General features: G+C 44.9%; 1 protein-coding gene across 1 annotated transcript; it reads right to left on the minus strand.

Moving 5' to 3' along the window:
* Positions 1-3,899: 3,899 nt before the first annotated feature.
* Positions 3,900-41,311, minus strand: FOXN2 (forkhead box N2). Its single transcript, XM_040427553.1, has 6 exons — positions 41,179-41,311; positions 16,393-16,931; positions 9,198-9,322; positions 8,083-8,141; positions 4,904-4,972; positions 3,900-4,552 (listed from the first exon to the last, which is right to left on the minus strand). The coding sequence occupies exons 2-6, from the start codon at positions 16,915-16,917 to the stop codon at positions 4,032-4,034; spliced, it is 1,299 nt and encodes a 432-aa protein (XP_040283487.1). The 5' UTR covers positions 16,918-16,931; positions 41,179-41,311; the 3' UTR covers positions 3,900-4,031.
* Between the last annotated feature and the right edge of the window lie 30,778 nt (positions 41,312-72,089).

A 72,089-nucleotide genomic window follows, 5' to 3' on the forward strand; every position in this document is an offset into this window, starting at 1 on the left:
AGAGCAGCAGTTAAAGGGAGTCTGTCAGTGCTTTTAACCACGATGACAGCACCAGGTGGGGGAGCAGCTCAATGCAGAGAGCACCTCAGAGGCCTCACTCAATCTGGCAGAATAAAAGTTCACAATTCACACTACTCCTGATGAGAAAAGCTCCACCAAAAGGTGTACTGCAGTTTAGCATGGTCAAAAGTGCTGAGATTCCTATTAAATGTTACAATGACGGCCGTCTGTGGCCACCACTAGAGGGAGCTTTGTAGCCGACTGCCTACTGTTTATACACTGAACTCAAAACAATATGCAGCAAGCCCCTGTTAATGGTGACCTATCTGCTGGGATGATTATATTTAAGTGCACATCAAGTATTTCTGGGTCCCAAAATTATTATTTTAAGCCTTTTTGCTGTTTAAATGAGAAGTAGGCAACCATTTACAGGTAATGGGCAGTGAAAAATAAAACATACAGTCTAGAGGCAAATAACGTTATCTCACTTATTATTTACATGTATAAATGTGTTTAAAGGAAGCACCCAAATCTGAGTTTTTATCAATTGCAGCCACTAATATGATGCTTACCGGGCTCATGAATGTACATAATGTTTGTCTATAGGCTGCTTAAGCTAGAACACAAGCTATGTAAAGTATTACTTTAAACGCCACCATGGTATCATGCATGCAAATGATAATGTCACCTTTAAACAGGACTAACGCTGAGCGGTTAACAGGATGAAACCTACGAGAGCAAAAAAAGAGGTTCAAAAATGTGAAGAGTTTGGTAGCATCTCACGCTCAATATTTTAGAGGGTCGCCGATAAATTAAAGGGGTTTTCCGAGATTTTGATACTGATCTGATAAGGGAGGGTCCGGCTTGGTATGGCGCTCAGCGAGAAACCAAGCACAGCCGCTATACTATGTACGGCGCTGTGCTCAGTAAGCTTCAAGAAGGTGGCGGCGCTCCTGTGTGTTGGACCCTCCCCCAGCTGATCAGCAGGGGTCCTCGGTGCCAGACCCAAACTGATCCAGAAGATGGGTCATCCGTATCAAAATCCCAGAAAACCCTTTAATCACACAGTAGAGCGGTAATTCTGAACATAATACAAAAACTAAATGTGACCCTTCCTCCCAGAGGTGCTGTAAAACCATTCTACATTTTCTGCAGGATCCTCTCTAAAAGCGGGGACCAGAAAAATTGTGCCCTTCATGCAAGGGCTGCTGATTTTCATAGGACCAGTCAATCCAATAATTTTTTTTATTTCAACATGACCTATCCATTATTCTTATTCCCTTCACCCTATAGGGAACACGTGCACAAGGGCAGGAGGGGGTTCAGGGGCAATAGTGGTCAGTTAAATTGACAGCTATCAAGGTATATGGCCACTGTCGGGAGTATCAGCAGGAAATGTTTTAGGGTGACCTCTCTAGATACTTCTGAATAGAAAGGGGGGCAACAGTATTTCAACAGTTTCCTAATTGGCACTTTGGAAGACTATCCAGTGGTTGATTTCTGGGCATCTGTAAGGGGGCCTTGTCCCGGTGATAGGTTTACAATCAGCCACAGTATGTATTAACACACACATCTATACAATCTTGTGGGATCATGGCTCCTATGGACTGTGAAACGGTACTATGGCCATCAAATGTACAATGGATCAGTGTCAATGAAACCATTCCTCCAACTTCTGGGATGAAAGCCTTTTCAATGGCTTCTCCAAGGAAAACTACAAGGTGGCTTTCATACAGAGTGGTGAAAATCAGCAACAAAAATACTAGGATTTACCTAACTATATATATGTAAATATCTACAGAACTTACAAAAATAAAGCCACTACAAATGATCATTACAAAAAGCATGTACATAAAAGGTATATCGAAGCCTTCACCTGTACACTAATATGTAATATTATCATAGATCACCAGTGTCTATACAGCACGCACTACTGAGTACACTATTATACCATGCAAGGCGGTGGATCTCTGCTACATACAAAGACCAGGACCACAAGGAGGCCAGATTAAAGCCTAGCTCCACTTCTCCTTCCCAAGCATATGGCTTACAACATGTTTTGCCCCTGTACCTTTCTCCATACCTTTGCTTGTTTATCTCTTGAACCTTCCCAATTTCATCTGCCATCTTCCGCATCATGCATTAATCTGCGATGCAGAGCTCTAATGGGCTGAACCTCCTGTGACCATTCATGTACATATAGCAGCATGTAATGAACCGGTGGTCACCCAAACAGGAACTGAAATAGTTGTCATTTAACCTGAAAAACCGCTATCTGTAGAAAATGTTAAAGGGATTTTCCAGGATGTGAAAAAAAAAAAATGGCGGAATCGGGGTTAGAGTGGCTTAAAAACATCAGACTACTGTTACTCACCGATCCCCTATTACTGCTGTACTGACCCTTGCCCAAGTCCCCACTGCTTTCTACTTCCTGCTACCATCTCGACCCACAGGAAATGCCCCCTCCTCAGCCACTCGCTGGCTGTAACTATATGTACAGATTTAGAATAGAAGTCTATGGGAAATATTAAAGGGATTATCCAACCCCTATAACGACCCTCAGAACACCCGGGCCACTCGTATACATTATACTTACTTGCTCACCGGCACCCACGTCCCTCCGGATCCCTGCACGGCCTCTGGGTGACGCTAGGGAGGCTAGTCCCCGTCGTGGCCTGCTATTGGCTGCTCCCCATGTCGCCGGATGTTTTGATCCGAGCGACGGGTAGATGCAGCGGCGGCCGTGCAGGGATCCAGAGGGATGAAAGTAAGTACAATGTATTCAAGAGGCCTGGGCATTGGACAGGGGGGGGCGCTTAATTATAAGGGTTGGATAACCCCTTTAAATGCGGGTTAAATAGTCTTTTTTGTAGTTCCATTTATTCATCCTTGAGTTATGTTTTTTAGTTAATTTTTTGGTCCCATTTTCCCCCATAGACCCCCAACAGAGCTTAGCCACTATTAGGAAAATGCATTTATACAACATCCACCTCATGCAGGCAGTGAAAGATACCGCTGGAGTAGGAGATAGGGCAAGTACTTTCACAGACAGTAGCGCGGTATATTACATGTCTTGCAATCACTGGCTGAGATGGCATTTCCTCCATAACAATACGGAAGCAGTAAGAAAAAACAATGGCAGCATTGAACAGCAGCGGCAGAGAATTGGCGAGACGAGTATTGGTTCTTTTAGGCTTTTAAGACACTGAGCCTGCCGATACCATTTTTTTTTTTCTGTGCTGGCAAATCCCGTTAAGCTGCAAGGAAAAAACCCCAAAACAACAACATGTATGTGGAGTTAGGCTTTAAGCCTGTTTAGGAAACTAAACGCTTGGGATGGACACACATGGACAGACCAGCATGGCCGGAGCTGCTACAGAGGACGATGGTTATGGAAGTATCACTATCGTTTCAAGGGTCCATTTACATATAGCAGAAAACATTCTACGGCAATTGGGTTACAATAGTTAAAGACGTCTCGTCTTAAACCCTGCGTGTAAAGCACAAGGCTGGGGAAGCTTTTGCTTTACAAAGATTAGATTACCCACGTGCGTTACGCACCTTTTCACCGACTCTACATAGAAATAGTTGGCAAAAATGATCACTAATACTGAAAGATTTTATCACTTTGTTGCACAGTGGCCAAAATAAAAGCACATACAGCAGTCAGTGTTGCATCAGCAGCCTTTTCGGTGAAGTTTACGTTGCAATTCAAGGAATCCTCTGCATTATACAAATTTTTTTTCTTAGAAAAAAAAAAAAATAGCTTATTTTTTTCCAGAGATAGGCATATCACTATTTTCTGGAAAAGTGTTTTAAAATTTTCAATCTAAGGCAGTAATCTTGGGTAAAATAAAGAAGGAAATAAATAAAAAAAAAAAAAAAAAAAAAGCCTCAAGTCTTTTATGGCTTTGATCTCCTAAAGAACAAATAAAATCTGAACAAAATTGCCACACTGAGTGGATGAAGGCAGGAAAAAAAAAAAAAAAATGGGGGAAAAGCAAAAGGAATTTGTGAGACTGGCAGGATCACTATTTTCTATGCTTCTGAGACTGGGCTTTTGCAGTTTTTAAAAGGGAATCCAGACAAGTGCGAATCCCGGCCAGATGGAGCAGTGAGCCGGCCGCCTCTTTGAGCTCGTCGTCAATATCTTGGCATGCTTCTTTTCGGAGCTTCTTGCCGTGCAAATCTTTGCCGGAGGAATTCACGCAGGGTTGGGAAGCATAGCCACTATCCCCAAGTGCATCTTCTTCATAGTCAATATCGGTCTCGTCCTCACTGTGAAACCCTTCGCTGCCGTCGCTTCCTGCTCGACTGTTCTTTGGGATGAACTCATAGACTTCATCCACCGATGACAAGGAAGACACGCTGGATCGGGATTCGCATCGCTGAGAGTCGGTGCCGCTCGCGCTGTAGTTGTGATCCTCCTTTGGATCGATGTTGATGACGGCGGAATCGTTTTCTTGTAGAGTCAGAGAAGTACAATGCTTGAATGCGCTGGTGTAATTGCGTTTCTTAGGTAACACTACCTTGAGAGGTTGAGGATTCTGGTCTAAATAGGGAAAGAAAGAAAAAAAAAAGAAAAAAGAAAAAAAAGTTAACTACTTATCATGACTGATTCAAAGACAAAGAAGGGGGCTTAGCTAATGAACTAAGCCAGACACCCTGGCCCTTCATTAACATCATGATACAAGAGAAGGGAGTGAACTCTGTGTTGATTAAAAACCACAGCATACAGAACCACACGGACATGAAGTGATTTTAGTAAGTTTGTGTTACACTTGGGGAAAAAAAAAAAATAATGTATTTCTGGAGTCAGGAAACCCTTTAAATATTACAGATAAAGTAACGTGAAGATTTTTCAATGACAAAAGTTGATTTAGGAAAAAAAAGCTATTCTTACAATCCAGTGCTTCATGCTTGATGGAGCTGTTTAAGAGCATCATCGCAGTGGCGGCATCAATATCAGAATCTGCAAGACAGAAAGAAAAGCTCAGTGTGTCAGGAGGACCCTCCTCTATGATCCCATTAAGTAATGTGACTTATGTAATGCCCATTCTTTATAATTCTAGGCAAAAAAAATAATATTATTATATATATATATATATATATATATATATATTATATTTTTTTTTTTTTCAGTATATATTGTGAGATAGCCATAATATAGCGCACCCTATATGCTAATGGACAGAAGTGCAGCATTTCTATTCAGTCAGACCTTTCGGCAAAATCAAGAGGCCTCGTACGGCAGTCTCTGGGTTACGTCATGAGCACACTGCACAAAAATAAACCACTTGCAAACTTTGGCGAACCTTGCATGCTAACTGAGCAACCGCAGGTCCTTAGTACTTAAGATATTTCAGTTAGCACAGGCTTTCTTTTCTCCCTTTATTCCTTTTCAAGTATTTGTATACAAGTACAATGCATACTTTTCACATGTCCACATGGAACATTTTACAAAAGTCTTTTAGAAAAATTTTTTTAAAAAAAGTTACCATGGCAACTACATCATGGACATGAGTTACTCGCCATAGTGAGCTTCTTCGTTGCTCACAGACACAATAGAAGACAACTGCGAATTTTACCACAAAAGATGACAGAAGGCAAAAGGACGAGAGGAGTACTGCACCTCGCTGCCTCATCTATCGTCCAGATCAGGGATGCTCAACCTGCGGCCCCTTCAGCTGTAGTAAAACCACAACTCCCACAATGCCCTGCTGTAGGCTGTTCAGGCATGCTGGAAGTTGTAGTTCTGCAACAGCCGGAGGGCCGCAGGTTGAGCATGTCTGGTCTAGATCTTTGTATGGATGTCCAACAACATTTCTCTTCTTTACATCAAGAGAACTTGTGAAGATTATACCCAACTCACCATACCACCGTTAGGGTGCATTCACACAACCATATGTATTTTGCAGTCCACAAAACGCGGATCCACAAAAAATACAAATGATGTCCAAGTCGCATCAGTTTTTTTTGCGGACCCATTGCCACAATGCCTACCCTTGTCTGCAAAACGGACGAGGATAGGGCATGTTTTATCTTTTTTGCGGGGCTATGGAATGGAGGCGTCTGCATTTTTGGCGGACCCATTAAAATGTATTGAGTCTGTATCCTATCTGGAAAAAAAAATGCAGATCGAATGCGGACCAAAAATACAGTCGTATGAATGGGGCCTTAACATAATAACCATATGCCAGGGATCGGCAACTGTGGCATTTCAGCTAAAGAAACACGGAGGACGATAAAAGAAAAGATGAAGACAAAATAATAGATGATGCTCTCAAAAGACCGCGCGCTAGCCAGACAGGAGACAAGATGATATTCCAGGACAGACCCTGAAGCATAATAGTCCTCAATGTAGGGGTGACGCCCAATTTAAAGTACCAATACAGAAATATACTGGGTATAACTTTAAACCACCTGTTGAGCAGTATACATATATGAATGAATTCTGTAATTATATATATATCTCAAGTAAGTGTAAGAGCTAAAAAATGTGACTATGGAAAATATATGTCCAACCAGAGCACAGCTGAAGTTTAAAGGGAACGAGTCACCAAAAATGTTATCTGCCACTTATTGCAGATTTCTTTTTTCTGTTTCCTGACCATAATTATGGGGGCAGCCATCTTGCCTGAGCTGTTCTTAACAGCATTTAGAAAATTGCTTTACGGCAGACCTATGGTCCATAGACACAATGGTCAGGAGGGGGCCTCACTGACTTCTATGGGAGGGTTTTCTGGGCATGTTCTGTGACCTGTGCAGAAGACATTGTACAAGGAAAGAGTAGCTCTGACAGTCACCTATTGTGGGTGATGGACCCTGTCTTATCTATACACAGAGGTGATATCATTACAGGCAGGATTAGAGACAGATAAGCAGATAACTGCAGTAAAGTGATCTGTACAGACCAAGAAGTGGCGCCTATTATTAGGCTTAGTGACCAGTGCGAAAACTGCAGGATATTTTGGTTTCTGTATAAATATAGATATTGACATTGAAAATTAAAAATAATCAAAAATTCTTTAAAAATTATGTTGAACATAAACATGATTTTAACAATAGGTCATTTTCTGATGACACAAAGGGGAGGGGGACGGGGGCGATGTCACCCTGAGCCAGAGCAGAGAACTTCTAAAACAGCGGCTTTTGCTCCGGTGGGCTCAGCACGTCCATGTTGTACGAGGTCCACCTATTCTTTAAATGGCCAGCACGTGGCAGTGGTCACGACGTTTGCTGCCTCACAGCTCTACCAAAAGGTGTTTGTCTTGATGAGACAACTCTGTTAAAGGGAACCTGTCACTTCTACTATGCTACCATCACTGAGCATTTCTAAGGCTGGGTTCACACCTGAGCGTATTCGATAAGCGCTTTTTACAGGAGTTTTTATCGGGCATTTTTGAGGCGTATTTTGGAAACGCGCGTTTGTGTGATTAACCACAGAGGCATCCAATGAAAAACTGCCACAATACACCCCAAAGAAGCTCCTGTACTTCTTGGGGCGTGGGGCGTTTTACAGGGCGTTTTACAGCGCGTTCGTACGCGCTGTAAAACGCTCAGGTGAGAACCATGCCCATAGGGAAACATTGGTTTTTGCCTGTTGAGCGTTTTACAGCGCGTAGGAACGCGCTGTAAAACGCTCATGTGTGAACCTAGCCAAAATGTTCATTGTGTTACCCTAAACATATAAAATTCCCCTTTAATTTTATTTGCAGACGAATTCAGTAAGTATTATGCATTTTTGTACTTTCTGCCTTTTATGCAAATTAACATAAGAGTCATATCTTACTTGTGTGACCAGAGAAGAGTCATATTTTCAAGCTCTGACTCGTCTCAGGTTAATTTGCATATCTATCAAATCAGTTATTTTACACAATAAAAGCACACAGAGCTATGGGGACTGGGTATTGCAGATGTGCTAGCGGCCATCTAGCAACCCATGTCCTCAGCTCTATACCCAAAATCCTGGTGACAGGTTCCCTTTAAGGCCAGGGACAACTATAGCCTTCAGATATGATACGTATACATGCATCTGATTTGTCTGATGGAATACAGCAAGTCATGTAAAAAGGGACTTACCTTTCACTGAGTGCCCTTGAGTTTGTTTCAATGCAGATGACAAGCAAAGAGGTGACGCACTAAAAGAAAAGAAAGGAGATATGAAAAGGACCATACACATAATCTGATGAGTGTGCATGTTGTCGAGAGGGTGGCATCTGCCACTGATCAAATCTATATGAAAGAATGTGAGACAATTATGGCCATCAAAGTGAATTTGATATTTGCCATCTATACTCTTTGTACTACACCCTGAATGGTGGACGCCCCAGGTCGGTCATTTAACTCTCCACTGAGTTCAGCTAAAGAGCCAGATTCAGAGTCAAAAAATGACTGCGGTATAACAATTTTTTTGTCGCTTGAGTATTCAAGGAGCTTAATGGCGTTCTCCGGGCTTTTACTATTGATGATCTATCCTCAGGATAGGTCATCTATATCAGTTGTATGTGGAGACAGTGCGCACGTGCCGTCTTCCCTTCTCTCTTCCTGTCCGCTGCTGCTGTCTATGGTCTTTGCCATAGAGACAGCAGTGGTGAACAGGGAGGGAGACAGCATGTGCGCACTGCGCCATCTGCTCATAAAGCTAATCGGCAGGGTTTCCGGGTGTTGGACCCCTGACGATCTGATATTGATGACCTATCTTGAGGATAGGTCATCAATAGTAAAAGCCCGGAGAACACCATTAAGGGCTGACAAAGTGTGGTCACTTCAAAGAGAAGAGCAACTTAAGGGTTACACTCTTCTGGATATGCCACAAATGTCTGATAGGCGCTCTTCTCTGAAGAAGGGGACCACGTTGCAGTGAATGGAGAGGTGGCCGCAAATGCACCTCTCTCTCCATTCACTGCTAGAAGATTTCTGAAAACAGCTAAGCAGACTTAACCGGCTATATTCAGAAGTCCCCTGCATGCCCAGCTCTCCCATTCACGACAGGGTCCCATTGCTGAGATAGGAGCGGTCCCAGAGGTGGATATGCCATAAGTGTCCAAATGGGACAAACCCTTGAAGATGTCAGTTTTAGCGCAGGAAGGAGGTGGGTGGTACAATGCTGGATCTGCTAAAAAGGCTGAATTTCTGCAATCGTTGAGACCAGTAGATGAGCATTTCACATATGACAAGGATCCAAGTCCGCTCACCTGGTTGGGGAGGCAGGAGGGGTGTACAATGCAAGTGCTGCAGAAAACGGCTGCTTCTTCAGGGCTTGTACAAGGTTCGGCTTATACTCTGGATCAACACACCATAAAGAGCCCTTTCCATTTACCTGAAAGACATAACAGAAAACAGATGCCCATTTTAAAGCATAAATGTAAAAAAAAAAAAAAGTTTGATGCAAGTACCTCTGAGGTACAATCTCAACCAATCTAAACCAAACCAAAAGACATTTAATGAGCCAGCAGACCTCTAAAGTAGTTCGATAGATATAGATAGATAGATATATCCTTGCAGCTTACCAAGCACAGCGCCGTCCCATCTATAGTGGTGGTGCTTGGTATTGCAGCTCAGCCCCATGCACATAGGCCACGAGACAGATGAACAGGTCGTCCATGACTTAAGAGGCCGCAGCACTCACTGGAACGCAGCGGCCTCTTCAAGCACCTGATTGGCAGGCGTTTCATCTGATAATCTATAAGCTAGCACTATCAAAATGTCAAAACAACCCCAAGAATAGTTCCAATAATAAAGAAAAATGATAATGCAGGAGTGTGCATAGATTTCCTAAATACACTGCATAGTGGATTGGAATACTAAACAGCAGCGCTGAGCAGCCGTGGTCCCCGCTGTGAGGGGCTCAGGTCGATGTACTAGGAGGCAGGGTGTTCCCTAGGTCAAGGCAGCAGAATCGCCTTACATATTGCAGTCAGAGCAGGAGACCCTGCCTCCGAGTGCACAGACGTAGTGCTGCGAGTAGGTCATGACGGGTTTGTGCTGCCATTTAGAAGCAGAATCCACTATGTAAAGATTTTAGAAAAAATAATTAGGCTGGTTTCACGTGGGCGAGATTTCCACGCGGGTGCAATGCGTGAGGTGACCGCATTGCACCCGCACTGAATCCGGACCCATTCACTTCAATGGGGCTGTGCAGATGAGCGGTGATTTTCACGCATCACTTGTGTTTTGCGTGAAAAATCACAGCATGTTCTATATTCTGTGTTTTCTACACAACGCAGGCCCCATAGAAGTGAATGGGGCTGCGTAAAAATCCCATGCAAGTGCGGATGCGGTGCGATTTTCACGCACGGTTGCTAGGAGACTATCGGGATGGAGACCTGATCATTATTATTTTCCCTTAGAACATGGTTAAAAGGGAAAATAATAGCATTCTTAATACAGAATGCATAGTACAATAGGGCTGGAGGGGTTAAAATAAATAAATAAAATAATAATAATTTAACTCTCCTTAATCCACTTGCTCGCACATCCGGCATCTCTTCTGTCTTCATCTTTGCTGTGCACAAGGAAAAGGACCTGTGGTGACGTCACTGCGCTCATCACATGGTCCGTCACACGATCCATCACCATGGTAAAAGATCATGTGATGAGCGCAGTGACGTCAAAGGTCCTATTCCTCAAAGAAGACGACAGAAGAGATGCCGGCTACGTGAACAAGTGGATTAAGGAGAGTTAAAAAATTTTTTTTTTTTTTTTTTTAACCCCTCCAGCCCTATTGTACTATGCATTCTGTATTAAGAATGTATTATTTTCCCTTATAACATGGTTATAAGGGAAAATAATAGCAATCTACACAACACCTAACCCAAACCCGAACTTCTGTGAAGGGAATAGGCATTTCTATCACAGGGCAAAATGCGGAACGCACATGGCCGGTACCAGTGTTTTGTGGCCTGCAAAACACTTGCGGACCTCTGAATGGACCCCAATACTGATGACCTATCCTCAAGATAGGTCATCAGTATGTTATTGGTGGGGGTCTGACTCTTGGCACCCCACTGATCAGCTGTTTGAAGAAAATGGTGCTCTGCAAGTGCCGCGGCCTCTTCCTAGTCCAGTGATGTCATGTTCATCAGTCACATGGCCTAGGCGGAGCTCAGTCCCAATCAAGTGAATGGGGCTGAACTGCAATACCAAGCACAGCCGCTGTACAATGGACGGAGCAGTACTTGGCAATCTGTGACTGACAACCTATCCTGAAAATAAGTTATCAGTATTAAACACTCAGACAACCCCCTTTAAACCATATGCATTGCAAAGAGCGAAACCCACGGCGTAAATGGACATACTGCAGATTTAAAATCCACACCGCAAGACAATTTATGCTTCAGATCTGTAATTTTTTTTTCAGTATGTGGAGAGATAATTTTTTAAATAATACCCATTTTGCTGGTAGCGTATCTGCAGCGTATCCATCCTATGTGAACTGCAGTATATTGACAAGGTTTTACCAGATGACTGAACAGAGAAAGGGTATGATGACACCCACTTTCCACAGACGCCATAAAGCTCAAGGTGTTTGCCGATGAATGTGGTTAGATCACACAAGGCCTTCACATTATTTGGCTTCTTAGAGAGAGCAAATATTTAGAAAAGGCAATGAAACGTAGAACCTACACGGAAAAGGGATTACAGCGGAGCTAATGGAGCTGTTCACTAGACAGGGCCACCAGCAACTGAGCAAATAGTACAAGAGCGCTATATGTGAGGAATGTGAATTTAAAAGGGAATATGGTCACCGGGTCAGACTCCTTTAAAGGGGAGGTCTCACCTCAACAAATATATTATGTAGAGAAAGTTAATACAAGGCACTTACTAATGTATTGTGATTGTCCATGTTGCTTCCTTTGCTGTCTGGATTCACTTTTCCATCACATTATACACTGCTCGCTTCCATGGTTACGACCACCCTGCAATCCATCAGTGGTGGCCGTGCTTGCACAATATAAGAAAAAGCACTAGTCTATGTGCGGTCCCACAGTCCCAAAGAGGCTGGCACTTTTTCCTATAATGTACAAGCACAGCCACCACTGCTGGATTACAGGGTGGTCGTAACGATGGAAACGAGCAGTGTATAATGTGATGGAAAAATGAATCCAGCCAGCAAAGGAAGCAATATGGACAATCACAATATATTAGTAGGTGCCTTGTATTAACTTTCTCTACAGAATAAATGCTATTTGCTGAAATGAGACAATCCCTTTAAGGGTGAAGGCTCTGTGGCTCTGCTCGATCGAGAACCTCCCTGATGGACTCACGGTATGTACATTTTACACACAATCATCCATGTACCTGCATAGCGAGATGGAAAATCTGAAAGGAGGAGGAACTCTCAAGGGAGGTCTTGCTCCTTGAGAGCTGCGAGGCCGATAATGGCATTTGGTGTGGTATTCCTGCTCCCGAAACATATGGCAGACAGGTTTTCTTGGTTGGCTGGATGTAGATTTTAAAAGCTATGGATACCTTTGGATCCATTTTTTGTTACAGATTTAGGGAGCATTCACACGACCGTGTTGGTTTTGCGGTCCGTAAATCACGGATCCGTGTGGTCCGTATGTCTTCAGTTATCTTTCCTTTTCCGTTCCGCAAGTCCGTATAATACGGACGTGGTGCTTCCGTGTGTCATCCGTTTTTCACGGTCCGCAAAAAACTGAAATGGGGTTTCCTAGAATGTTTCCAGTCCAGGGGTCCGTTAAAAACGGATGACACACGGATGCATTTCCGTGTGCTATCCGTTTTTCACGGACCCAATGACTTTCTATGGGGCCATGGACCGTGATTTGCGGCCAAGTATAGGACATGTTCTAAAAAAAAAAAAGGAACGGACACGGAACGGACAGCACACGGATGAGAATAAAAGGCATACCGCAATTTTCACAGACCCATAGAAATGAATGGGTCTGTGCATTGTCCGTCAAAATTGCGGAACGGACGCGGAACGGACACGGAAGAAAAACACGGTCGTGTGAATGCTCCCTTAGGCTACTTTCACACTTGCGTTCAGAGTGGATCCGTCTGGGGTCTGCCCAGACGGATCCGCTCATATAATGCAGACTTGGGATCCGTTCAGAACGGATCCGTCTGCATTATATTGTTGACAAATTTCTAAGTGTGAAAGTAGCTTCAGACGGATCCGTCCAGACTTTACATTGAAAGTCAATGGGGGACGGATCCGTTTGAAAATTGAGCCATATGGTGTCAAATTCAAACGGATCCGTCCCCATTGACTTACATTGTAAGTCTGGACAGATCAGTTTGCCTCCGCACGGCCAGGCGGACACCCGAACGCTGCAAGCAGCGTTCGGGTGTCCGCTTGCTGAGCGGAGCGGAGGCTGAACGCTGCCAGACTGATGCATTCTGAGCGGATCCGCATCCACTCAGAATGCATTAGGGCTGGACGGATGCGTTCGGGGCCACTTGTGAGCCCCTTCAAACGGAGCTCACAAGCGGAGCCCCGAACGCTAGTGTGAAAGTAGCCTTACATGTACTCTATTTTGGGCTAAAAACATTTTTGCAATAGGTTTTTAGCAAACATTTTACACTGTTTGGCTCCTGCAACTTCTATGTTTCACAGTAGATAGCAGCTGGCTCATATTCCCACCCTTCATCAACCTCGTCTGAATGAATTTCTAAGTATTTTTTTGACCCCATGCAAATTGAACCTTGATTTGGACTTGCATCAAGTCATCACTCTGCAGCTACCAGGTACTGTGAAACATACAAGCTGCAGATGCCGAACAAAGTACATTTTTTAATTAAAAAATATATGTAAACCAATGACAAAAATGACCAAGGTGTCCATAACCTTTAATAATCATGGCTTTGATCACAAAAAGTTTTTTTGTTTGCTAATGTGTAAAGCGAGTCAATCAGACCACTGTCCCAAAAACTTTGCATTTAGAGAGACTGTCGAGCTCATCCTTTACAAAAACGGACCCATTTTACTTTGAGAGGCATTTACGGGGCAGTCTTTGGTTGTGAAATTAAATTGTTTTTGGAAAAGACATGACGGGATCGATACTGACGCATTTCTCCAAAAACATTCTTGAAGGTGACCCCCTGCTATAAGGCACCTGTGGGAGATCACAGATTGTCTGCTTTTTTTTTTTAACCTTTGGTAAAGGAGCGCACGGCTTCAGCAAGAACAGAGTATGGTCTCACATTACTAAGAGCTGAAGAACAGAGCCACGAGAAGGAAGTGCTGCCATGACAACCCAAACCAGACTGTTATCCGAGACCGCAGCGAGACACGCAAATGTTCACCGACTGTTTACGTGCGGCTGGTGGGAAAGGCTTCCAAATATAGACTCCCCTATAGTGACAGCTCAGATTGTTTTTCATGACACACACATTGGGATAATTAAAAACGGTATGTTAACTAGAATTACAGGATTTACTTTTCGTCCCAAAAACTACTCAGCGGATGATCTGCAATATCACTGGAAAAATGAAGCAAAAATAAATAAATAACTAAAAAAATACCCTTTAAAAGGGGTATTGGCACCTTAGGCTATTTTCACATTTGCAGCACAGTTCTCTGGCGGCATCGCTGGATGTTGGCCGCCAGCCCCATCGTAATGGCTCCAGCAGAGATCGGGCCGATACTTGACAAATAGGCCGAGATTCGGCCGGACAAAAACTGCTGTACTCAATGGTTTTTGTCCGGCTGATTCCGACATTTTATGCCAGAACTGCCTGCCGGAGAGCTGTGCCGCAAAGGTGTACGTAGCCACAGACTGCACAGGTCATAAATGTCTGACAGGTGCGAGCCCCGCCTTAGGGTGGGTTCACATCCTGTTTTATGGCTCCGTTTGACGTATACGTTAGAAAAAAAAAAAAAAAAATGCAGCACGCCACGTACTTTTTTTTTGCAATGGAACTCCATGGTGAACGGCACGGCATCAGTCTGAGGCACCCATTTAACATTTACGTTTTTTGTATACGTTAAACGGATGGGAAAATCGTGATGTGAACCCAGCCTTACTCCGCTGCTTACTCAACTCCTATAAGGCTGCATAGAGGACAAGCACGGTTACTTCACCATTCATCTTCAACCTGAATGGTGGAAGCTTTGTTCAGAAGACAGGTGCTGGTCTCCGGGAAGGGACATAGCTCTATCCTACCTGTGGATAGGCCATAAAGGTCTATGGTCGGAATACCTTAATTTTAAAGGGGTATTCCAAGAATTCAAAATTGATGAGCTATTCTAAGAAGATATCATCACCACCAGCCGCAGCCACCCCACAGCTTCACAGTGTACCAAGCACAGTGCAGTACGTTGTATGGCGACTTAGTATTGCAGTAGTGAAGGGAGCTAAGCTGCACTAAAGACATGCGAGTGATGGACGTGACATCACCAGCTACGGCGCTGACCGCAGCGTGACCCTTCAAACAGCTGATTGACTCCCAGCACTCCTGCCAATTAGATATTGATCACCTATGCTTAGGATAGTCATCTATATTGAATTCCCAGAAAACCCCGTTAAATACTGCAACATGAAATCTATACCATCTAGAGCACTGGTTTTTGCAGCCTGTATTGAGTGAGAACATGGGCAGCACGGTGGCTCAGTGGTTAGCACTGGTCCTGGGTTCGACAACCCCTGCATGGGGTTTGTATGTTCTCCCTGTGTTTCCGTGGGTTTCCTCCCACACTCCAAAGACATACTGATAGGGACCTTAGATTGTGATCTCCACTGGGGGCAGAATGATGCTAAAGTCTGTAAAGCGCTGCGGAATATAGTAGCGATATAAATGCATACAATTTTAAAAATGAACCATTAAAAAGAGTCATCAGATCAGAGAAGATCCCGATCAGTACAAGTAAATGGCACCAGTATTACATGGACCAGTCTCATAGATTATTATCAGAATACAATCATGGCTACAGGGCGCCTCTAATCACCCTGGGGCGGAGGCCACTTTACAGCTCTCCACTAGATCCTTGTACAGTTCACCACATTGATCACTGGCTCCAGCTCCATTTTTGGGCAGCTTTTGCCCGATGCGTAGATCAGTGTTCAGAGCTGCACAGGGGGCTCCTGGGGTTCCCCAAAAGACAGCAGCGAGATCACTCATTTTTACAGTGCGGGCAAAAACCATTTTGTTTTGCTCAGAACTGCCTGACAAAGCAATCAAAAATATCTTTATCCAAGATATAAAATTATAGAATGCTTTTCTAGGCCCTTCGCCAAGTTTTTTCGAGGCAAAAATGGGAGTAGGGCTTCCTTGGGAGTGGAAATGTCAGGGGATCCCACGGCAGAAGGGAGATTTCAGGGGTCTCCCTAGGCTGGTGTATGTACAATTACATTCAGTATCAATTACTACTTTAGTGTGGTACTTGTAGTGCGAATGCCATAGTGACATTTTCTTTTTACTTACTTTACCATGGCTGCGTTCCACTTTCCGAAAGCATTTATTTAGTGACAGGTTGTGTCTGACCGAGTTCTTCCAGCCAGTTGGGGCAGTGGCGAAATACGGAAACCTGTCGAGGATCCAGCTGTAGATCTCTTTCACTGGCAGGCATTTGTTGGGGGAGTGCTCAATAGCCATATAAATTAAGAGGCTGAATGAATATGGAGGTTTGGAGGAGGCAGAGGATTTCTCTGGGTTTCGACAACCGGTTGGGGAACAGTCACCTTCAATGTCATATAGCGGGTTATTGGATACCAGACCCTCGCTCCCAAGGCTGAAGTTGTTCAGTAAGTTTGTGCTCTCGTGAAGCCAGTTCAAGTTAGTCAGTTCTTCGTCTGCAGGGCCGCAATCCACTGCCGAGGCCTTGGGTCTGTCTGCCCCAACCTCTTCTGGTAGACTACCCATGGTGTCAAGCTGGCTTAATCCTGCTACTTTCTCTGCTCCGGGGGTTTCTACGTTTTTGTCTGGAGTCATTCCCGTAACCGGACCCATGCAACCTTATTTCTCTGAGGAAGATGAAAACAATAAGACATTAATATAGATCTTAGGAAGTGTAACATACTTTTTAACCACTGAATTTGCACTTCCAGCTGGACCACTGTACATTTTAACTATATACACTATATACCCGTGATCAGGACTAGAGATGAGCAAAATTCATATTTTGAAATTAGTTCACGCTTCATTTGGTGGTAAAAGCAGAACTGCGTTATGGATTCCGTTACCACGGACCATAACGCAATTCTATGACGGAATGCCTGTAGAGGCATTCCGTTATTCATTCCGTCATAATAGAAGTCTACAGGCTGCAAAACAGATCCGTCACGTTTCCGTTATGCAGGAGAGGACTCCCCTGCATAACGGAAACGTGACGGATCCGTTTTGCAGCCTATAGACTTCTATTATAAAGGAATGAGTAACGGAATGCCTCTAAAGGCATTCCGTCATAGAATTGCGTTATGGTCCGTGGTAACGGAATCCATAACGCAATTCTGCTTTTACCACCAAATGAAGCGTGAACTAATTCCAGAACATGAAATTCGCTCATCTCTAATCAGGACAGTCATTCATACAATGATAAGCATCGTATTTTGGTATTAGTCTACACATACCGTATTTCTATGATGTTCCTAAAGTAAATGCTAGAATCAAAGGGTTAACCAAACTTGCACACATTAGTAACTAAGTTTTCCACTGGATCATTTTGTCTGCACACATAGGGGTCTCTAGGACTTAAATGAAAAGGTGTCATCAGAAAATGACCTATACTTCAAATCAAGTTTATGTATAAATACATTTTTCAAGAATTTTTGATAACGTTATTTTTCATTTTGCAGGTCAATATCTATATTTAAACAAAAAACATAAAATCCTGCAGTTTTCCCACTGTCCTCTAAGCCTAATAGGCACCACTTCATGGTCTGTACAGATCACTTTACTGCAGTTATCTGCTTATCTGCCATTCTAATCCTGCTTGTAATGATATCACCTCTGTGTATAGATAAGACAGGATCCACCATTCACAATAGGTGACTGTCAGAGCTTCATCTATTCTCTCCTTGTACAATGACCTCCGCACAGGTCACAGAGCATGCCCAGAAGACTCTCCCATAGAAGTCACTGAGGTCCCCTCCTGACTATTGTGTCTATGGCCCATGGGGCTGCCGTAAAGCAATTTTCTTAATGCTGTTAAGAACAGCTCAGGCAAGATGGCTGCCCCCATAATCATATTCAGGAAATAGAATAAAATAAAAAAAAAGTAAAAAAAATCTGTAATCAGAAAATAAAAACATTAGAAAAAAAAAAGGAAATGTGTCACTATCTGGTTATAATTGGCAGATTAAATGTTTGGTGACACGTTTCCTTAAAGTCTCGAGCAATAAAGCTTCTCTATATCAAGCACGCCAAATTGGCTCGGGGACGCTGTTAAGGACGCTTATAAGCCAAACAATGCTCCCTTCGGGGGGGGTGGGGGAGGTATGCAAAGTAGATCTTCTCCAGGGAAGAATGAAAACTGTCTCTCTAGCGCCATCTAGAGAGACGACTTAACAGGCCTTGTAACATTACTAGGATATAAGCCAAACCAGAATCTCAATAAAGAAGAGAGACTCCTCTGCACAGGGCTTACTCGGTTTCGGCATGCTCTCCCTTAGGGCTCATGCACATGAATGTATGTATTTTGCGGTCCGCAAAAAAATACGGATGGCGCTCGTGTGCATTCTGTATTTTGCGGAAGGGAACAGCTGGTCCCTAATAGAACAGTCCTATCCTTGTACGTAATCTGGACAATAATAGGACATGTTCTATTTTTTGGCGGAACGGAAATATGGAAACGGAATGCACATGGAGTACCTGGAGAACCATTTTTTTTTTTGCAGACCCATTGAAATGAATGGTTCCGTATACGGTCCACAAAAAAAACAAAAAAAAAAACACAGGAGACACGGAAAGAAAATACGTTCGTGGACATGAGGCCTTACCCTGTGCTGTAACGTGCAGGGCAAGGGCTGTCTGTTTATATTTTTTAACTGCCAGGCGGGGGGCCTACGCCTAGCAGTGTTCCCGGTGACGTCACCGGCGCCAATAGGTGAGCTTCAGCGCATATTTACAAGCCCACCCATTAGTGCTGGTGAGGTCACTGGGAACACTGCTAGGCAGAAGCCTCTGCCTAGCAGAGACCCTATACGTCACCGGATCTAATGAAAAAGCCCTTTCCCTTTTGTAAGTAAAATTGACACAATTTCTAAACTTCACGGCTCTTGCTGTAACTACCACATTATAACATTTTGTTCACACGACCGTTGCCTCTCCGTGCCCTTGCTGTGGACTGCAAATCGCGGTCCGCAATGCACGGGCATTGGCTGTGGGGCTGCCGCATGTGGATTGCGGGTCCGCGATCCTTCCATTCCACAAAAAGATAGAGCAAGTTTTGTGCGGAGGCACGGAACGGAACCCACAGAAGCACTTCAAGTGAATGGGTCCGCATCCGTGATGCGGAATGCACACGGCCGATGCCCCCTGTATTGCAGATCAGCCATATGCGGGCCGCAATACGGCAACAGCCGTGTGAATGAACCCCAATACTGTTTGCACTACAAAAAAAATAAAAAAAACACACAGGTAAGGGTACTTTCAAACTAGCGTTTTTCTTTTCCGGCGCTGAGTTCTGTCCTAGGGGCTCACATCCGGAAAAGAACTGATCAGTTTTATCCCCATGCATTCTGAATGGAGAGTAATCCGTTCAGGATGCATCAGGATGTCTTCAGTTCAGTCTTTTTGACTGATCAGACTTTTCAGAAAACCGTAGCATGCAGTATTTTTACCTCCGGCCAAAAATCCTGAACACTTTGACTGAACGCCGGATCCGGTCTTTTTCCCATTGACTTGCATTAACGCCGGATCCGGCGCTGTGTGTTCAGTCAAACCGGATCCGGCTTTTGCATGTTAAACCCGAAAAATGTGAAAAAAAAAGTTAAAGTCCATAAATGGCGGATCCGTTTTTTCCAATGCATTTTTTCATTGTGATCAAAATCCTGATCAGGATTCAAATGTAATCCGTTTTCACACGTTTTTCCGGATCTGGCGGGCAGTTCCGGTGTCGGAATTGAACGCCGGATTAAAACAACGCTAGTGTGAAAGTAGCCTTAAGCACAATAAGAACATGCAGACTTGACATCAGAAAGGTTATAGCCGGACCCCGCTGATGTCAGTCCACAGGAGCCTTGTCACTCTTTGCATCTGAGGCTATTTTGGAAGATTGCTGTTCCTGCAAATGGGAAAAATGTGGGTTCCATGGAAACAGTGACAGAAATAAATGCCACCCCTTAAAAAAATAAAAATTCGAAAGACTTTTGCCATCAGACGCTGCCTCAGAGTATTTGCATTTTTCCCCCCCACTCACAAAAATGCACAGCCATATGGTCCCTGTGCCGACCTCCCCGACTGACAGTTGGGACATGGACACAATTCCCTAGACGCTCACAAAACCCATCCCCATTGTGTCTACATGATGAAACGGGAACAAATGGAGAGAAGCCGGCCCTCGCCTTTTTGTTGTTACCATGAAACAAGCCCCCGCAGTCACAAGTGTATCAGCCGGGATACAGAACATTGTGGAAGCCATATATGAATGCCGTACAGACCCGGGGTCCATTGTAACACCCAAAAACAACTTATTATTTTCACCGCAGCTTGTGATACATAAGACTACGGTCACTTCTGCCAGCAGCTATGCTCCGGCGGATCCAGCTAATGGGCTGCATCACGAAAACCAATGGACCCCATTATTGGCAAAGCTGGGCCGCTGGACACTGTCCGATTCTGTCATCTGAGAAAAAACAACAACAAAAAAAAATAATGTTCTGCCCGTATAGGGCAGAGATGTGCCAGACACAGAGGAAGATCCGGATCCCTTCTGAACTATCCAGACCTCTGACAGGTCTGCACATCAAAAGTTTTATGAAAGCACAGGGATGCTTTAAAGGTGTATTCCCATGTCAGAAATTGGGGGCATATCACCTCCCAATGTCAGATAGGAGAGGGGCCCACCTCTGTAACCAGAACCTATACTTAGAGCCCGCAAAGTGCCGGAGGTGGCACTACGCAAGTGCGGACGCCGTCCATTCACTTCTATGGGGCTGACGGAAATAGCCAGGCCAGCACTTGGCTATTTTCGGCAGTCCCATAGGAATGCATGAAGGGCAGCCGCGCATGTGTGGTGCACCCTCCGGCACTTTGCGGGCTCCGTTGTAAGTATAGGTGCAGGTCCCAGCGGTGGGACCTGCACCTATCAGGCACTGGGGCATATCCTAGCGATGAGCTCCCAATGTCCAAGATGGGACACCCCCTTTAAAGAGGACCCGTCACCTCTCCCGGCATATCCATTTTAATAACTGCTTGCACCCTCCTTGTAATATCAAATCTGGAGCATCCATCCTTAAAACTCTATGTTGCGATATTCTTCTATTATTCCTACCAGAAGTTTATGAATGCATTGCCACAGAGTTCAACTGGGGGCTACCACCTTTATTGCAGACCGCTAGCAATCCATTCATAATCTTCTAGCAGGAATAATAAAGGAATGGCACAACACAGAGTCATAAGAACAGATGATCCCGAATTGCTATTATATGGGGAGTGCAAGCAGTTACTTAAAGGGGTTCTCCCAAGAGTATAAAATGTCCCCTCATGTGCCGGGCACCCTACTTGGAATATACTTACCCCGGTCCCCGCGCCACTCCTGGACCCCGCACCGCTGGTGCTGCTTCTCCCTGCACACGGATGAAAACGGAGAAGCCAATGAACAAACCCCATCCTATCCCCTGGCGCATGTTCTACCCCCTTCAGTTCAGTTGTATGCTGAATCTGTCATTTGCGTTATTTTTGTCGTTCAGCTCTTTGAGCACAAAGGAAACGAGTAGCGCTGGTGTGAACAAGCTCTTACTGCATTATACAGCATGAAGACATCTAGTACCGTCTTATTTATTTACCACTGTAAGTGCGGAGCGAATAACGAAACGGTGCAATGAAGCGGTGACCCCTTTGTGTCTGGTTCCCCTACAGCAGGGCACTGTCCACCCCTCCGGAGCAGCTGCTGAGATTGGAGGTCAGATCTGAATCCCAAAACACCCAACAAAAAGCTGAGATTTGATTACAATGCAGCGTGATGTCAGTATCCAGGACAACTGAGGCATTAGTGTCTCTCGCTGCTCGGGCCGCGCCGGAGTGAAAGCTTTAGGCCACAAAGTGCAGCTGCCAGTCTGGATCAAAGCATGACAGAGAAACAGATCTGGTTCTATGTACTCATCAGTTACATAGAAAAACTGCACAATAAGTCTTTATCTCCGCTATATAAACCTGAACGACAAAACGCAGCACTTATGTGAGCCTAATAATAAATAAAAGAAATATATAAAAATATATACACACACTTGCAAAGCTGCTAATTATTATTATATTTTATATAATAATAATTAGCAGCTTTGTAAGTGTGTGTATAATGTCTATAGATACGTAATATCAGGAGTTTTCCACAGAAGAACACATTCCTTATCCATAGGATAGAACATAAGTGTCTGATTGCTGTGGGCTCCATTGCCGGGACCCCCATCGATCACAAGAATGGCAGCCCCAGGTTCCCCATATGAATGGAGTGGTACTCGCACATGTCCGCTGCCGTGGGACTGCCAGACACGGTCAAGCTCTGTACTAGCCTTCTCTTTACCAGTTGCATAGAGTTTAACTGGAATGGACACGTGTGACTGTCACTCCAATCAAACAGGGGACACGGGACCCACATTCTGGAAATTTATTGCTGAGGGGGGGGGGGGGTAGATCCCAATGCTCGGACCCTCCACAGACTCTTAGTAGGATGGGGATACCAGTCTTTTGACTCTTGAATCCTACAGCATTGAATCCTCATATCAAACCAGTGCTGCTAAGGGTTCTGTATAGAATAATACACCAATAACCATGGTGTTACTGGGCATGAATGAGAGTGCCAACAGTGTTCCTGCCGATAAGTCACCGAATTCATACATAAACTTGTGTCCCGGCAGCTGTTTTAGGGGCTCGCCAATGGAACCCAATGGTGACAGCTGTTTGGGGTCCACCTGAGGCATCCGCTCAACATATATGTTGCAAGTGTTTAACCCCTTAAGTACCGGGCACATTTTTGGGTTTGCATTTTCATTTTTTCCATAACTATACAATAGCCCTAACTTCTTTCATTCACCGTTCAAACAGCCACACGTGGGCGTATTCCTACTTTTAAGGGCACCATTTAATTTACCATGTCTGTTATTGGAAAAAACGGGAAGAAATAAAATAAAAAATGTCTTCTCACCACAAGGGTTAAGTCAAATGTGGGACCAAAATGTGATGTGAACACAGCCTGAAGACACACACAAGCAAGTTAAATGCGAGAAACTTGCAGCGTGTGGCAAGTTTCCCATTCTGAACGGTGCTCCTCTGACAGGACTGCACAGCATTAGGCCTCATGCGCATGCCCCTAATTGTTTCACAAAACGCAGATCCCGGCTGTGAGCATGCTGCAAACAAGAAGTGGTCTTGTTTTGTTTTTTGCAGATGCGAACAGCAGACTGTGAGCTCTCCATATTTTTTGCAGCTCCATTGAGATGAACAGGTCCGCATCTGATCCACAAAAAACACGGATAGGATGCGGACCGAAACTACCGTTGTGTGCATGAGCGCTTATAATAATTTATACGGCTGTGTGTCCCTGTGAGACCTGGAATCTATTAAATGGCACTGACAGCATTATGTCAGTGTAATTCAATAAACTCCAGGTCTCACAGCCTTATAAATCACTGTAATGCTGTGCCATCCTGTCAGAGGAGCAGAGTGCAGAACGGAAACGTACACCGACACACTGCGAGTTTCTCACATTGAACTCGCTCATGTACGTGTAGCCTTAGAAGTTCAATGTGAAAACAGCCTGCTGGTGTCTTCAGAACATCTAGGGACATCTGTCTATAATTACACAAGGTCATTTGGTTGGCAGCTAGTTACTTGCTTTAAGACTCTCCAGATGACTCTGCAAGAACAAAGTGTCAACCTCAACCAAAAAACAAATAATAAATAATTTAATAAGTTATTATTACATATCAACCAGCCAACAAAAGATCAGGATATCAATATGGCCAAAACTGCCATGCAGAATAATATTGTCTGTTTGGGCCTAATGATGTTACTGTAGTAGACGCTAAGGCTAACTTCACATGGGTAAAAAAAAATGTCCATGGCATGACCACATTTCCCATAGCGCCGATGTTCGGCTGACCCGAACTCGCAGCATCATAGTGATTTATAATGCTGCGAGTTCCAGCCTGATGGCTGGACTCACAGCATCATCGTTCATCACGATGCCGTCAGTTCAGGTCAGCTGAGCTGCGGTCAGTGGGAATTATAGCCGTCACATGGATGGTTTTTCCCAGACCACATTCGCCCATGTAAAAAATTTGCCTAAGAACCACTGGTCAAACTCGCAAGCCAAGTCCTTGGGCTAGGTTTGTGAAAAGTTTCACTCCAGGTAGAAATCGATGTAAGACCAGGATACTACTGTAGATGTTCTGAAATATCTAGAAACGCTCACTATTGTAACGAATGAGCGGCTTAGAAGCCTCGATCACTGCAAGAAACGACTACAGGCGGTGGTTTGGTACCTACCTACTCAAAGTATGGGTGACTACTACAGTAACTGGTAGAACCAGCTAGATATTGGTTATTAAAAAGACTGTCTAATGAAGATCACGCTTGTCCCACCGGGGTTTACTGACTCTGAGCGAGGCTCGGCAGTTCTGGCTGTCTCGAGCTGTCCTTGTATTCCATCTGACTGGTCGCCATGTCATACTGCCTTTCCATTATGTCTGAACACAGCCCTCAGGGCTATAACTTCACATGATGATAGCTCAGCATAGTTGTAAAGATATTGCAAAACAGCACTTGTCACGCTATGTGTGTCACAAACAAGTGCAGGAAGAGGTCTGAAATTGCTCAGTTTTGTACAAAGTCATGATAGAGCTTCCATTCTTCCATAGAAATGCATAACTAAGTTCACACCTCTGTTTAACTGATCCAGCACCGTTTCGGCAGAGCCGGATACTGCTGTTCACTGACCCCATTGGCTATAACGGGATGTGGCCGCTTTCCGGCATGAGTGCAAGGTTTAAGCCAGATAAAAACTGGTGCATATGGTGGTTTTTGTTCAGTCGAAAGCCGGCACTTCTGCCAGAAAGCAGCCAGATCCCATTATACTCAAAGGGGTCCGGCGGTATATGGCAGTATCCGGCTAGGCTGGATCTGGTAAGCTCAGGCAGGCTGTTCTATTTAACTGATCCACAGGCTGTTCCAGCAGAGAGGTGTGAACCTAGCCTAAGCCCTCTACTTTACCCCTGCATCTTATTTCATATAGAAGCACCCAGAAGTTCCTAGGGGAGAATACCTCCATGTGTATGATAGCACCTGCAATTCACACTATTGGCTGTGTGCACAAGCCAATAAAGGGGGTTCCCAAGATCAGATTGGTGGGGGCCTGACATCCAGCTATCCTGCCGATCAGCTGGGGTACTCCAGTGAGGATTGCAGCCCAGGCCCATTCACATGAATAAGGGGGAAGAGCTGCACATAGGCCATGTGACCAATGAACGTGACGTTACTGGCCTAGGAAGAGGCCGCAGAGCTCACCAGAGCATCGCGTCCTCTTCAAACATTTCATCGGTGGGGGTGCCAGGCATCAAACCCTTGTCAATACGATATTGAGTACCTATCCTGAGGATAGGTCATCAATACTGTATTCCTGGAAAACCCCTATACGTGTGTTTTTTTGTAGATCCACAAAACACGGACACTGGCAATGTGCGTTCCGCATTTTGCGGACTGCACATCACCGGCACTTAACAGAAAATGCCTAATCTTGTCCGCAATTGAGGACAAGAATAGGACATGTTCTATTTTTTTCAGGAACGGAATTGCGGACGTGTGAATGGACCCTTAAGCTGGCCATACACATTCTTGCCGGGACTGGCTGTCCATTTATTGCTTATGGGGGGGGTCTTCCTGACTCTTCCACCGATGGCCAATTTTGGGAAGATAAGGATTGGGCATGTTTCATTTTATCTGCCAGCATAGAACCCGATACCAAGCATATAATTTCCAATTGAACCACAGATAGAGCTTCACTTTTATTGATTTCATTAAAACCAGTAGAACTATCTGCACTGGTGATTGTTCACATGAATGTGGCATTAGAGACGGGTAGACCCGCTGGTGGATGCTTGTACATTGGAGGTGGCCACTGACCTCTCCTATAGAGATGCTCACAAGCAAACACAAAAATGGATTTCTGAACTTCCCTCGGACACCCATCCTATACAAAAAGCTATTTAATAGCAGTCAGTAGACGGAGGGAGAAAGTCAATTACTAGCACCAGTGTGCTCCAGAATGAGAGACTATACAGCCGCTCCTGACACTCATTAGGAAATTTGGTCTTTGTCAATTACGCGCTCGGACAATAAACTTACGGTTTGCATTACATTTCTAAATTTAGGTTCAGATATTAGTCGCCCTAACATTATTTCCTGTTTTTAAATGAATTCCAGAGAGAATAGCGCGGATTATTACATATTAATGCGCCGTCCGCACATTCATACATTCAGCCTCTTAACATCCATTAGACAAGTGGTTCTCAAACTGCAAGGTGCCCCCTAGTTGCTGGGGAGGCAAATTTGACATAAGTGATTTTTTTTTTTTTTTTTTTTTTAGATAAACCGAGGTAGTTTAAAAATTTTTGGCATCAACTAAATCCGATGGCGAGGACCAGGAATCTTGACTGATGAGAACGCCAGCAGAAAAATATTGAGAAGCTATGCAGTAGAAAAACTATATAATGAAGATTTTGGTCTATATAAAAAAGGAAAAAATACGATTTTTTAAACCTGCTGAAGGATCCCAATGAACAAGCCTCGGTCATCTGGTAATCGGTGTTCATACGAATGCTTGTTAGCGATGATTGGGCGGACGATCACCTGGTGTAATACAGGCTTTAAGCCTCATGCAGACGTCCGTGGAACACGGTCCGTGAGATACCGGACTGGCATTGCCGGAGCGCACGGATTCATAGCAACCAATGACGCCGTGGGCTCCTGCAATGCCAGTCCGGTATGTCACAGACCGTGTTCCAGGGACGTTCTTCATGAGGCTTTACTCTCCAGCAGATGCCGGGCTTTGTCAGAGAAGCAATCTGATTTGTCCAAAACTAGTGGAGGATCTAGTGACTGGACTAGGGCTGCAGCTATCAACTATTTTTGTAATCGAGTATTCTATCGATTAATGGTGTACTCTAATAACAAAGAAATTCAAAGAACGTTTTTCTTTATAAAAACTCATCAGCTCCCCCCGTGCCACCATCTTCCCCTCCTAGCCATGTCCCCAGCACCAGTGAAATAAAACACTTACCTCTCCTGTAGGGGCGCCGCTCCACACCTCCTCCATCTTCTCCGCGCGCTGCACTGTTATCCTGACGTCAGACAGCGTCGGGTCATAGTGCACACTTACGTGCACTATGACCTGACGATGTGTCAGGATATAGTGCAGCGCAGTATGGGCCGGTGGGTGACCACGGAGAAGTGAGTTAGGGTCTATTAACACGTCCGTATGTGTTCTGCGGGTGCGTAAATTGCGGATCCGCAAAACACAGACACCGGCAAGGTGTGTTCCACATTTTGCGGACCGCACATCGTCGGCACTCTCCTAGAAAATTCCTTTTCTTGTCCGCAATTGCGGACAAGAATAGGACATGTTCTATTTTTTTGCGGAACGGAAGTGCGGATCCGCAAATGCGGATGTGGACAGCACATTCCTTCCCCTAGAAATTGAATGGGTCCGCGCCTGTTCCGCAAAATTGCGGAACGGATGCGGACCCATTTTGTGGATGTGTGAATGGACCCTAATAGCAAGCGCTTCACTCCCGCTCCGTGGTCACATGACACAAACGAATCCTCGATGCAAGAAATTTGCATTGAGGATTTTTGTGTGTCAACTTACTCGATTCAATCGAGTAATCGTTTCAGCCCTAGACTGGACTTTTCATGCGCTTCAGGGATCATGCACACGAACGTATTTTCTTTCCGTGTCCGTTCCGTTATTTTTGTTTTGCGAACTGTATGCAGAACCATTCATTTCAATGGGTCTGCAGAAAAAATAAAAAAAGTTACTCCGTGTGCATTCTGTTTCCATATGTCAGTTCCCCCAAAACAACTGAACATGTCCTATTATTGTCCGCATCACTGACAAGGATAGGACTGTTCTATTAGGGGCCAGCTGTTCCGTTCCACAAAGTACAGAATGCACATGGACGTCATCCGTATTTTTCGCAGACCGCAAAATACACACAGTCGTGTGCATGAGTCCTTAGGGTACAAATATTGGGCCCTTGATGTTTTTCATGAATTCTATTATTTAAAGAGGACCGGTTATTAAAAATGCTATGCAATCTGAAAGCACTATGTTATAGAGCAAGAGAAGCTGAGCATATTGATCTATATTTTTGTGGGAAAATATTTTGTAAAACTTGCAGTTTTTACATTTATATCTGCAGCCTTGTGAATACCTATCAGTACAGCAGGGAGGTGTTAGCAGTGACTGGCAGCCATCTCTTATACACACTGCCATCAATCACTGTACCAATAGGTATTCAAAGAAAGTGGAAAAGGCAAAGATATAAAATTTATAAAATACGGGTTTTACGGAGTACTGATCGGTGGGGGTCCGACACCAGGGACCCCGCCAATCAGCGGTTTGAGAAGGCAGCGGTGTTCCGGTGAGCGCTGCGGCCTTCACTCAGGTCCGTAAGTTGTATAGTAGCTGTTCTTGGTATTGTGCTCAGCCCCGTTCACTCCAATGGGGCTGAAAACTGCCCCTAGACCACGTGAACGATGAGCGTGTCATCACTGGCCTAGGAAAAGCTGAGAGGAGGCCGCAGTGCTACTGTGAGCGCCACTGCCTTCTCAAACGATCAGCGGGGGTCCCGGTTGTCGGACCCCCACTGATATGATGACCCATCCTGAGGTCGACTGATCAGCCATATCCCGGCCAACACTAATTTTATGTGTATGACCAATTCCAACTATTACATGGAGCTGGTAGATGTTCCTGCTCGACAGCAAAGGAATACAAAAGGTTTACTATGGGGCCCAGCCTTTCGTGGTTTATATCCTTAGCCAAAAATAAATAAGATCTTTCCTCCTAGTGAAATCACAAAAATAAAGACAGTACAGGTGAAATGAGTTCCATACAAGCAGCAAGGAGTTAAACAAGAATAAAAGCTCTGAACTCCACCAGCCACTCGCCCCTCAGAAACGACCTCCTTTGTCTGGCAGAGTGGAGGCTACTCTGACTTGCCCGTGGCAAGAGGTGCCCCTTTGGAAGATTTGGAAATTAGATGAATGGATAACAAAGCCGGCTCTTTCATCCGACTGAAGTGCGCGCCTGTTATGCAAATCCTGCGCGATCTGAATGTGAATAGCTGGAGCTCTGGTCCTAAGAAAAGTCTCAGCGACAGGGTATTATTAGGAGTCCTGAAGATCCTTCCTATGTAAGGTGTGAAAAGGGGGCACAGTAACCATGCGGCTGGGTCATTCAACTCAAGGAATCACTTCAGGAGAATCAAAAGGCTCAACTCACTACATTGCACCCATTGTTTTATACAAAAAGGACACACACGACCGATTCTACATGCTGCCGGCCCCTCCAGACACATCTACCGCGGTAGGAACTTCCGATTTGGCTTCATGCACACGACTGTACGCATTGTGCGGTGCGCACATTCTGGGTCTTCAAAATACAGGTCCTGTCTGTCTTGCATCCGCATTTTTTTTGCAGACACATTGGGCCAGATTTATCATTAGCTCAAGTCAGAATAATGGAGTGAAAAAGTCGCCCAAAAATGCGCAAAACGCTAAAACTGCGCACAAATTTGCGACTTTTTTCTGCTCTGCACTATGTTTGTGCCAGTTTTCTGAAAGTGGGCGTGTTTTATTATGTAAATGAATCTCTAGACAGATTTACTATTGGGACTATTTAAAAAGTCGCAAAAAAGTCGCAAAATAAAATAAAAAATAAAAATGCGCAATTTCACTCCAGTGAGGACCATGCTTATCTTATGAGACTTTTTAATAGAACATGCGACTTTTTCGTAAAGATGTGCGACTTTTGTAAAGCTGCTTACTGACGGATAAACTGCTACCGTCAAACCACATTTATTACAGCCTTAAAGGGCCGATCATAAATCTGACTTGGCTGAAACTGACTTTAGCCACATGTGAAAGTGGAGTGAGCTGTCAGAGTAATGATAAATCTGGCCCATTGACTTCAATGGATCCAGTGGTTTGTATTTTCTTCCTTTCATTTTCCAAAGGAGCCGTCAAAAATGAAAGTTGGAATCCGATTGGTTGCTATGGGCAACTAAGCCAGATGTACTTTACACCAGTTTGATAAAGGAAGTCATCAATATTCTCTCTCTCTGCAGAATGGACAAATTATTCGCAGATTGCATGGGGGCCGTTAAGAAACATAGAACGTGTCGGCAGATAAGAACCATTTGGCCCATCTAGTCTGCCCAATATAAGATAAGGAGTTAGAACTATCATATAATAGCAACATTTCCCATTGACAGGCCTGTAAAGACTGTAACACTGAGGTCCTAAGGACTGTACAGGGATGAGCGGCACCACATACACCCCACTCATCTCTTCCTGCAGAATTTCACAAATCACTTTTGCATTAAATGTCGTCCAGGCTACAGATAATGATGACCTATCCTCATAAGAAATGCGGCATATTAGGCCTTACACATAATTTAGCTTAGTAAATCTCCTCCAATATTCCCGCTACTATCAATTATACGGAATAGTCAAAGCTCAGGCTACGGCAAATGATGTAAATTATCAGCAGCACTGCAGACCGGGTGGTTACAGAACTACCTATAGATATGGAAAGGTCTATGGCAAGTACAACGCAATATTAAAAGAAAAACTATTGTCTGTTACCTTGACAACATCAAAATATTTGAGCCGTTGCCTAGCAACTAGCACAGCAGGAAGCTAGGAGACAGCGCTGGTGCACTTTACTCTTACTGAACGGACGTCATCACCTCTGATTCTGCAGACTCTCTACAGAGGACACATCGAAGACCCCAACTCTGCAGAGTTCCCTTTAATGTTAAATATTTATGGCTGTTTCTGGGTAGCCCATCATTAGGACACGCCATCAATATTTAATCAGTAGGGGTCCGACTCTCAGCGCCCACCAATCAGCCGACTAAAGGGACCACATGCCCCCTTCTTTACCAACCACAGCTCTAATTTTCGTTGTGGCCGAGCTTGGGGGTTACAATTCGCGGCAGCTTTATTCCATTCAAGAGAAAGGAAGTGAGCTGTAATACCAAACACAACCACTACTGAAAATACGGCGCTGTGCCCGGGAGACAAAGAATGGGATGTGTGGCCTTCAAAAACAGCGGGGTGCAGGATGCCGAGAGTTGGACTCTCTAAGGATCTAACATGGATGGCCTAAAGAGACATTTGCGCACAGGCTGAAATGAACATTCGAACTATACTAAACAATTAATTGCTGGATATCGAGCACAAAAATGCCTGCTGCTCGGCCGCACATAATGTAAAACATATGGGGGATGAACAATTCGTTGTAACGAAAGTTCGGTCTCCATGACTTTCCGTTGGCCCATGTCAAGGCTCTTTAAAAGGGTTGTGCAAGAATGGGGGGGGGGGGGGTAACCTGTAGAGGGAAGCGCTGGCTTCCCACTCCTCCTCCTGCCTCTGGGAAAAATAAAAATCAGTTTTGACATCATGTGACCATTTGTCATGACGCTACGGCAGTCGGTCTCCGCTGCAGCCAGTGATTGGCTGCAGGGGATGTCAAAGCAGATGTTTGCAGTGAGGGAGCCCGGCGGAGCATGGCAGACTGGGAGGAGCAGGAGCCAGGTAGCAGGTAAGTAAGCTTTCCTTTACAGGTGCAGCCATGTTATGGGGGTAGGGGTGTTGTCCTCCCAACCTGCAATTTCTGCATTACCCCTTTAAATGAGCACCAATCGAATTTAATTTTTTTTGTAACTGACAATCAGCGCTCATTATGGCCTTGCACTGGGCCATGTATAAGGACCCTAAGAATAGGCCATCAGTTTTGGGGTACCAGCACACAATGGAAATCATGCACTTTTTTTTTATTTTAGGGGACTCTCGTGCAGAAAAACCACAGCATAACACCGTACCAGCAAAGCGTATGCAATAAAACAAACTTCATCTACAGTTTGCTTTTATTTTCTGTGCAGAAGTTGACCTGTCGTGCGGATTAAGAAATCTGAAGCATGTCAATTGTTTGTGAGGTTCTTTTGTGCGGATTTCACCCTTTTTTCAATGGAGGGGTGAAAAACCTGTGGCAAATTCGCACCACAGACCACAAACAAAACAGGAGGAGTTCTTTGGTTCGGAAACGCACAGAAAACTGCAACGAAATCTGTGATTATTTTCTGTTAGTAAGAGCTCATGCACACATCCGTATGTATTTTGTGGTCCGCAAAAAATATGGATGACATTCGTGTGCAGAAAGGATCAGCTGGCCCCCAATAAAAGAGTCCGATACTTGTTCGTAATGCGGACAATAATAGGATATGTTCTATTTTTTGGGCGGAACAGAATGCACAGAGTGTAACTTCCTTCTTTTTTGCAGACCGATTGAAATGAATCGTTTCGCATACGGTCGGGCAAAAAAAAAAAAAACTCATTCCTGTGCACGAGCCCTAAACCTGCACCCGTGTGCCAAGAGCCTTAAGGCCCCGGATAACCCATTTCGGCTTGATACAAAAACAATGCAATCAGCTATTTTGTGTACTTTCCGCTTGGATCATTTTAAGTGCTAATAGACAAGGTGTGAATGATGCTGAAAGGCCATGCATTACACGGCTGCCTCATCAGCTCTTCTCTGTACCTCCTTATTGTAAATGATGACATGAGGGATGAAGTATACAGCGCAGAAAACAACCCGCTAACTACTGGAAAGGTGCGCGCCAAATAAGTGCACAGAATAAATAAAAATCTACTGTAAGCACAAGATAGAACAACAGGACTTCATTTATAATATACCATAGTTACAATATGTATTATTGCAAAAGATCATAACATGAAAAAGAGAAGCAGCATTTCAAACCAGGATCCGTGCTCGGCTAGGTTCACTCGCCAGGTGGGGTCAACATCCAGCGTATACATTGATCTCGGGGGCCCCGTTACTCCTTGTGGAGAGCGTCAGAGCTGCACGATTCAGAAGATCTCCTGTCATAAACATCTAATTTGTCCATAGGCCAGGTGTATGTTAAAGGGAATGTGGCATCAGAAAATGCTATTGTTTAAATCACGTTTTTATGTTTAACATATTTTTAAAGACTTTATAATTTTCCATGTCACTTTTTATATTTAAACCAAAATCATAGAATCTTGCAGTTTTTGCACTGGCCACTAAGACTAATGATAGGCGCCACTTCTTGGTCTGTACTGATCACTTTACTGCAGTTACCTGCTCATCTGTCATTCTAGTCCTGCCAGTAATGGTATCACCTCTGTGTATAGATAAGACAGGATCCACCATTCACAATAGGTGACTGTCAGAGCTTTATCTATTCTCTCCTTGTACAATGACCTCTGCACAGGTCACAGAGCATGCCCAGAAAACTCTCCCATAGAAGTCACTGAGGTCCTCTCCTGACCATTGTGTGTATGGCCCATGGGGCTGCCGTAAAGCAATTTTCTAAATGCTGTTAAGAACAGAACAGCTCAGGCAAGATGGCTGCCCCCATAATCATGTTCCGGAAATAGAATTTAAAAAATCTGTAATCAGAAAAAATAAAATATTTTTTTTTTTTAACTGGCAGATAAACTTTTGGTGACACAAATCGTTTAAGGAGTGTCTTATAGGCCGGTATACCTTTTCTGCAAATATTCGGATATGTTTCGCGAGCTGCTGGTTGTGGGTTTAGGCTTCCCCAAACTTTTTCCGGGAAAGTTACCATTGATTGGTGCAGTCAAATATCTGAAAATCCATATAATACATGGACAAACCAGGTTTTTACCCCGAGTCATAGACGGGGCCCCACCCCCAACTTTATGTCATCCAGATGTCCTAATAAGATATATAGACAGGGGCTGCTGAGATGAGACAACCCCTTTAAAATATAAGAAACAGCCCTTGTCATCAAATGGGGGGGGGGGGGGGGGGGGGGGGACGACTGTCAAGGGGTATGTTCAGACAAAGTATATGCAGAGCTGAAAAAAACCTGATGCGGAATCCATATCAGGTTTTCTTCCCGACACATTTTTTTATGTGGTTTTTGGTGCAGTTTCGGCGAAAATTTTCAATCCTGCCCATTTTCAATGGAAATTCTGTATGCAGAATCTGCTTGAGGAATAGACGGGACACTTTTTTTTCTAGGGTGGTTTTTAAAACCGCAAGCGAAAAACAAAAACAAAAAAACATGTGGATTCCCCGTTGAAATGAATAGGTAAGTTCTGTATGCGTCTTTGGCATGGAATCTGCTCCCAAAGTACTCCATGTGAACCCTAATTAAAATAAAGACTGTCTAGAATAAGACATGTTCTATAATTTGCGGAGCGGCCGCACGTATGCGGCCAAAACGCATTTTTTTATATATTTTTTGCACCCCCATAGAAATAAAAGGGTCTGCATGTGAACTGCAAAAAATGTGAATGGGACGTGGCCCAATCCAATGAATTATATGGAACAAATTGGAAAAGTCATGAGAACGTCAGGCCTATCTGAAGAGAAGAAGTCCTCTGGCGGGGATCCACTTCATTCCACTGTGCGCTGTTATTACGTGAATGACATGTAACCATCAGAAACTGCTGCTACTTACAAGCTGCTTCCAGAAAGTTTATTGTTTATCATAAAAACTTCTTGAATGTCACAATGTTTCTTTTCTTCTGTCGCTAACACACCATAAATAAACTAGTAAAAATAAAAAAAATCCCAAAAGGTTTCAAGTAATAGGAAATAAAACGGTTACAAGACTGATGTGTAGAGTGTCAGCAGACGGCGAGCTCTCATGTCAGAGCAGGCCACTTACTGAAAATACGTACACAGCGTAATGGACGAGCGGTCACTTTATCAAAAGGCCCGACCGGCGCTGCGGCCAGACGAGGTCATCAGCCAATCACTGAGCGCACGTAAAGTGCTCATCTCCAAGAGAACAGGTTGGCCCAGCGTAAAGGCCCCTTTCACACGGGTGCAATGCGTGACGTGAAAGCATAGCGCCCGCACCGAATCCTGACCCATTCATTTCAATGGGTCTGTGTACATCAGTTCTGTGTTGCGTGAAAAACGCAGCATGTTCTATATTCTACGTTTTTCACGCAGCCCTGGCCCCATAGAAGTGAATGGAGCTTCAGTGAAAAACGTATTGCATCCGCAAGCAAGTGTGGGCGCGATGCGTTTTTCACTGATGGTTGCTAAGAGATGTCGTTTGTAAACCTTCAGTTTTTTATTACGCGCGTGAAAAACGCATTGCACCCGCGCTGAAAAAACTGAACGCAATTGCAGACAAAACTGACCGAACTTGCTTGGAAAATGGTACGAGTTTCACTGAACACATCCGGACCTAATCCATATCGTTCACGTGAAAGAGGCCTAAAAGGAAAATTCACTATTCTATAATGCTCCTTTAAGGGCATCTGTCAGCAGTTTTGTACCTATGAAACTGGCTGACCCGTTAGGCTACTTTCACACTAGCGTTTCTATTTACCGGTATTCAGATCTGTCATAGGGGCTCAATACTGGAAAAAATGCTTCCGTTTTGTTCCCATTCATTGTCAATGGGGACAAAACGTAACTGAACTGAACAGAACGGAGTGCTCCAAAATGCGTTCCGTTCGGTTGCGTTCCCATACCGGAGAGCAAGCCAAAGCAATCTGCGGTTTTTTTTCCGTCATGGGATGCGGAGCAAAACTGATCCGTCATGACCCACAACGCAAGTCAATGGAGACTGATGCGTTTTTTTTCCTGACAATAGAAAACTGATTCTTCCCCCATTGACTTTCAATGGTGTTCCAGGAGCAACGGGGGCGTTGCCGTTACACCTAGAGGCTCTGCTCTCTCTGCAACTGCAGCGCCCGCTCCACTCTGATAGACAGGTCCAGGCGTGATGGTGTTTTCACTAGAGAACCACTTTAAAATCTCTGTGGAAAAAATGGTTTTACATTTTGTTAAAAGGTTAGGGGAGAGGGGAGAGATTGTAGGGCCGAAGCTGACACCTACGCACAGTCTCGCGGATCGTCCAACCACAATAATTATGCAATTAACTGAGAGAAATTAAAACTCTACATAGTCCATGGCTCAGTATCATAAAGTCATACAAGGGACTATAAAAAAAAAAAAAATAATAATAATAATTCTACAATTTACTACAGCAATAATACATGGGGATCCAACCTCTTCAGAGCAGCAATCGCGCAGCGTCCCCTACCAATAAACGTCAATAACTACTTCACATTTTCCCTATCTTCACCTGACGGTCTCCTAATTATATTACACATATCCAGAGTTTACACAGGCTCAGCGAGTAAATACGCATTATACAATATGGAGAGGAGTAAAAGGCGCTCCGGATCACGTTATTAGTAATGGATTACTCCCATCTCTACCATACTGCGAGCGGCTCCATGGGTAACACCCTTCCATGGCTGACCCCGTGCTTACAGGAAACTGACCCAATGTAATTACCGGTATATATATTTTTTCTGTTAAAGTGTTCCTCTCCCCACCCCTGACATATCTTAGTAAAGCGTTATATTCTTCATGAAAATAATTCTGGAGCGTCTTTTCTTGAAGGTCTGTGTCGTGCGTTCCTCTGCTCTTCCTCACCTGGAGATTATAAATGATTGGATAACAGGGTGTGACCAGTTGGAGATTTGCCCGAACACACTGCACATGAATAAATCAGTGCTGACTACTTTGTCAGACCATTGGACGGGGGAAACACTCGGTTGTCAATTTATACGTGGATTTCCAGGAGGAATAACAAAAGGAAGGGCACAATGCAAAGCTATGGGAAAAAGAGGCTCCAGAATGGTTATTTCATGATGAATGCAAGTATTTACTACACAGGAAATCTCACGACTCCGCCAGTCATTTTCATTTGACCTCATTTGGGCATCTGCAAGCCACAGAGGGAATTCCCTCGCTCAGGACTCCTTCAAACGGCCTTAGTTTTTGTCCGCATCCAATCCACATTTTTTGCGGACCCATTTACTTTAATGGGGCAACAGAAGATGCTGATCGCACACAGTGTGCTGTCTGCATCCACATGTCTGTTTCTTGGGTCCCATATTACAGACAAGAATATATGGCCAGACAGTTCGTTCCAGCAAACCGCAAAAATGGCTACGGACATGTGCATGAGCCCTAATAAAGAGGGGTATTGCTCTGACAAAGCCGACCTCCCCGTGTATTACAGGGTAGACCAGGGATGCTCAACCTGCGGCCCTCCAGCTGTTGTAAAGCTACAACTCCCACCATAACTTGCTGTAAGCTGTCCAGGCATGCTGGGAGTTGTAGTTTTGCAACATCTGGAGGGTCGCAGGTTGGGCATCCCTGGGGTAGACCATATATTTGATACGGCATGTATCAGCTTTCCCTAGTAAAAACCAGGTTTATCACAAAGGGTGTGCTTCATGAGACATAATTTGGCAGAACAAAACTTCATATACACACTGCTCTTGATAAAAGCTCTGCAAAAGGTATGTTTGTCCTGCTCTCCTCACTTGTCAGCATTAGCCGGAGCGTGCCATCTACTTCTATCTTGGCAGAATTTGCTTATGTAAATCCCTGTAATCGCATGCAAAAATGTATTTTGAAAAGGCTTTTGTTACTGGTCGTATTACCCGAAACATTTCCTTGCGATGGCTTAATTCTGCCCGTTTTACGTGAAGATTTTCACTTCCTCTAAAGCACACCAATGCACAAAACTAAGTGAATTATACAATAGAAAGAAACCATTTGACCAGTAACACAATGGCAGAGAACATCAGACGGCTGGGTGACGTGCCACATGCGCTCACACACCGCAAGCCCGAATCACGAGCTCGTTAGGAAGGAGAGGACACAGGAATGTCGAAATAGGCGAGAGGATGAGGAGTGGTGGGTGGAGGAGCCTGTGACCAGGGAGCACAAGCTACTGCTGGCTCAGCTTTCTCCTCACCACGTGTCTGTCACAACCCACAGCAAAATGGGAGTCCTCGGGACGGGCAATGCTGCCCCTCTCCTATGGAAAACAGCTGGACGGAGCAGCCCCAGCCAGGTGGGTCCACAGAGGAGGTACAATGAAGACCTTTATGGATGGAGAAGGGACTATAAAACCAGCGCAGTCCAGGCGGAGGAGGACAAAGAGCACACAGCAAGCAAAACTAAACACCCCACGCCATTTACACACAGGCGGCAGTTCATTAAATCAGTTGGCATTGCTGTTGTGACTGAAGACAATAGACGTTAATCACCATTCACACTGGCACACATCTGTACAGGAAGGCGGCTAATCCACTTATACAGGGCAGCGCCGACCGCCTGCCCAAACCCCACAGAAAACTAACAAAAGACTATTGTTTTATTTACCATTTTAGGTTCTATTTATTTAATTTTAATTCACGTATGTCAAATATTTATATTACTTTCCTCAAATAAATAAATAAAATTCACAAACATGTAAACGGATAAAGACCTCGTTCACACGCCTGCGTCCGGGACGGATCCACATTTGGTCCGGATGTCACATGCATGCCACGGACACCGCCAGACTGAACATTAAGTTTCCAGGGCTTCTCCCATCAATGGCCCGAGAAAATCACGGATGATGCGGGTGCTGTGCCAACGGTTTTTCACAGACTCAGGCATCTTTCACACGGCCGTTTTGTTTTTCCGTTTTGCGGGCCGTTTTTTGCGGTCCGTATACGGAACCATTCATTTCAATGGTTCCGCAAAAAAAACGGAATGTGTTCCGTATGCATTCCGTTTCCGTATTTCCGTTCCGTTTAACGATAGAACATGTCCTATATTTGGCCGCAAATCACGTTCCGTTGCTCCATTAAAATCTATGGGTCCGCAAAAAAACGGAATGCATACGCAAATGCATCCGTATGTCTTCCGTATCCGTTCCGTTTTTTGCGGAACCATCTATTGAAAATGTTATGCCCAGCCCAATTTTTTCTATGAAATTACTGTACACTGTATATGCCATACGGAAAAACGGAACGGAAAAACGGAACGGAAACAAAAAACGGAACAACGGATCAGTTTAAAACGGACCGCAAAACACTGAAAAAGACATACTGTCGTGTGAAAGAGGCCTCACAGGGGGAGACTTATAAAGTAGAACTGGCTTAGTTGCCCATAGCAACCAGAGCCCACCTTTCATTTTCCTAAGAAGCTCTAAAAAAAAAAAAAAAATGAAAGGCGACATCTGATTGGCTGCTTACTCGTTTTGATAAATCTACTCCATAGACTTCCATGGGCACGGATGGTTTGCATCACGGACCAAAGTAGTGCATGTCTGTGGGGTTTTCCAATGACGTGCAAAGAAACTCATTAAAATCAATGGATAGGTGACCTGTCCGTGGAGACCATGGACAGCACATGACCGCGATTCACTTGTGTCAAATGTTGGGCAGATTATTGGGTAAGAAGGTCCCCATGAACACTCATCCCCAATCTGCCCATGTGAAGGTGCTGCAGAATAAGGGTCCATTCACACGTACGCAATTCTGTTCCGCATTTTGCGGAATGGAATTGCGGACCTATTCATTTCTATAAGGCCACACTATGTGCTGTCTGGATCCGGAAATGCGGATCCGCAGTTCCGGGTGTGCAATTCCGTTCCTGACAAGATTAGGCATTTTCTATTATAGTGCCAGCGATGTGCGGTCCGTTAAATACGTTTTTTTTTTCTCTTTGCAGACCCATCGTAACAGACAAGACACGTTCCATTTTTTTTTTGCAGGGCTGCGGGAACAGACGGCTCGTGGCGTGAAATGAACGGGTCCGCGTCCAACCAGCAAAAATACGTAGTGTGAATGGGGTCTGAATCTGCAGGAGGACGCGCGATAGCCGTAATCATGTAAATGCAGCCCTTCGCCTCCACTGACAAGAGGGCAATTATCGGGAGGGAACGGACTGGTCCTGATAATTGCCTGCTAGCCTTCAGGTCACAAAAAAACACTCTAGAAAAAGAATGCAGCCTGAGGAACAATGGACACTCCACTCATAATGACAGGTTGTAACAATTCTATCCCCCCAGGCATAGAAAAGGGGACAGCAGTCATCAAGAGCCCAATGGTACGTCCAGGGTCGCACATGATTGTCGGAATGTAAAGAATTTCCCAATATTGCAGTTTTGGGTCTCGGAATTTTTTTTAAAATACAAATCGCCTGCACTCTACTATCCTCCGCAGGGACACACATAGGACCTATCTAAAGGAACACAGGGGCTGTAGATAAGGGGAACGCCATTTTTAGGGCATGCTCTCTGGCCGGCCCCTTGTCTTCGTCAAGTGGCGGCCTAACACGTCACACAGTCCAAAAATAAAACCCTGTATCTATAAGAAGACGTACGGCCGGCCGCACACAACACATGCCGCCACATGGCCGCCGCCGGGCACTAGAGTCCAAAAATATTTTAAAAGGCGTAAAAAGGGGAACATCATAAAGTTGTACGGCGGTCAGGGCATCCCATGGCATACGTGGCCCTGGTGACATATCTGAGGGCATTAACCCCCGAGTGGCACAAAAACAGGAAACTGGTGCAGGAAGGAAGGGGTTAAAAGGAGAAAATGTGTTTAGTGACCTGGTAAGGAAGTGAGAAGACGGACGTGGCATTTCTCTGGTGCAGCAGCTAAGGGGTTAAGTGGAGACAAAGCCATATCAGCCAGCACCCCCTCCTGCCCGGCCACGTTGTGCAACAGCCTATTGTAGGGCAAAAGTACAGGAGCAGCCAGGGCACAATGCCAGGCACACGCCACAGCCCTGTTCACACCATGCGTCTGTATGCACACCATTCCACACCCCCCCACCGCATGTACCTACCAGCGAGGCAGACCCTCAGCACCCCCCGGTCACCTTCCAGGCCTGCACACGGTCTGAAGGGCACAGAGCGGGAAGCTACTCACCGGCATGAAACGTGTCCCGGTACAATATGGCAGGGCTGAGGGGGGGGGGGGGGGGATGTGTCAGAGATCAGCAGCTGCTCCCTCCATCCGCGTACAAGCAACGCCACCAAATCCCCCACCGAGGCGCCATGGCAACGCGGCGCCCAATGGAACCTCCTCCCACCTTTTTTTTTTTTTTTTTTTTGGCACGCCCACGGCGTGAGGCACGCACGTCTGGCCACGCCTCGAGCAGACCACGCCCATCTATACCACTCCCATTTCCCTTTCATTTTTGTCTCAGTTCCTTGTCGTGCTCTGCGGCCACGCCTTCTCTCATGTAAACTCCTCCCACAGCTACACCACGCCCATCCCGATTAAGGCTTTCATTTTACCTCACGGATTCTGTTACCCCAGTTACGCGAGGCGCCGCTGCAACGCGTGTAGGAGTCAGGCAGGTTTTTAGAGGAGATTTATTGAATAGCTACGTATAACGAGCCCACGGTTATTTAACGTATAAGTGGATAACGCCGCTGAGCGCTATCAGCACGTCTCCCCGTTTTTTCGCGGTTTTTTTTGTTTTGTTTTTGTTCCTTTGTGGAAATTATGGGCGGAGCTATGGCGCTGACACAAATGATAGACTCGTCTGCCTGCTGGCCATGTGACATCCTGCTGTGCTTGATGACGTGTATTAACCCTTTCAGTGGGCGGAGCGAACGGAAAAAAAAATTCTTGTGACGCGGGAAATCTGCTGCAGTCAGCCGATGCGTTTCTATGGTGACACATCCTGCTCGGCCTGGGCATGCGCCTGACGCTGAGGAGAGGCTAGTGTGCGCAGGCTGGTCACGTGCTCGGAGAGTCACATGTCCCCCCTCCCTTGGCAGCAGCAGTGGTGAGGGCTCATAAGTCTGGCTGAAAGCAGTGGGTTTTGGGCTGGGACTTGTAGTTCTTCTGCAGCTGGAGAATGTTTCTACAGAAACTGGAAAATTGAGAACTTTCAAGAATTTTCTCAAGGCTCAGGAGGAGAGTTATCAAAACTGTCGCAAATGGAAACTCCACCTTTCATTTTTCAGAGCTCCTTTAGAAAATGAAAGGATCAATGTGATTGGTTGCTACAAGCAACTAAGTCCTTTACAGCCGTGTTTTCGGAGGACCAATAACGTAGGATGGCCGTGCAAATGGAGCGTCCTCTCCTTTTGCTTCGGGGGCCCTTTTCTAGAGATAGGAGTGGGGCCCGCATCTGTCTGACATTGAAGGCATATCCTAGTCATAGATGGGAAAACCTGAAACCTTTTAAAGGGGTTGTCCACTTCAGAAATGGCCATACTGTGCCTGCTGTGGCAGAATAAAGCTTTCGCGCCACCTGAACTGTCGGAAAGTGCCCTCCGGCTGACGCAAGTGACTGACGCAATTTTGCGTACGGGGGTTCCAGAGCTGCGATTCTTACCCAGGGAATGGACTGCTGGCTGCCGGAGGACTTCCTAACAGGAGTTCAGATGACCGAATAGCATGCTGTGGCTTTATTCTGCCGGAGCAATTGACAATTTCTGAAATATTCTTCTGAAGTGGCCAACCCCTTTTAATTTAGTCTTAAAGAGGTCTTCTGGGAGTTCAGTATCGATGGCGTATACTCAAGATATCTCCAAATACCTGATCTGTGAGAGTCGGACTCCCAGTAACCCTCAACCAGTCAGCTATAGTGAATGGGTTTGGGCTGCAATACCAAGCACGGCCACTATATTATGTGCAGCGCTGTACTTGGTTTGCTGTCGAGGTGGCTGGAGCACCGCGGTCTCTTCAAACAGCTGATTGGCAGGGCTGTCGCCCAGGTGTCAGACCCCACCCATCATATGTTGATGACCCGTCTTGAGGATAGGCCATCAGTACTGAGCTCCCAGAAAACCCCATTTAAGTTTGGTGTAGAAAATGCCAGTCTCAGTAAATGTACCCCATATCATCTAGCAGGGCAGTGTCATTGTAAAACTGCTGTCAACTTTTATTTAAAGGGGATGTCAAAGTAACCGTATCAAGGCTTGAGAATAATAAAAAAACAAAAACGTATACTGTGTTCTCTGTTCAGAGCCGCCTCCGATCCTCTCCTCTGGACTTTGTCCTTATGACTGCAGGGGTGTATGTGATTACTGCAGCCAATCACTCGCCTCAGCCGTCTTAGGTCTCATGCACACTACCATATGTATTTTGCGGTCCGTAAAATACAGATGACATCCATGTTGAATCCATTTTCTTGCGAACCCTTTGACTTCATTGGGTCCGTGGTTCACATTTTGCGGCCCTTTATAGGATGTGTTCTATCTCTTTGTGGAACAGACCTACGGATGTGAAAAGCACACAGATGATCCATGCAGGGGCGTAGATAGGGGCCCATGGGCCCTGGTGCAAGAGTTCAGCGTGGGCCCCCTTCCCTCAGTGCTTTGTGGTCAGGTGCAGCCTGAGGCAAAAAAATGAACCGGCACCCCCCCCCCCCCCCCATGCCAAATTTTTGACCTAACTCCCTTCCCTCCAGCCAGAGGTGTAACTTAACCAGGATGCGCTTTCTATAATATTGGTGTCTTCTTATGCGGCACAAGGGTCTTTGGGCCCCCTCAGGCTACTGGGCCTGGTAGCGATTATTACCTCTGCACCCCCTATAGCTACACCCCTGAATCCATGTGCTTTCTGCATCAATATGTCCATTCCGCAACAGAACGTTATATTCTTGGCCGAAAAATGCGGTCCACGGATGCTTTGAAGTCAGTTGGTCCAGCGGACCACAAAACACGGTGGTGTGCATACGGCCTTATGTTGTATATATCGCTGAGGACAGTGATTGGCTGCGCCCGTCATGTGCTGTATACCTGCACGTCACTGCCGTGGTATGTAACATCAGGGGCGGGAGAACCAGACCAGGCCGGAGAAAGAAGTGGGTATACCACCATATTTTATTTTGCAGTGTTCTGTGGCTTGTCTGAGATTATTCATAATCCCGGACAACCCCTTTAAAGGTTCCTGAAAATCAAAGATGAGGAGAAAATCCTCAATGAAATTTGTTTCAGCCTCTAATTCTGATTGCACATCCAGATGTTCAGTGAGGAGGATTAGCTCGTGAACACGGAGCAATCCAAGATCTGCTAAGGTAGCGTGTCCTAGATTATTTTATAGCATCAGCCAGCCTGCAGTGGAGAGTATACAGGGTATGTCATCCAGGCACTGATCAGAGATGGACGAAATATCTCAGGACTCATGGAGGGGAACACATCAAACACTTATACATTGTCCTGACACTGAGATTTACACATTGGGGGTCATTTATTAGAACAAAATACGCTTATATTAGGCATATTTTTGGAGCAGATTGCGGCGCAAAGGTCCTTTGCACCGCAATCTGCAACTTTTCCCCACTCACGGCAGGTCTAAAAAAGTGGGACGGACCACTAGGCCCGTCTTATTTACCATTTTCTACACCTGTTTTAGGCGTAGAAAATGGTCTAAATGTAAGACAGCTAGGAAGCTGGATTACATTTAGAAGTGGCGGAGGATCCGCAGAAGTTCTGGAGAGGCTGGCACCTCTACATAACTGCGGTGGATCTACCGCCAGTGCAGGGCCTTATTAAGACCGGTGTTTAAAACGCCAGTCTTAATAAATGTGCCCCATTGTGTCTGACCTACACAAACACCAAAGATGTCCAAGTGTTTAATACTGGTGACCTCCCCTCAGGATAGCTCCTCAGTGTCTGACCGGTGGGGTTCCGACTCCTGGCACCTCCATCGATCCGCTGTTTGAAGATGCGGCAGCCTCTTCCTAGGTCAGTGATGTCACGTTCATCACGTTCATCGGTCACGTGGCCTATGTGCAGTTCAGTCCCATTCAAGTGAATGAAGCTGAGCTGCAATACAAAGCACAACCACTATACAATGTGTGGTGCTGTGCTTGGTAAGCAAACAGCTGATGGGATCCCAGGAGTGAGACCCCCCCCACTGATCAAATACTGATGACCTCTCCTGAGAATAGGTCATCAGTATTAAACACTCGGACGCTGCCTTTCTCTTCTGAATTTTAGCCCTAAAGGAATTTTCTTATCCCACTTATTCTGAAAAGGGGGTCAGGGATCCCCTCTTCTTTCATTAGGTCGAAGTATAAAGACGTCCTATTTTCTGCAGCTCATTGGTGTAGACTAGACTGGAACAAGGGGCAGCAGAGGGTGGTGGATACAATGACAGATGTCAGCAGTATTGTACTGCTGAAGACTAAAGCCCTCCATTCACATTAGAGCAATGGTCACTAACCGCTGGCTCGCCAGCTTTTGTGAAACTACAATTCCCAGCATGCACACTTGCTCAGCTGTTCTCGAGTGAATAGAGCATGCTGGAAGTTGTAGTTTAACAATGACTGGAGTGTCGGTGGTTGCTGACCCCTGTTATAGAGTATTGTCAGGCTAACTCACTGTTTTCAGCTAGACTGTCTGACAATCTAATGTGTGTAGGGATTTCCCTGATGTTGTCAGGGGAGAGAAAAGAATCGTGAGCCTTGAATTTCAACACCTGATCCTTTTGTTTTCCAGAGAGATAAGTCGCTGCCAGAGGAGTCCTGAGGAGGCTTTCTCCTTTCTTCCTATTGAAAACACATATATGCTCAGCCAAAAGGGTGGGTATGTGTACGAGGGTGTCAGGAACGAGCATTTGGCCAATAGCTATTAAAAGTGTATGGGCACCTCTAGATAAGGCAGGATAGAAACACTGTACATACCGTAACTCAACTCTTCCTGGAACCTGCATAGACGGCCATACACACAGGGGCGGACTGGGGACTTATAACTGACGAGCAAAAGGGTAACAATGTTTTAAACTTTGGACTTTCAGGCTCCATATCTCACCATCCACCACAGCTTCGGACATAAGACTACCATCATTTTATAGACAATCATCTTGGCTATCTCATACATAAACTGGACTTGCAACTCTTTAGCATATGATTAGTTATGCAGATTCTTGCTATGTAACTGCATTGTTACTGTTTTACTGGTGGAACAATCTTTTTCTTCTTGTATACTACAAATTACAACCTGTTCTCACATTCCCTAATAGCTCAGTGTGTTATTCGGTTGATTCCCAAGCGAAAGGTCACTGGTTCGAATCCAGAAGCATCCATAAAGAAAATTTCCCAAAAAAAGAGAAACAGCATCATCCATCCATCATCCATCGATAGCGGTATCTCGGCCAAGAAAATTGCCAAACTGCATCATGTGATTGCCATGACAGAAGATTACGAAATTAAATCCGTCCATCCATACCAAAAGGTGGACAATATCGGAGTCACGCAAAATATCGGAGTCAACAAGTCGGCTAATCACAAGGTCTATCAGTTCTGGTGTGACAAACACGGCAGTGGAGGTGGCTCGTGTGCTTCATAATAGTGAGATCACAGACATCCATGCAAGTGACGTGCACTTGCATAAGAAGCATTGGGTCGCGTTTGCAAAAAAGTACTAACAGTGGACAGTAAAAGATTGGAGCGAAGAGACAAAATTCAGTAGACTGGGCTCTGATGGGTGCAAATGGTACTGGAAGAAACAGATTGAGAAATTGAAGGAACTGTCAAGTTTGGATACTTCACCAGGATGGATGGTGGTCTCAATGCTGAGCTATATGCGAGTCCCCTACAAGAAGAGTTACACTTGCGTACTTTGAAAAGGATGACATAGTGTTCCAGCAGGACAATGACCCGAAGCATATGATTGGTGAAGAATTGGTTCAATGACAATGAGATAGAGTTGCTGGATTGGCCCCCATAGTCCCCAATTGAACACTTGTGGGTAGAGTTGAAGACTCGGCTGTATTCATACCCAAGTGAGTCAACCAGTATGCACCAACATTGGGAACATGTAGAAGAGACCTGGGAACAGATTTCGGTCGAGACATGCTTGAAAGTGGATTTACAAAAATAATAAAAATTTTGAATTTTAGGAGCAAAACAGTAACAATGCAGTTACACAACAATAATCTGCATAACTAATCATATGCTAAAAAGTTGCAAGTCTAATTTATGTATGAGATAGCCAAGATGAAAAATTAAAAGTGGTCCTATTTTGTTGGCGGGTCCAAACTCAGCGAAGACTGGGCAACACAAGTAGGCAGGGACAAAAGTAGGCGAAGCCTGCAATACCATAGTGCAGCACAAAATACCGCCCCAGTAGAACCAAATATCACAGTGCAGCACAATATACTGCTTCCACAGAACCAAATACCACAGTGCCGCCCTTGCTGCAGTATTCAACTGTATCCTCATCCTCAGGAGGGTGATACAGTTGAGTTCAGGAGGCACCTTCTTGTGTTCTCTCCATCTACTAACCTACCGAAACCTGATATCTCCCTCTCAGTGTATGGCACCATCATCATGCCTAGGAAGCACGCCTGCTGTCTCGGCTTTATGTTTGACACTGATCTTTCCTTCACCCCCTATATTCAAACTCTCGCCCGCTTATGTCGCTTGCTCCTCAAAAATATGTCTAGAATCCGCCCCTTTCTAACTATGGAAACAACAAAAACTCTCATTGCTGCCCTGATCCATTCCCGCCCTGATTACTGTAACTCATTACTAATCGGTCTTCCCCTCACCAGACTCTTCCCTCTCCAATCTATCCTTAATGCAGCAGCCAGGGTCACCTATCTGTCTAACTGCTACTCCGATTGCCTCCGTGCTGTGCCAGTCATTACACTGGTTGCCTATACAGTATAAAATCCAATTTAAACTGCCTGTCCTCACCCACAAAGCTCTCCATAGTGCTGCACCAATCTCCCCCCCCCCCAAATCTCTTCCCTCATTTCTACCGTCCTACCCATGCTCTACACTCTGCAAACGATTTACGACTGACATCCACCATAATCTGAACCTCATTCCCGCTCCAAGATTTCTCTTGAGCTGCACCATTTTTCTGGAATGCCCTACCCCAAGCAATTAGGTTAAATCACAATATACACAGTTTTAGGGGCTCCCTAAAAGCACACCTTTTTAGGGTGGCCTATCACATCCCCTGATCTAACTCCTCTCCATATATAGCCCATTTATCATCATTTCCTGAACCTGATCCTCCACCAAACTCTCCACCCCATGCATGCACTCAGAAGCACTACAGATATCAGCTGGTGACTGGCTCATGCTGCTTTATATCTGCTCCCCTATTTTCCCAAGATGGCTGCACCATTGTACAAAACAAGTACTTTTACCTTTTGTGTCACCCCTATCTCCTCATAGATTGTAAGCTCTTGTAAGCAGGACCCTCATTCCTCTTTTAATTATTGACTTGTCTATTGCTGTGCTACTATGAACCCCTGAATTGTAATGCGTTGCGGAATATATTGGCGCTATACAAATTAAGATCATTATTATTATCATCATCATCATAATTTATTTTTTACCCTTTAATGACCAGGCCTGAAAGTACACTGTTTTGTGATTTAGCACCCATAGTGGTTTAAAGTACCTAACTTTTTTATTTGTTGGACTACCAAAATAATTTTAGCAATTTTTTTGAATGTGATATCTAGAGATTTTGTTTTGTTTTAGTGGGAAAAACTGCAAAAAAAATGAAAAAGTCAATTTTTATAGCACCTTAGTGTACTTTCACACTAGCGTTTTGTTTTCTGGTATTGAGTTCCGTCACAGGGGTTCAATACCGGAAAAAACTGATCAGTTTTATCCTAATGCATTCTGAATGGAGAGCATTCCGTTCAGTATGCATCAGTTCAGTCCCTTTTACGTTTTTTGGACGGAGAAAATACCGCTGCATGCTGCGGTATTTTCGGTATAGACGGGGGAAAAAAGTATGCAGGACTTTTTTTTCCATCTTAAAAAAAAGGATCTCAGACTCAGACGGAAATGACTCAAATGGATGCGAAATTTGCATAACGGAATCAGAAGATCTTTTTTTTTTTCACAGGATCTTTTTTTTTTTTCTGTTCTTCTAAAGGATTAGAAGAACGGAAAACGAAAAGGTGATGTGAAAACAGCCTTAGTTGCATCCTGTCTTAGGAGGTTAGGGGTGGATGGTATTAACTAGCACCAGAAGAAGTCCCCATTTTAATGTTTGCTATGGGGCCCTCTCATCACTATGTACGCCCCTGGCTAAAACTTACAGTATCATTTAACCTCTTCCGGACACAGGGCGTACAGGTACGCCCTTATGTCCTGGTACTTAAAAACACGTACGCCCTGTGTATTTTCGATAACCGCCGCGCGGCGGGAGGTGATCGGAACCCGGTGCCTGCTCAAATCATTGAGCAGGCACCTGGGGCAAATGCGCCGGCGGGTACTGTGACCCCCCGTGTAGGCGATCGCAGCAAACCGCAGGTCAATTCAGACCTGCGGTTTGCTGCGTTTCCGGGTTATTTGGGTCTCTGAGGACCCGATAACCCGGAACAGGATGGTGATCGGTGGTGTGATTTTACCCCACCAATCACCATCCTGCGATCCTGAGTGGTGATGGTGACATCACCTCTCAGGATCGCCTCTGATTGGTAGGAGGGTGGGCCGGCGGGAGATTCAAATGATAGCAGCGCTCCTCTCCTCCTCCTTTTGTGTCCGGAGCCCGAGGAGAGAGGAGCGCTGCCTGCACGTGTTGGATCTGAGCCAGCATCACCCCATCTGTGCCCCAGCACCCATCCTTGCCCCAGGACCCGATCTGTGCCCCAGCACCCCCCATCTTATCTGCAGGTAATTAGGGAAAGACTAGGGAAAGGTTGGGCTAGGCAGGGAAAATAAAGGGAAAGTTAGTGGTAAAAAAAAGTTTTCTTGTATCACCCTAAGTAGGGTGTCTGTGTGACCCTAGACCCCCCAGGGGTGCTGCCGCTTGCCCCCCTGCCTCCCCCTCCCCCCCCCACAACTTTTTTGGGGCGCAGGCATTTTTTTGTGTGCGTACGCTGACTGTTAGTGCATCGCACACTCCACCGCTGATCAACTTCGGACGGTTGATCAGCGGTTTTGAATTTTTTGAAATTTTTTTTGAAATTTTTTCCCCTTTTTTTAGTTAGTCTTTTTTTTTTCCCTGTTAGTTTTAGGGATAAGTACGCGAACACCCGTGTCCCCATACACAGGCACACCAAATAAAGATTTACACACATGAACATACACACGCAGACACACACTCCCCTATGGCCCGCCGGACGTTCTCGGCCGAGGAGGCATACGCCCAACTTGCCTCCGACTCAGAGTGTCCCAGTGAGGACGAGGATGACCCCACTTTCCTGTTGTCATCCGCGTCCTCCTCATCATCTAGCGATGATGATGAGCCCCCAAGGCGGCGGAGACACCGCCAGGCGGAGCAAGGGGACCGCCATGCTAGGGACCCTGTGGCCCACCCTAGTACGAGCAGCTCTGGGGCTCGTACTAGTTTTCCGGCCCACCATTTAAATCCACTGGAGCCCCCTGCCGGTGAACTTGTCTGGTGTTTGTAGGCCAATCAGGAATCCAGATTTCCACAGTGGGCTTCACTGAATATGACTTTTTTAGTCATTTTTTCAGTGACCAACTGGTAAATCTAATGGTGGAGCAGACGAACCTGTACGCCCAACAGTTCGTTGCTCAACACCCGGGCTCCTTTTTGGCTAGGCCCGGTGGCTGGACCCCGGTCAGTGCAGCCGAGATGAGGACATTTTGGGGCCTCATGCTGCACATGGGCCTAGTCAAGAAACCTAGTGTCAGGCATTACTGGAGTGGGGACGTCTTCTACCAGGCCCCACTTTACAGTACCGCCATGACACGCTCCTGGTTTGAGGCCATTAGGAAATGTCTGCATTATTCAGATAATGCAGCATGTCCCCCCCCAAGGTGATCCTGCCTATGACCGTCTGTATAAGATACGGTCGGTCATCGATCACTTTGGGGCCAAATTTGTACAGGCCTATGTACCTGGAAGGGAGGTCGCGGTTGATGAGTCTCTCATTGCGTTCAAGGGGAGACTCATTTTCCGCCAGTATGTTCCCTCAAAGCGGGCGAGGTATGGCATGAAGCTGTACAAACTCTGCGAGACTACCTCAGGGTACACTTACAAGTTTTGTGTGTACGAGGGGCGAGATTCCCCCACTTTGGGTGTTAGCAGGAAACTTGTGTGGGACCTTATGCACCCACTGCTAGATAAGGGTTACCACCTTTACGTGGATAACTTTTATACTAGTATCCCCTTGTTCCAGTCCCTCACCGCCAGATCCACGTCCGCTTGTGGGACCGTGCGGAAAAATCAACGCGGCCTCCCTGCCCACCCCCTCCAGGTATTTATCCCCAGGGGTGAGACCCGTGCCCTTACCAGTGAAAACCTGTTGCTGGTCAGATATAAGGACAAGAGGGATGTCCTTGTACTGTCCACAATTCATGGTAACGGCATCACCCCTGTCCCTGTGCGAGGTACCACGGCAACGGTCCTCAAGCCCGATTGTATCGTCGACTACAATCGGTATATGGGAGGAGTTGATCTCTCTGAACAAGTCCTCAAGCCATATAACGCCATGCGCAAAACCCGGGCATGGTACAAAAAAGTTGTGGTCTACTTGGTGCAGGTTGCCTTGTACAACTCTTTTGTGCTGTCCTGGAGCGCTGGCAACACAGGGACATTCCTTCAGTTCTATGAGGCAGTCCTCAAGGCCCTGATCTTTTCTGACCGGGAAAGAGCAGGCGGAGTACCTCGGGAACTGGAGGCGCCCGGATCGTCCCTGGCCAACACTTTCCAGGTGTGGTCCCCCATACTGGAAAGAAGGGACGAACCCCAAAAAAGTTCAGAGTGTGTCGCAGGAGGGGGATACAGAAGGACACCACTACTCATCCGGGCCTCTGCATTAACGGTTGCTTCAGGGAGTATCACACTTCCATGGAGTACTAAATTTATATCCCAATTTAGCCACTGACTATCGGATAAAAAAACTGGTTCTCAGACTTGAGACACCAAAAAAAATTGTAAAAACTAAAATAATTTAAAAAAAAGTATACAAATTAGGTATCGCTGCGTCGGTAATAATCTCCTCTATAAAATAGCAAGCGATCAAAAAGTAATTTAGCCCCCAAAATAGTGCCAATAAAACCGTCCTCTCATCCCGCAAAAAATGAGCCCCTACATAAGATAATCGGCTTAAAAAATAAAATAAAAAATGGCTCAGACTTTAGAGATACAAAAAAAATATTTTTGTTTCAAAAAGGATAATATAGTCTAAAACCTAAATAATTGTAAAAAAGTTGACTTATTAGGTATCGCCGCGTCCGTAAGAATCTCCTCTATAAAAATACCCCATGACCTAACCCCCCAGATTAACACGGTCCAAAAAAATAAATAAAAATGGTGCAAAAAAGCAACTTTTTTTGTCACCTTACCTAACAAAAAGTTTAATAGCAAGCGATAAAAAAGTCATATAGCCCCCAAAGTAGTGCCAATAAAACCGTCCTCTCATCCCGCAAAAAATGAGCCCCTACATGACCTAACCCACCAGATTAACACGGTCCAAAAAAAAAAAACGCTGCCAAAACAGCTATTTTTGGCACTTTTCCATTTCAATCCGTTTTTTCCGGTAACAAAGCAAGGGTTAACAACCAAACAAAACGTAATATTTATTACCCTGATACTGCAGTTTACAGAAACGCCACATTTGTGGTCGTAAACTGCTGTATTACTAAAAGGCAGGGCGCAAAAGGAAAGGACCGACATGGTTTCTGGAAGGACGATTTTGATGGCCTTTTTTATTGACACCATGTCCCTTTTGAAGCCCCCCTGATGCACCCCTAGAGTAGAAACTCCCTAAAAGTGACCCCATCTAAGAAACTACACCCCTCAAGGTATTCAAAACTGATTTTACAAACTTTATTAAGGCCTCTTTCACACTTGCGTTGTCCGGATCCGTCGTGCACTCCATTTGCCGGAGGTGCCCGCCGGATCCGTAACACCGCAAGTGAACTGAAAGCATTTGAAGACGGATCCGTCTTCAAAATGCGTTCAGTGTTACTATGGCGCCCAGGACGCTATTAAAGTCCTGGTTGCCATAGTAGTAGTGGGGAGCGGGGGAGCAGTATACTTACCGTCCGTGCGGCTCCCGGGGCGCTCCAGAATGACGTCAGAGCGCCCCATGCGCATGGATGACGTGATCCATGCGATCACGTCATCCATGCGCGTGGGGTGCCCTGACGTCACTCTGAAGCGACCCGGGAGCCGCACGGACGGTAAGTATACTGCTCCCCCGCTCCCCACTACACTTTACCATGGCAACCAGGACTTTAGTGTCCTGGCAGCCATGGTAACCATTCAAAAAAAGCTAAACGTCGGATCTGGTAATGCGCCGAAACGACGTTTAGCTTAAGGCCGGATCCGGATTAATGCCTTTCAATGGACATTAATTCCGGATCCGGCCTTGCGGCAAGTGTGCTGCGGTATTTTCTCCGGCCAAAAAACGTTCCGGTCCGGAACTGAAGACATCCTGATGCATCCTGAACGGATTTCTCTCCATTCAGAATGCATGGGGATAATCCTGATCAGGATTCTTCCGGCATAGAGCCCCGACGACGGAACTCTATGCCGGAACAGAACAACGCAAGTGTGAAAGAGCCCTAACCCTTTAGGTGTTCCTCAACAGTTAATGGCAAATGGAGATGAAATTTCAAAATTTAAATTTTTGGTAACCTTACCTCACAAAAATGTAATATAGAGCAACCAAAAATCATATGTACCCTAAAAATAGTCCCAAGAAAACCGCCACCTTATCCCGTAGTTTCCCACACGGCGCTCCTTTCCCTCTACGCCACGCCGTGTGGCCGTACAGTAGTGTACGGCCACATATGGGGTGTTTCTGTAAACAGCAGAGTCAGGGCAATAAATATACAGTCTTGTTTGGCTGTTAACCCTTGTTTTGTTAGTGGAAAAAATGGGTTAAAATGGAAAATTTGGCAAAAAAAATGAAATTTTCAAATTTCATCCCCATTTGCCAATAACTCTTGTGCAACACCTGAAGGGTTAACAAAGTTTTTAAAATCAGTTTTGAATACCTTGAGGGGTGTAGTTTCTTAAATGGGGTCACTTTTAGGGAGTTTCTACTCCAGGGGTGCATCAGGGGGGTTGAAACAGGACACAGTGTAAATAAATCAGTCCATAAAAATCAGCCCTCCACCTTGAGGGGTGTAGTTTCTTAGATGGGGTCACTTTTATGGAGTTTTTACTCTAGGGGTGCATCAGGGGGGCTTCAAATGGGACATGGTGTAAATAAACCAGTCCAGCTAAATCTGCCTTCCAAAAACCATATGGCGCACCTTTCCCTCTACGCCCTACTGTGTGCCCGTCCAGTAGTTTACGGCCACATATGGGGTGTTTCTGTAAACGGCAGAGTCAGGGCAATAAAGATACAGTCTTGTTTGGCTGTTAACCCTTGCTTTGTTAGTGGAAAAAATGGGTTAAAATGGAAAATGTGGCAAAAAAAAGAAATTTTCAAATTTCATACCCATTTGCCAATAACTCTTGTGCAACACCTAAAGGGTTAAAGGGAGTTTGTCACCAACCTGACCGGTTTTAAACCGATCACATAGTTCAGTGGGACACAAAGACACGACACAGATGTTACCTTTGTTTCATTTTTCAGATCATCCAAATCGCCCAAATAGTCGTTTTTTATGATATGCTAATGAGCCGTCGCAAGTGCCCAGGGGTGGAGAGTTTGCTGAAAGTGCCCAAGTTCACCCGCCTCACTCGCGCCTAACTCCGCCCCTCAGTAAACTCCGGCCAGCCCTGTGGCTCTGTGACTTCATATATCCCTATAGGCCGTTCGCGCATCGCTGCCGGGCATGCGCAGTGTTCTGCCCACAGAAGGAAGAGGCACAGAGATATGCAGTGCGCATGCGCCAGTTACTGGCGTAAAATCTGCGCATGCGCACTGCATATCTCTGTGCCTCTGCGATGCACGAACGGCCTATAAAGAAATATGATGTCACAGAGCCACAGGGCTGGCCGGAGTTTACTGAGGGGCGGAGTTAGGCGCGAGTGAGGTGGGGGAACTTGGGCACTTTCAGCAAACTCTCTGCCCCTGGGCACTTGCGACGGCTCATTAGCAGATCATAAAAACGACTTTTTGGGCGATTTGGATGATCTGAAAAATGAAACAAAGGTAACATCTGTGTCATGTCTTTGTGTCCCACTGAACTATGTGATCGGTTTAAACTGGACAGGTTGGTGACAGACTCCCTTTAACAAAGTTTGTAAAATCAGTTTTGAATAGCTTGAGGGGTGTAGTTTCTAGAATGGGGTCATTTTTGGGTGGTTTCTATTATATAAGCCTCACAAAGTGACTTCAGACCTGAACTGGTCCCTACAAATTGGGTTTTTGAAAATTTCTGAAAAATTTCAAGATTTGCTTCCAAACTTCTAAGCCTTGTAACATCCCCAAAATATAAAATATCATTCCCAAAATGATCCAAACATGAAGTAGACATATGGGGAATATAAAGTAATAACTATTTTTGTAGGTATTACTATGTATTATAGAAGTAGAGAAATTGAAACTTGGAAATTACCAATTTTTTACAAATTTTTGGTAAATTTGGTATTTTTTAATAAATAAAAATGAATTTTTTTTACTTCATTTTACCAGTGTCATGAAGTACAATATGTGACGAAAAAACTATCTCAGAATGGCCTGGATAAGTCAAAGCGTTTTAAAGTTATCACCACTTAAAGTGACACTGGTCAGATTTGCAAAAAATGGCCTGGTCCTTAAGGTGAAATAAGGCTGTGTCCTTAAAGAGGACCTTTCACTAGAATAAAAAATCTAAACTAAGCATACAAACATGGAGAGCGGCGCCCAGGGATCTCCCTGCACTTACTATTATCCCTGGGCGCCGCTCCGTTCTCCCGGTATAGGCTCCGGTATCTTCATATGTTCGGCTCAACTGGGTGGAGCCTGCCGGCGTCTCCTTCTCCCAGGCTGTAGCGCTGGCCAATCGCAGCGCTCAGCTCATAGCCTGAGAGGAAAAAAAACCTCTCAGGCTATGAGCTGAGCGCTGTGATTGGCCAGCGCTACAGCCTGGGAGAAGGAGACGCCGGCAGGCTCCACCCAGTTGAGCCGAACATATGAAGATACCGGAGCCTATACCGGGAGAACGGAGCGGCGCCCAGGGATACTAATAAGTGCAGGGAGATCCCTGGGCGCCGCTCTCCATGTCTGTATGCTTAGTTTTAGATTTTTTTATTCTAGTGAAAGGTCCTCTTTAAGGAGTTAAGGAACATTTTGGGTATTAGTTACTAATACCCATAATCACATCTGACGCTAAGCCATAACAAAGGCACAACCACTCAGTCAAGTGGTGTATTTCTCTAGGGAGTCCACAAATGAATTCAATGAAGCATTACATTCCCTTACTGCCAATGACACTGCCTAATTGTTGTGTCGGAAATATTCATTATTGAAAATTGTCACTTTCCATAAAGCATAAAAATCTGCCTCAATCCTATTATCCCTCTAAAACAAACACAGACACATTTTATTCCAAATATAATTAGCACTTTAACAATTCTGTGCAGTTCCTCAGGATCTCCATCAGGGAGTTAATCTTATTCTCCAAATACAGCCATACTGTAAAGTCTATGCAAATCCTCAGTTCACGGGTATTACGTTACATTTTGCACCTTGTCCTGATCACTATGTAAGGCTGCATTCATACAACCGTTCAATGGGTCCACAATCCTCAAGATATGGCCAAAGACAGGACATGTCCGATCTTTTGCGGCGCAGAGGCATAGACCTGAAAGCACACAAAAGCCCCCTTTTTCTGGTGATATAATTGCAAGGGTCATCTCAGGAAGGGAGACTCCCTCCCTCAGTCTATTCATCAGTTGACTGCAGCAGCTGGAACAGCAGGCATCTGTTTAGTGCTCACCCCCAGCAGAGAGATACGTGCATACGTCATATTGGGCCCTTCCTTCTTTACTGAGCAGTGACATGCTGGCTTGCATCTTAGTTTTCTTATCACAAGAGGGCTCACATTTTCCTGCCCTGCCTGATTAAGCAAGAGATGTACCAGCCACATCACTGCTCACATCATTGTTGGAGACTAGGCTGGCTGATATTTTCACCCAGCCCTGTGCTGGAGGAGCAGTGCTGCCCAGCATTTAATGTGACCATGCCACCCACATAAAGAAGAAGGTATGGAAATTTCAGAGCAGCACTCATTTTCTGCTAAAGTGGGTGCAACTTTCCACCACCGTTTACAAATGTACCCAATAACTCACCTTAGAAATATACTCACACCATAGTTTGTTTTAGTCCTATCCTCTTACCATAGGCGGACTGAGAACTTAAAGTGGCCTTGTGAGGAATATGGATCATTATTTAATGGCAGCCATGATATTCATCTGATTTACCTTTGTCAGTGTACCTGCAAAATAAGTTCTCACTCCAACCATCTGCTTGTTAGATCGCAGAGGTAGTGAACTCCACAGGGATTCTGGCTTCAAGGAGGCCACATGCATACGAATTCACATCTCAACAGCCAGTACGGAGGCCAGCTAATCCTACAGGAAAACCTCTCTGTAGGGGGTCTCAGCCCTTGCCCAGATCTATCATTTCCCCCCAGACATCCATGAACCGGCGGTTCATAAGGAATTATGAATTGCCCTTCCATCCCAGACATAAGTCAAATATATTTATACGATCCTGGGGCAAAGACGAACATGCCCATGGTCATAGGTTGGAGGTCAGGTGCCAGGGAGAGGAGATATACATATCTCCCCACAGAAACCAAATAACGGTACCATGATTGGACTCTACTGGTAGCCGGAACCAAGGCGGATCCATTGGTCCCAGAACCACCTCCCTGCGACATTCTGGTCTGGAGCTATGAGCCCTAATCGGTTTTGTGGCTCATTTGCTGCCAGCCACAGAAGAGGGGGAGTGGACCCCTCCCAGAGGCCGGGAGGGGCCGGCTACAGGTCAAAAGGCTTGTGCCAGCAAGCGGGCGTGTCTTTTCTCTGAAGGAGGGTCACATCGTGCCGTGTGTTTAGAGGGACCTGCAACCTGCTGACATCACTGCCCTCCATGTCAGTACAGCTAAGAACTCATCACAACCAAAAGGACTCATCCATCTGGTAAACTGACTTTTGCTCTGTTTAATCCTGTTTGTACCATACCACCTGTATTTGTAACCACTGACCACTGTATATATCCTTGTGTGTATAGTGTATTGTCTAGTGAGCCCTTAAGGCGATTAAATATATAATTTAATCTTGTGCTGTCTGGTATATCGATCACGAATCCCCACGTCCGTGTTTCGGCCTAGTAATATGCTACCGCTGGTTGGTTTCTTGCCCTATATAATCCCGTTAGCGGACCGGGCTTATATCAAACAAGGAACTGGTGGCAGTCTTTCCGGGCTGAGAACGCGCTGTTTCACTGGGTCAGTGAAAAGGCTCTCTCAGCTTGTTGCCTCTCTGTGCCCGTGTGGACAGGAGGAATCTGTGAAAACGGTACCAAGACTGACCTTACCCGCGCCTCCAGGAGGGTGTAACGTCACGCTTTGGTAACCAGTGACCATACTGTATCTAGTGAGCTCGACGTAGTTGACGTCAGTCGGGGCACGAGGGGTGGTATTCATCACAGGCCTCATGTTGTAGAGAGGTCCAAATTCACAGAAGGCGTGGAAACACATAGGCGGACTCAGCAAGGCAAAGTCCCAGCAGCATCATATACCACAGTGCAGCACAATATATTGCCCCAAAAGCTGTCCTTCTGTGGTGGCCATCAATAGATGTCATTTTCTGTCCTCCTCCTCTTCCAGTTGTCTCCGATTAAGATATGTAGCAGGGGCTTAGGAGGTGAGATGTGGGCCACAGCAGTTGAATTCAAGAGGGCATGTGCGGTCGCTGGCTGGGTACATGAGTATTTTATTCTCACTGTGTTAATTGTTAATTACCGCTGAGAGCTCATTATGTACCCTGCCAGCAGCAGAGAGGAGGACTTGGTTGGCCCCCTGGGCATTAGCCCACCAGGAAATTTCCTAGTAAGGTCTGTGGCCAAAATGCCCCTGCCTCTTACCCCGTCTGAGATTGGAGAGGTTGGTAAGTGGCCTCAGATATGTCTTGCAGCTAGGAGTCAGGAAAGATAGCTATCATTCGATAAGTTAATTGTCTTAAAGGGAGTCTGTCACCACAATTTGCCCTTATAGACCACTTACATAGCACTGTAGCATAACAATAGATCTGTCAAATGGTACCTTTGTCTTTTTGTTTGGATGTTCACCAGGGGCAAAAACTGAGTTTTATTCATATGTAAATGAGGGCTCGCAAGTACCCAGGGGCGGCATTCGGGCTGTAAGTGCCCAGGCCGCTCTTCCTTCTTCTCACATAACCCCTCCCCAGCCTGTTGCTTGGCCCGCCCTGTAAGCCTCTTACGTCATCCAGTGTACTGGCCCATATCCCGCTGGTACATTCCATGCAGTGCGCATGAGCGGGCTGCTCGTTCATTGGAGGAGAAGCGTTGCATTTGCATGCAGTGATCTCCTTCAGATTATGAGAGTGAGCTATTGCTATTGTGATCGCTAGTCCCCATACAGCTGCATTGTTTCTAGGCAGCAGATCGCTGTTTAGACAGCACGATCTGCTGCCCAGGTGATCTCGTGATCAGCGCACCTTTACCCAAGCAGACTGTCAGGAACAAGTATTCGCAGGAACGTTCATTCCCAATAATCTGCCCAAATATCGGGCCATGAAAATCCACCTTTAAGCCTCATTCATAGGTCAGTGCTTTGGTCAGTGATTTCCAGCAGTGATTATATGAGCCAACACCAGGATTGAAGCCTCCACAGAGATAAGGTGTAAAGCAGGGGTAGGCAACCTCTGGCACTCCAGGTGTTGTGAAACTACAACTCCCAGCATGCATACTTGCTCTGCTCTTCTCAGAACTCTCATAGAAATGAATGGAGCATGCTGGGAGTTACAGTTTCAGAACAGCTGGAGTGCCGAAGGTTGCTGACCCCTGGTATAAAGGAAAGATCTGCACCTGTTTTGTGTTTAGAGCCGCACCTGGTTTTGGCTCAAAATCACTAATGGAAATCACTGCCCGAACACGGACTGTGTGAATGAGGCATTACTATGTTAACCCTTTGAGCCCCAGGTGATTTTCCATTTTACACTCCCTGCCTTCCCGAGCCATAACTTTTTTATTATTCTAGTCACAAAAATGTATGAGGCATCATTTAATATTGCATACCATGTAGTGGAAAGCTGATAAACAAAAATCAAAATGGGGTGGAATTGGAAAAAAATGCAATTCCACCACAGTTTTATAGGTTTTGTTTTTAAAGCGTACTTTATTCAGTAAAACTGGCCTGTTACCTTTATTTTTCAGGTCAGTACAATTACAGCAATGCCACATTTATTTTTTTTCTTGTGTTTTTATAACCATATTCTAACCCAAATAAAAAAAATTATAATTACATCTACGGAACTTTATGAGGGCTTATTTTTTGCAATCTGTAGTTTTTATTGGAGCGAGCATGATTTTTTAGTCACTTTATATTCAATTTTTTTGGTGAGGTGAAGCGACGAAAAAATACATTACATTTTTTAATATATTGGGCATTTTGAGACGCGGAGATGCCTATGATATTAATTTTTTATTGTTTATTTTTATTTTGGGCAAAGGGGGTAATTATAATTTTAATAATTTTGAATTTCTTTATATTTTAAAACTTTTTTTTTTTTTTTGCCATTTCCCCTAGGAGACTTGAAAATGCAATCTTCAGATCACTTCCACCTTACATTGTAATGAATTACTATTGCAATGTACTGATCTGCATTATCACAGACATTAACCCCGGGTGTCTGCTGGTAAAATGGCAGAAACCCAGCGCCTATGGCACCCGCTGCACTCGTGAGGGGGTGCCATCTTTAAGTTATTAATAACCCCTTCCATACATATCAAGAAGGGGTTAATAGTCCTTAGGCCCCTTTCACACGGGCGAGTTTTCCGCGCGGGTACAATGCGTGAGGTGAACACATTGCACCTGCACTGAATCCGGACCAATTCATTTCTATGGGGCTGTGTACATGAGCAGTTATTTTCACGTATCACTTGTGCGTTGCGTGGAAATCGCAGCATGCTTTATATTGTGCGTTTTTCACGCAACGCAGGCCCCATAGAAGTGAATGGGGCTGCGTGAAAATCGCAAGCATCCGCAAGCAAGTGCGGATGCGCTGCAATTTTCACACACGGTTGCTAGGAGACGATCGGGATGGGGACCCGATCTTAATTATTTTCCATTATAACATGGTTATAAGGGGAAATAATAGCATTCTTAATACATAATGCTAAGTAAACTAGGGATGGAGGGGTTAAAAAAAATAAAATTAATTAAACTCACCTCATCCACTTGTTCGCGCAGCCCGGCTTGTCTTCATTCTTCTTCTTTGAGGACCTGGGAGAAAAGGACCTTTTGTGACGTCACTGCGCTCATCACATGGTCCATCACATGATCCATCACCATGGTCCTTTTCTCCCAGGTCCTCAAAGAAGAAGAAAGAAGAGAAGCCGGGCTGCGTGAACAAGTGGATGAGGTGAGTTAAATTATTATTATTTTTAACCCTTCCATCCCTAATTTACTTCGCATTCTGTATTAAGAAAGCTATTATTTTCCCTTATAACCATGTTATAAGGGAAAAAAATAAAATCTACACAAAACCTATCCCAAACCCGAACATCTGTGAAGAAGTCCGGGTTCGGGTCTGGGTACCAAACATGCTGATTTTTCTCACGTGTGTGCAAAATGCATTAAAACGCTTTGCACTCCCGCATCCTATCCAACCCTCACACGTGACGCCCGTGTGAAAGAGTCCTTACACATGAATATGTATTGGTGTTTTTTTGGACTGTAAAAGCACCATAATAGCTGCACACATTTATTTTTGGCCACCTGCATTTTTTGCTGTTTTCTGTGGCCTTTTTTTGGGCTTCTTTTTGCAAATAGCGTGTTTGCCCACATTTTTTTTTTTTTAAAGAGGTTTACCACACGAAAAATAGTCTACATTTTTTAAAGCAGCAATGTGATATGAATACTTTTGTAATTCATGTAATCAAAATGTATTATAGCCACTGTTATTTAATAAAATATATAGCACCGCCTGCCGTTTGTTCTTCTTTTTAGTTCTCTGTCCACCTAGCACATGCTCAGTTCCATCCTTCAATTGCCACCAGTCTTACATTCTGTTAGAAGCTGTGAATGAGCTGTGTAGCAGAAAGGACACACCCCTAAGTTGAGTGTCACCGCCACGTCTGTGAGAAGGTCTGACAGACGTCCTTTTCTACCTCTTGCATGATGTTCTTTGTTTTGCTTTCACTTTGTCATCTCATTTCCTTCTCCCAGGTGTCACCTATTTAGACTAATCCTCTTTCCTTTATATTCCCTCCCATACTGCCTCACTTTGCAGTTTATACTTCTTCCTGGATGAGTTGTTCACTGCTGGATGCTCCTTCTCCTGATTCCTCAGATAAGTCTGTTTACTTTATTTGTGTTTACTTGCTGGCTTGATTGTAGGTGACCCTGACTCCGTCCGTATTAAGTGCAGGGAGCCGGTGGTCGTGTCCCCTCACTATTATAGGGTTTTCAGGTGTCAGATAGTATAAGGTACGAGGGCATGCAATCGTCTACCATAAAGATCTTTGCATGGGCATAGCAGTCAGGGAGAGCTCTAGGGGTTTTATAGGTCTCACCCATACGCTCCTTAGTTTGGGATCAAGCCAGTTGGATGTTTATTTATAAGTTCCAGCTATCTGCAACACCATCCGTGACATTGAGACAGTGAAAGAGTTGTCAACTTGAAATAACAATAGCAGAGCAACTGGGGTAATGAACCGGGAGATCTCTGTATCCATGTGAGGTACCCCACATCGTTAGCTTTGTTAGAACAGATTTCCATGTATTACATGATGTCATGGGATAACCCTTTTAATTGTGTTTTTTTTCCCTATAGAGAAGGTGATGTAAAACATCAGAAAAGATACCAAGAGCTACAGCATGCTGTGTTTTTTTTTTTTAAAGCAATACAAAAAGTGCCACCCAATGAACTAAAGCCCAGTAGCAAAAAATGCTTGTGTGTCCTGCTTTTTATATTTCCCATGGACCTTCAGCTAACACCTGGAGCCGTCTGACTGTGTCCAATCACTGCTGCTGGTGTCAGACTGTGCAGAGGCACCCCCCCCCCTCAACTGGTAACACCCATTTGTACTTTTACTGCAAACTGCTGGCAATACCATCTAGTAGAAATAATAAAGAAATGGTACAACATAGAGTCATAAGAATAGAGGCTCCAGAATTGTTATTACATGGGGAATGCAAGTAGTTACTAAAACATACATATAATATGTGGTCATGTGAACGAGCAGGCAGTCTATCAGGCGGAATACTCTTGGCGTTACCATTTTGTAGCATGCACAGAAATCTTGTCGGGTTAATTACCAATAAATCAGCGTGAACTCTTCAACGTGACATCTTTTTTTAACAAGGATCTTTTCAAGCAGAAAATGAAGAGGCTGATTTTACAGCCTGTGCACACTGCCTGTGGTAAGATAACAGGCTGGCAACACAGGGAGCCACCTCCATGAAACACTACCCTATGCCACAAAGCACTCAATTAAGTGACACATCTGACTTCTTTCCAAGACTTTTTTCTCCCAGACTGCAGCATTAAAAGAAGAACAATGTGAACTGCGTTTAGTCATTGTAGAGGGAAGGGGAGATTTGAATATATATATATCTGTAATATATATATTGGCCAGTATAGGCCCAATGTATGTGTGGGGATATACAGTACAGACCAAAAGTTTGGACACACCTTCTCATTCAAAGAGTTTTCTTTATTTTCATGACTACGAAGGCATCAAAACTATGAATTAACACACTCTTGGCATTCTCTTGATGAGCTTCAAGAGGTAGTCCCCTGAAATGGTCTTCCAACAGTCTTGAAGGAGTTCCCAGAGATGCTTAGCACTTGTCGGCCCTTTTGCCTTCACTCTGCGGTCCAGCTCACCCCAAACCATCTCGATTGGGTTCAGGTCCGGTGACTGTGGAGGCCAGGTCATCTGGCTGCACACTTGAAGATCCTGCCTGGACCGGAGGTGATACTGCGATGCAAAGTGCCCCCACCTGATAAAAGAATGCACAAGCGGAAAGGCATGAAAAAAAACCTGGTCTGACCATGCAGAAAGAGATAACTGCTGATTATGACCCTGATGTAAATCGTACCCGCTTACTGAGAACGTGTTGCGCTGCACTATATGCGCTGCTGCCAGCTGCCCCTGACCCCTGCTAATCTCTGTGCCGGCCGATCCGATCTATGCCATGTACCTTACCTGGTAACCGGGCTTCACGTACTTCGTACCGCCGACCGCGCGCTATGGATGCTGTTTGAAAGACGCGCCCCACGCCATCGCATGCGCAGAAGACCCACCGGATGCGTCGACCTTGTAGATCACGTAGGTGAGGAGAGCGCTACCCCCCACCTTAAGTAGGCCGTGCAAGAGCCTCCCCTCACACAAATGAGGCGTCTACCGCGCCTATACACATATATATACAGTACAGACCAAAAGTTTGGACACACCTTCTCATTCAAAGAGTTTTCTTTATTTTCATGACTATGAAGGCATCAAAACTATGAATTAACACATGTGGAATTATATACATAACAAACAAGTGTGAAACAACTGAAAATATGTCATATTCTAGGTTCTTCAAAGTAGCCACCTTTTGCTTTGATTACTGCTTTGCACACTCTTGGCCTTCTCTTGATGAGCTTCAAGAGGTAGTCCCCTGAAATGGTCTTCCAACAGTCTTGAAGGAGTTCCCAGAGATGCTTAGCACTTGTTGGCCCTTTTGCCTTCACTCTGCGTTCCAGCTCACCCCAAACCATCTCGATTGGGTTCAGGTCCGGTGACTGTGGAGGCCAGGTCATCTGGCGCAGCACCCCATCACTCTCCTTCATGGTCAAATAGCCCTTACTTTCAAAGTTTTCCCAATTTTTCGGCTGACTGACTGACCTTCATTTCTTAAAGTAATGATGGCCACTTGTTTTTCTTTACTTAGCTGCATTTTTCTTGCCATAATACAAATTCTAACAGTCTATTCAGTAGGACTATCAGCTGTGTATCCACCTGACTTCTCCTCAACGCAACTGATGGTCCCAACCCCATTTATAAGGCAAGAAATCCCACTTACTAAACCTGACAGGGCACACCTGTGAAGTGAAAACCATTTCAGGGGACTACCTCTTGAAGCTCATCAAGAGAATGCCAAGAGTTTGCAAAGCAGTAATCAAAGCAAAAGGTGGCTACTTTGAGGAACCTAGAATATGACATATTTTCAGTTGTTTCACACTTGTTTGTTATGTATATAATTCCACATGTGTTAATTCATAGTTTTGATGCCTTCAGTGTGAATCTACAATTTTCATAGTCATGAAAATAAAGAAAACTCTTTGAATGAGAAGGCGTGTCCAAACTTTTGGTCTGTACTGTATATATATATATATATATATATATATATATACACAGTCCTGATCAAAAGTTTAAGACCACTTGAAAAATGGCAAAATATCATATTTAGTATGGCTGGATCTTAACAAGGTTCCAAGTAGAGCTTCAACATGCAACAAAAAGAAATGGGAGTGAGACAAAAAAAAATTTGAGCAATTTAATGAAAACAAAGAATAAACTGAAACAGGCTGTTTTTCAGCTGATCAAAATTTTATGACCACATGCCTTTAACCCCTTAGGGACGCATGACGTACCGGTACGGCATGTTTCCCGAGTCCTTAAGGACCCATTACGTACCGGTACGTCATGAGTTTAAAATGAGATTGCAGCGCTGCGGGTGTTTGTCACGGCTGAGGATGGGGAAAACCCTCAGCCGTGCGATGACAGAGGATGGTAGTCACGGCTTGGCCAGAACCACAGAACTAGGGAGCAGGTCACCTCCTATTGCCTCCCTAATCTGACCCTAACTCTTAGCGACATGAGCCGACCTTGAAGGTAGGAGGACTCATGCTCTGGAACCTCGGGTCCCTACTTGCCCTCCGCCGGTCCCTACGCTAGGAGCTGGGTAGACTACCTGTTCCTCCTGGACATGGAGAAATAGGAGTCTAAAGATGGCCAAACTATAAAGACAGGGGAAACGGAAACAGGCATATGGCAATGGCAGGTAAGTGCAACTAGTACTAACACCCACCTGCCACAGACACAGGGCCTGGGACCCAAGTATCAGAACACAAACGACAGAGCACACACACCACACAGGACACCAGGAAACCATACGCTGCAAAGAATAGACATGACACACAAACACATCCTCATAACATCGTGTATAAACAATACATAACAATTTGTTTATGACCACAAGGGTGGCCCCCACTGGCAGATGGAAATACCAGGAGGGTTTCTCCAGCAAAGCATGGCTGAAGAACCCCTCAGCTTCAGATCTCCAAAGAGGCTTTATAGCCCAAAGTGGCCACACCCACACAGACACACACAGGAGAGGGAATTAACCCTTCCAACACTAACAGGGAGTGAAACCACTTAAAGGGGAAGTGTCCAAATGCACATCACACTGTAGCTGATACCGCAGGCAACGACATGGGTGGCAACCATGTCCTGGGAGTCAGCCAGAAGGCCGAGACACTGCCACCACATGTACACATACCAAACGTTGCCACGGGCAGCCACAGTGAAGGGAAGTGTCACAGTGCACACCTAACATAAACCTAGTGCACACCAGACATACAAAGTGCATAACATACACAAACACACCTAACAGAGAGTTTGCTAGGTACAACCGCATGAAACATTGCCGCAAGCTGCCTAGCACCAGCTCAGGCTGCTCTACTGCGACAATACCCAACTACTTGTTGCCCGCGGCAACCACAAGTGAGGCTACACACTAGCGGCCCTCACCTGTGGTTGAACAACTAAACCAGACCGCAGGCAACCGCATGCGGTAAAGGAGTCACGGGCATGACCATGGCCGTGACAGTGTTAATCCGAACAGGATGCCGGTCTGAAATCATTCAGCCGGCATCCTGTCACAACGCCGGGGGGTTCATATGACCCCCCGTATCGGCGAACGCAGCAAACCGCAGGTCAATTCAGACCTGCGGTTTGCTGCGCTTTCTGCCGATTCTGATCAGGGACCGCGGTGATCAAACTTTAAAATGCCCCATATAAAGTTTTTTTCACCCCCCCCCCCCTGCACCCCTGAATGCTTTTATGGCGGCGGGTGGTGCAGGGGGGGTGTTGCAGGCGGTGCACCAACGATTATTCAAGAGGAGGCGGGCGGGGGATCGCGATCCCGCCTGCAGCACCGCCCGCCTCCTCTTGAATAATCGTTGGTGTACAGTGGTTATACCAGAGTGTCAGCACATTGCTGACACTCTGGTATAAACGGCTGACATCTGTGATGTAATGTCAGCCGTTTAACCTTTTCCATACCGCGGTCCGTATGGACCGCTGTATGGAAAAAGTTAACAGTAACTTAACAGTAAGAGGGGGCTCCCTCCCTCTCCCATCGGGGGGCTACTGTGCCTTTGCAGCCCCCCGACAGGATGGGGTCACAGAGGTAGGGAGCCCCCCTCCTTACCCTTCCCCGTCTGCGCAGTTGTTGCCACAACTGAGGATGGCATCCTGCTGTCCATGGTACTGAACAGATCTGTGCTAAAGGCATAGATCTGTTCAGACAAAGTGTAAGTAAAATACAGTACAGTACACTATATATTGTACTGTACTGTATTATACAGACATCAGACCCACTGGATCTTCAAGAACCAAGTGGGTCTGGGTAAAAAAAAAAAGTGAAAAAAGTTAAGATAAAAAAAACATTTATCACTGAATAAAAATTTAAAAAATAAAATACACTACACATATTAGGTATTGCCGCGTCCGTTACGACCTGATCTATAAAATGGTCATGTTACTTTCCCCGCACGGTGAACGCCATAAAAATAAAAAAATAAAAACTATGGGGAAATAGAAATTTTGCCCACCTTACTTCCCAAAAAAGGTAATAAAAGTGATCAAAATAGTCGCATGTACGCCAAAATAGTACCAATCAAACCGTCATCTCATCCCGCAAAAATCATACCCTACCCAAGATAATCGCCGAAAAACTGAAAAAACTATGGCTCTTAGACTATGGAAACACTAAAACATGATTTTTTTTGTTTCAAAAATGAAATCATTGTGTAAAACTTACATAAATAAATAAAAAGCATACATATTAGGTATCTCCACGTCCGTATCGACCGGCTCTATAAAAATATCACATGACCTAACCCCTCAGGTGAACACCGTAAAAAAAAAATAATGAAAACGGTGTAAAAAAAGCAATTTTTTGTCATCTTACGTCACAAAAAGTGTAATAGCAAGCGATCAAAAAGTCATATGCACCCCACAATAGTGCCAATCAAACCGTCATCTCAAATCTTGTGCAACACCTAAAGGGTTAACAAAGTTTGTAAAATCAGTTTTGAATACCTTGAGGGGTGTAGTTTCTTAGATGGGGTCACTTTTATGGAGTTTCTACTCTAGGGGTGCATCAGGGGGGCTTCAAATGGGACATGGTGTAAAAAAAAACAGTCCAGCAAAATCTGCCTTCCAAAAACCATACGGCTCACCTTTCCCTCTACGCCCCGCTGTGTGCCCGTACAGTAGTTTACGGCCACATATGGGGTGTTTCTGCAAACTACAGAATCGGAGCAATAAATATAGCATTTTGTTTGGCTGTTAACCCTTGCTTTGTTACTGGAAAAAATGGATTAAAATGGAAAATTTGCCAAAAAATTGAAATTCTCAAATTTCATCTCCATTTGCCAATAACTTGTGCGACACACTAAAGGGTTAACAAAGTTTGTAAAATCAGTTTTGAATACCTTGAGGGGTTTAGTTTCTAGAATGGGATCATTTCTGGGTGGTTTCTATTTTGTAAGCCTCACAAAGTGACTTCAGACCTGAACTGGTCCCTAAAAAGTGTTTTTTTGAAAATTTCTGAAAAACTTCAAGATTTTGTTCTAAACTTCTAAGCCTTGTAACATCCCCCAAAAATAAAATATCATTCCCAAATTGATCCAAACATGAAGTAGACATATGGGGAATGTAAAGTAATAACTATTTTTGGAGGTATTACTATGTATTATAGAAATAGAGAAATTGAAACTTGGAAATTTGCCATTTTTAAAAGTTTTTGGGTAAATTTGGTATTTTTTTTATAAATAAAAATGATTTTTTTTTACTTCATTTTACCAGTGTCATGAAGTACAATATGTGATGAAAAAACAATCTCAGAATGGCCTGGATAAGTCAAAGCATTTTAAAGTTATCACCACTTAAAGTGACACTGGTCAGATCTGCAAAAAATGGCCAAGTCCTTAAGGTGAAATAGGGCTGAGTCCTTAAGGGGTTAAAAGGCCAAATCTGTGCAAAGATGTGGATTCATTGTCATTTTCTGTCAGGTAGTCACACGTTGTGATGGCAAAGGCAAAAAAACTCTCCCTTTTTGAACGTGGTCGGGTTGTTGAACTGCATAAGCAGGGTCTCTCACAGCTAGCCATCGCTGCTGAGGTGGGACGCAGTAAGACAGTCATTTGGAATTTTTTAAATGATCCTGAGGGTTATGGAACAAAAAAGTCAAGTGGAAGACCCAAAAAAATGTCATCAGCACTGAGTCGGAGGATCCAATTGGCTGTCCGTCAAGACACTGGACGATCCTCGGCCCAAATTAAGGTCCTTACTGGTGCTGACTGGAGCCCCATAACCATCAGATGGCATCTGAGACTGAAGGGCTTCAAAAACAAAAATCGTCTTCAAAGACGTCGTCTCCTTGAACGCCACAGAACTGCTTGTTTGGACTTTGCAAGAGAGCACCAAACATGGGACATGGGTGGAGGAAAGTTTTATTCTCTGATGAAATTTTTTTTTAACCTTGATGGTCCTGATGGTTTCCAACGTTACTGGCATGACAAGCAGATCCCACCTGAGATGTTTTCAACGTGCCACTGTGGAGGGGGCGCCATAATGGTCTGGGGTGCTTTTTCCTTCAGTGGAACAATGGAGCTTCAGGAAGTGCAGGGGCGTCAAACGGCCGCTGGCTATGTCCAGATGTTGCAGAGAACATTCCTCATGACTGAGGGCCCTCGTCTGTGTGGTAACGACTGAGTTTTTCAACAGGACAATGCTACAGTACACAATGCCCGCATGACAAGGGACTTCTTCCAGGAGAATAACATCACTCTTTTGGCCCATCCTGCGTGTTTCCGTGATCTAAATCCAATTGAGAACCTTTGGGGATGGATGGCAAGGGAAGTTTACAAAAATGGACAACAGTTCCAGACAGTAGATGGCCTTCGTGCGGCCGTCTTCACCACTTGGAAAATTGTTCCCACTCACCTCATGGAAACTCTTGCATCAAGCATGCCAAAACGAATTTTGGAAGTGATAAACAATAACGGCGGAGCTACTCATTATTGAGTTCATGTTTGGAAGTTGGATTTCTGTTTTGGGGGGTTTAGTATTTTTTTTGGAGGTGTGGTCCTAAACTTTTGATCAGCTGAAAAACAGCCTGTTTCAGTTTATTCATTGTTTTCATTAAATTGAATGCTCAAAAAATGTTTTGTCTCACTCCCATTTCTTCTTGTTGCATGTTGATGCTCTACTTGGAACCTTGTTAAGATCCAGCCATGCTAAATATGAATTTTTGCCATTTTTCAAGTGGTCTTAAACTTTTGATCAGGACTGTATATATATATATATATATATATATATATATATATACATACACTCACCTAAAGAATTATTAGGAACACCTGTTCTATTTCTCATTAATGCAATTATCTAGTCAACCAATCACATGGCAGTTGCTTCAATGCATTTAGGGGGGTGGTCCTGGTCAAGACAGTCTCCTGAACTCCAAACTGAATGTCAGAATGTGAAAGAAAGGTGATTTAAGCAATTTTGAGCGTGGCATGGTTGTTGGTGCCAGACGGGCCGGTCTGAGTATGTCACAATCTGCTCAGTTACTGGGATTTTCACACACAACCATTTCTAGGGTTTACAAAGAATGGTGTGAAAAGGGAAAAACATCCAGTATGCGGCAGTCCTGTGGGCAAAAATGCCTTGTGGATGCTAGAGGTCAGAGGAGAATGGGCCGACTGATTCAAGCTGAAGAGCAACGTTGACTGAAATAACCACTCGTTACAACCGAGGTATGCAGCAAAGCATTTGTGAAGCCACAACACGCACAACCTTGAGGCGGATGGGCTACAACAGCAGAAGACCCCACCGGGTACCACTCATCTCCACTACAAATAGGAAAAAGAGGCTACAATTTGCACAAGCTCACCAAAATTGGACTGTTGCAGACTGGAAAAATGTTGCCTGGTCTGATGAGTCTTGATTTCTGTTGAGACATTCAAATGGTAGAGTCCGAATTTGGTGTAAACAGAATGAGAACATGTATCCAGTGGCGTAGGGATCGCCATATCAACCATAGCAGTGGCTATGGGGCCCTACGCCACTAGGGGGCCCGTCCGACCGCATTCCAATTTTTTATTTTTTTTTTGTTAACACATACAGACACTACACACAGGCAGCCAGGAGGTGGCGTAACTACCGGGGAAGCAGCTGCTTCGGGGCCCGACAGTTTATTTTCAAGTTAGTTAAATATCGATGTCTTACTGTTCAGGGCCCCCTTCACAGCAGCGGTCTTAATGTTCAGGCCCCCTCACTAATGTGCTCTAATCTTACTGTATTCTAAAGTCTCCTGATGTGTCTGGGATTCGAACCCACAACCTCCAATGTATCAGTGTATCAGAGGCAAAGCATTAACCCTCACAGCCATAAAGGAGGCATTGCAACTGACTGAAAAAAATTGACACTTCTACTGTTATAGCTGGCTAAGT

This window comes from Bufo bufo, chromosome 4, assembly GCF_905171765.1.
Source record: "Bufo bufo chromosome 4, aBufBuf1.1, whole genome shotgun sequence".
Taxonomy (NCBI): Eukaryota; Metazoa; Chordata; class Amphibia; order Anura; family Bufonidae; genus Bufo; species Bufo bufo.

Bases quoted from the DNA above. Each gene is read 5' to 3' on its own strand.
- FOXN2 (XM_040427553.1), bottom strand. From the start codon at position 16,917: ATGGGTCCGGTTACGGGAATGACTCCAGACAAAAACGTAGAAACCCCC. The intron at 9,323-16,392 runs GTAAGTAAAAAG...TATGTCTTTCAG, and splicing joins TGGAACGCAGCCATGGTAAA to GTAAATGGAAAGGGCTCTTT. The intron at 8,142-9,197 runs GTGAGCGGACTT...CTTTTCTTTTAG, and splicing joins CCTCCTGCCTCCCCAACCAG to TGCGTCACCTCTTTGCTTGT.